General features: G+C 36.5%; 1 pseudogene; it reads right to left on the bottom strand.

Moving 5' to 3' along the window:
• Positions 1-26,213: 26,213 nt before the first annotated feature.
• LOC141579690 (THO complex subunit 6 pseudogene) lies at positions 26,214-46,323 on the bottom strand (annotated as a pseudogene).
• Positions 46,324-72,089: the final 25,766 nt, after the last annotated feature.

Genomic DNA, 72,089 nt, shown 5'->3' with positions numbered 1-72,089 from the left:
AGGCTTCAAAAAAATAGGAGATAAAGTTCTTCAACAATAAAACAATGTGAACCATGGAGATGCTTAATCTCTTGGGTTCACTTTATTTAATATGTGGTCATCTTTGTGTCCTTAAATGCTTTAGAAATTAAATATATAACACTTTAAAGTCACTAAAGTCATTGTTTTCTAATCCTAGAACTAAATAACTCTCCAGAAATGTTTTTAGGCATAGCCAAGTAAGTTTACTCTTTCTTTGTACAGAACCAATCCAGCTCTTTTCACAACCTTCCTTCCTGGTTAGCTGTTTCAATTTTAAGCCATTGCTTTCCCAACCATGAAGCATGTTAGAACCACCTAGTACGTTTCCTAAAATACCTTTGTCTATGCTGCCACCCGGATCAACTGAATCAGAATCTTTAGGAACAAGCCCAAGCATCTTATTTAAGTAAAATTCTCAAGTGGTCCTAAGATGCTACCAGGGTGAGGGAGTAATGATTCAAGCCAGTGGTTCTCAAACTTGGATGAGCATCAGAGTTCCCTACAAGACTTGTTAAAAAGAAGCTGGGTCCCACACTTTGGATTCTGATTCAGTGGTTCTGGGTGGGACCTGACGTTTTATGAGATGAACAAGATCCCCAATGATGCTGATGCTGCTAGCCCAGGATCCAATTTTGAGGATAATGAATTAATGTCCTTTTCTCTCAGTGACGATGAGTACTGGCCAAAGTCCTCCATATAAATACCTTGAAAATTATTTTTTACCTATTTTGAAGAATTTCCTTTAGCATGTTAATTAAGATGATGGGCCTTACAGTCAGAAGTCCTGATTAAAAATGCCTCTTCTTCTATGTAACTTTGGTCAAATTTCTTATTTTTTTTTCTTTTTTCTTTTTGTTAATGGAGGTACTGGGGATTGAACCCAGTGCCTTACAGTTCCTTATTTTTTAAAGCTCTGCTTTCTTCATCTGTGAAATGGGTATGATATGCTTGTTTTAAGTGTTAAATTTGATAATCTATGTAAAGTGATTGACATACAGTAAATAGAATCTTTAACTTTTCTTGATAGCTTTCATTTCCAACTATCACAACTTTCCTTTATTCTAATTGGCTGTCAAGTTCTGTTCTTCTTATTGGTTAACAAATAAGGAATTGTATGTTAAAAATCAAGAAGATAATTAATTTGGGAGTTCAGCTGAGGCTCTCAAAGAACTGACTGAGGGTATTTACGGGTTGTATGTAGTGGGTAAAGGCTTCATCTCTGGAGTCAGAAAACCCAGGGTTTGAGTTCTGTCTGAAACTTCTCTAAGTTTGTTTTCCTCTGTAAAGTGATGGTAATAAGATTTCCTACACATTGAGTTATTGTGATTGTAACAGAACAGATAATGCAATGCAGTGATTAGATAGTCCTGGGCATGTCTTAGGTACTCAATAAATGTTAACTATTATTAATCTGAGGGGTAATTGATTCCTAACTGCTACTTTAAATATTAACTCTTGTTTTCCTCTTTGAGCTGATGTGTTTTTATAGTTCTTTGAGGTATGTCAGGAAGGAATGTAAATTCCCCACGGGGAATGCAACTCTGGAGAAGAAATTTGTTTACTGTTTCTGCAACACTCTCCTAAATGCAAGACTGAGAAGGAGTGAAGAGTTACTCTTCAGACACTAAATAACTTCACTATTATTTCCATTGCGAGAATCAAGAGAAGAGATGTTGAAACTCTTGGTCAATCATTAGTTTCCATTTCAGACCCTCACTTGGGCACTTCTGTCAGTGGACAGCATTACAAACAGGGCTGCCAGTCCCCCTCTGTGGCTTCCTGGCTGGGATGTAGGGAAGTCCTTCACATGCTCTCTGGCAGTGTAAGTGCAGATACCTTTATTCAAAAGCTTTTTTGTTTTTTGTAATTTTAATTTGATTACAGAATGGAAACCATCCCCAAATGCTCTGGGTGTGATGCCAACTGATCTTGAGGCACAGCAGCATCTACAATAGTCTTTTCCACAAATATATTAACAAGAGGTGTTTCTTCATTCAGTTTGCAGGAAAGGATGACTCTGCTGCTGATAGCACTCAGTCATGTTTCTTAAAGTTTGGTACACATCCCACAGGGGATATGAAATATTTGATGGGTGGTGAATGGACAGGCACTTATTTTAATATTCAGTGTTTAATATACATTAGGAAAAAGCACACATGCTTGTTTTCCCAGATACTCTTGTTTAAAATAAATCTAAGATATGTAGAAAGCTTAAAATTTGATGTAAGGAAATAATAGGTGAACAATAGTATAAGGGGCATGTATGCAGTTTTGATAAATAAGTGAAGTGAAGGTGAATGTGATACAAATTCAGGAAATGTGTTGTAAAATATGCAGGCTGGTGCCTCAGGAGCTAAAAATGATCCATCTTTATATATCACAAGTAGGGGGACATTTAGCTGTAGAGAATGAAATGGCTATGACAGTCTTTTCTAATTTTTCATTCATGTATGGTTATCTTCTATACCAGCTTTCCTTTACTTGTCACAATTCTCACCTTTAAAGATTTTACTAATTATAAAAGAAAGATAAAGAGGAAAGAACCAACACACATATTCAGTGAAAAAGAAAGTGTAAATTTTTGGATTAATGGTTACTTCATTTAAGATGGCCATTAATATGACCAGCCTTTCTTGTCAATTTATGAAGTAAGTGCCTGGCTCAAGCCATTATATTTTCACATGTTTTATGTAGCACTGGAATTTATTTTGTAATTTAATGGCCAGATTCTTAATCTTATTGGATCCTGAAGGGAAGCAAAATTAGTACTGGAAAAATAAAATAAAATGTTTTCTTTGCTTATGTGCAAGTCATGCCAAGCCGTATGTTTCATGTAAGATTAATAGTAGAGTGTTTCAGTTCTTTTTTATCAGAAGCAAAAAAGCTGACTACTTTATCTCCCTAATCCAGGAAACAGAATGGAGTGATATATGCCACAAGTCCAGGCATAAAAGAAGCTCTTGAAAATAAGGCCTTCTAAGTTGAATCGGCCAGAAATGAGTCAGAGAACAAGTCATGGTGACAAAGCCATAAATGGCATCCACATTGCTACCATGGTTTCCAAGAAATAATATTCTCATTGTACTACCAAATGTGACTGGTTTATATGTCTGCCCTAATATTGTCTCTGTGAAGTAGTATATATATTTTTTTCACTAAATTGTTTTCAACTTGTTTCATTTGTTCAACAAATATTTATTGAGCATCTTTGATGTGTCAGGCACTCACTGTTTCAGGTGCTGGTGATGTAGCAGTGAGGAAAACCACTGAAGTCCCTGCCCTCAAGGAAATCAGAGCTGTTTATGCGAACTATCATTGTGAACATGATTACCTTCCTACATTAAAATGTACTTCTTAAATATTCTTATTTTCAAGAGTTTCAGAAGTGATTTTAAACAATTAAGAAATGATCGGGAATAGAGTTAGGTCATAAAATTCAGTTAGACAAGTTTAGAGGTAGCGCACAAGAAAGAGAACTCACATTTAAAGACAACAAGAATGAACATTTAGAGCATTTGATATGCTCTGGACACTTTGCTCAGCACTCTGTATTTATTATCTCATTTAATCTTCACATCTCCCTTATATAAGTGGTACTATATTATCATCCTCATTTTATGGATGAGGACACTGAACTTAGAACAATTGAATGTCTTGTCCAATGTAATCCAAGCTTGTTTAATGGCATAAATAAGAAATAAGAACAAAAAGAAAGCAATCTGCCCCACACCTTAACCACCATAGAACAGCTCATCCATCCTGGCAGGGGGAAAGAGAAAAAATTAGATTAACACAGAGTATGAATACAAGAGTAAAAATCAAAAAATGATAGATTTTAGAAAAATTCAGGGATCCTATTTCCATCTTTTTATCTGAGTTTGCAATATTTGTGATTGATCCGCCCCTGCCTCCCCATCTCTGACAACAGGTTGTCACATATTTCTAATCACAAATGCAAAATCACAGAAAGTCCTGTATTTTCAAGCCACTGCTCAATGGAGGGCACTTATCAGCTTTGGCTACAAGGATTAGCCACCACTCGAGTGCTACTGTATACAACAGTCTTCAAATGGGGATTCCAGCCATTCCTTTCAAATACATACTAGTTCTGAGTTTTGGAGAACATGTAAAATACGTATTTTTTCTTGAATTTGGAAAAGTTAGGGCAGAGAAGCTGTTGTGTTTTTCTCTCCTCTAGGGATTAAGACTTAATGTAGGGAAAAAAGCAAAGGGGACAGTAGATGCAAAGTGGTCTATATGTGTTTTCCTGTAATAAAATCTCATTGCACTGGGTCTCCAGTGGATATCTTCCTCCATCCTGGTGGGAAGGGAGTACTGGCATCTGCACGTGTGCTGGGTACATTCTCCAGCTGCTTGTTTACTTTTCTAACTTGGGTTCTTGTAGAAGTTACCTCCACTGTGGAATTAATAAGTAACCTCACCCTGAAAAGTTTCTGCAGTGTTTCTTGAATGGTTCTTCAACCACAACAATGCTCGTGAGTGACTGGGAGTGTTAGGTTCTGTTCTGCTACCACTTCTGAGATTTGCTTTGAAATCTGTGGACTCTGAGTCTCTTTCGTGTCTCTCCAGAAAGTGAGGTTTTGGGACCTAGGCAAGATCAGCACATGAAAACCTCCAAGAGAGAATAATACTCTCCTGTCTTTAGATCTCTTCATCAAGGATAAAGGTGAGTGAGTCAGCCAGACAGCTGAATCACAAATACTTGTCAGTTGCCTCCTATGTGCCAGGAAGAGGGGACAGAGTGACCAATGGCCGGCACAGCCCCAGCCCAAGGGAGGCTCTCACCTAGTGTGGAAGACCAACATGGAATAAGTGACTTTGTGTTCACATTAACAGTCTAAGGAGCCCAGAAGGTAGTTATTCCCACACATGGAGTAGGGGCCAGTGATTTTTCTCATTCACTCTAAAGAAGCCACTTGCCCCTAAGCGTATATTTTACTGAAAACAATAAGAGGGAATTTTATCTCACAGGACAGGAAACACCATTTCTCACCAAACCTGCGGACTTGATCTATCTTCCCAAGTTCCTCACAGCCACAGAGCCACACGTTTTCTGTCTCTTTTGACTCTTCTTTAAACCTCTCTAGTTCCAGTCCTCCATTTCCAGATCTTTCCTTGAGTCCTTTCTCTCCTTTCTTAAATAGAACAAATTAATGCTGTTTCAGCTCTTTCTAACTTTCATAGCTGCCTCTAAAAACTGACTTAGCAAGCAGCATACCTGCCAATTATCAGGAATTTCTCTCATTAAAAGGCAAGGGAATATTATGTAATACTTTTGATTTCCTCACCTATGTCTCCACCCACTGCAGTGTTTCCACCTCTTTGCAAAGCCTTCCCAATTGGTTTGAGAGTTCCCAGCTGATATTTCACATGTACTTACAAAGTGCTGTCAGTCACCAGATGACATTCTCCATCTGTTTGCTTTTCTGTTTTAGCCCCCTGTGGTTTTCCCATCTGTGGCGGATACCTTTGATGCCTACATAGTCACATAGTCCAGTGAAGGGGTCTTGGCTCTGCCTCCAGGATTTTCAGCCAAGCTCCCTCCTTTTAGACAGAGCTGCCAGTACACAGCCTGCTGATATTTGAGTGCCAGAGCAGACCCATAGAATCTGATGCCCCTAGGATATAGAATAAATTCTAAGAATATGTGCATAGAATATGTGCTGAGTGACATTGTGTTCATCGTGCAAAGAGGAAGAATGCTTTCCCACTCCTTTTGTCATCAGAGAGGTCATATGAACACTAGAGGGTTTTTCCATTGACAGCATTTTTGGACTAACAGCATCCTCTTGCTGTGTAGTCTCATTATATTCTTTGCTTCAGAGAATTAGGATTTAACATGCCATTACCTGAAATATGTTACTGATGGTGATAGTCTTTTTAAAGATTATATTTGTATTACACATATTTTACTCATATTACTATCCACTAGAATGTGGCTTCCATTCTAGGCTGTCATTTTCCCAGGGCCTAGAATAGTATATGATCCATAGCAGATAGATAATAATTATTTGTTGATTGAATAAATGGATGCATTGTCTCTGTGTTGCAATCTACACTTTACTATATGTCATTAACATTTTGGATTATATACCTTACCTCCCTAAGTAGATTTTAAGTTGTCTTTTGAGCAAGGACTACATGGGGGAGGAAAAATTATTTTCTTTCTACACTTCCAGGTTCATGGCTAAGACCCTTCTGTAATAAAAAACATATTAACAGGAGAAAAACAAATAGAAATTTAATAACTGGTATACCTTCTGTATACATGGGAGATACCCAGGAAAACTGAGTAACTCCCCAGAGTGACCCAACCTGCCACCTTAAATACTGTTTCCAGCTAAAGACAAAAAAAGGCATTTGGTGAGGAGAGCCTGGTTTTCAGGCAAAGCACAGTAAACAAAGGTATGGTTTTTATGAAGATTTAAGTCCATGTCTTTTCATTGATAGAGTTGCTAGAGGTTTAGTCACCCTCCTTTTCATGGTACAGAAAGGTAGACACACTTACAAATGGAAATTTCCCTTATAAGTGTAAATTTCTCTTATGAAAGGGTAATTTCTACTCGGTTTTCAGAGTTTTTTTCTGTGTCTGCTGTTTCTTAAAAATAATCAGCCTGAAATAATCCTTATGTCAAAAAGGCATTTTTTAGGGTGACTTATTCTGCTCCCCTTCAACTACATCCTACAATTATTTTTGTCCTAATGTTAAAGATAAAGGGTCTAGATTAGGTGGTTATTAATTACCCAAATTGTACTTAGTCTAGGATCTTAAAAACTTCTACAGTCACTCCATTTGTCCTCTTAATTATTCATTAAGAGTCAGCTTTGTTGACAGTTTCTCCATGAAATGTCCCCATACTCCCATGCTCCACTTAGCATCCCAGGCTAAGTTCTCCCATCCTATCACATTGCATGCATCATGTTAACACTGCATTTCCATGTTGTATGGCTGTTGTCATTTTCAGTATTTGTGTTGAGGGCTGTTTGCTTACTTAGACTGTGAGTCCTTAGACTGTAACAAATATCTCTTTATCCATCTTTATGTCTCTGATAATGTTTAATAAGTGTCTGAACAGTGTCTCTGTTATGATAATATGAAAACTAAAAAACCTCCAAAAAACATTAAATGCTCAAGTGTGTGGTGCTAAGTATAAAATAATGCAAGTTAAGGGACCTTGTAACAGCTTTCAGATGCTAACGTTTGCTTCTAAGTTACTTGAGGGTGAAATTGATCTTCCTGTGGGATGACAAAGAATTTTATACTTCAGATCAGTAGGCAAACATTTACTGCAGACAACAGTGGCATATATTTACATATAATATTTGCTCATGTGAACCTCAGTAACTAGAAGTAACTTCTTATCTATGCATTGTTTTGGTGGCTGGTGACTATGCAAAACTAAACCAGAGAAAGTGCTCTGTTTTAAATAAATATGTGGAGGGACTTCCAGAATGTGTGAAATAAGCAGACAATTGATAAGTATGTTTCTTTTAATTGCCACTAAATTTGAAGAAATTATTCATATGTGATTTATGCATAGAAATAGCAAAAAAAAAAAAAAAAGGGGCAATTGCTAGGAAATGTTACTAGGAATAATTGTCTTTTAAACTCAGTGGTATTTCCCTGCCAACTCTGAGAATAACACCTGATTTTCAAGTCAAGTAGGAGCCCTTTAGTTAATGCCTCTGTATTAACTTTTCAATAAATAGTTAGGTTTTATTGTTTGCTTGTTATATTTTAGAATCCAAAGATTCAAGAAGTCAGAAAGCCTTTCTGGGCCCCAGAAGCTGGGCATTTGGTGTATAACAACTTTTCAGGTTTCTCTGCGGGAAGGAGCAAGCCTTCCCCGAAACTGTCTCCACTGGGGGATCTCAGGTGTCAGAAGCATGGCAAGTAGGTTCTTATCTTGGCTGATTGTAGACCTTCCTTACTTCTGACTGTGCCATTAGTAGCACTTATGTCATATGTAATTATTGGTTAAATGTAATTTAAAATAAAAAAGAATGTGCCATTCTTTTCCTTAAAGTCCCCCTGCACTTTTCCATTATGTAAGAATAAAATCCAAATTCTTTACCATGAGGTCCTATATAATCTGCCTCCACACTCCCCTCTGGATTTACCATTCACCACCTTTCCCTCATTCCAGACATTCAAAAGACTTTAACCTTCTTGTTATGTCTCCAGCGGAGCAGCTCATCCTGTCTCAGGGACTTCACATGGCTTACTTAGCTAGGAAAATCCTTGCCCCAGGTCTCCGCATGATGGCTTCTTCTCTTCATTCAGGACTTTGCTCAGAAATCTTCGCAGAGTCTTCTCTGGGCACCATTACCTACCACTTTCCCTCACTTTGCTAAGTGACTTTCTAGCATAATATATGTATTATCTCTTCATGACATTTACCACTGTGACCTTTTATTGCTTATTGTTTGTCATATAATTTGTTTTGTCTCCCTCTACTAAGAATGCCAACACCACAAGAGGTTCTTGTCTGTCTTGCTCCCTGAAGCACACATCACTCTTAGAAGAGTGCACAGCACATAGTAAGTCCTCGGTAATATTTGCAGAGTATAGTCCCCAGACCTTATACTCTGTGAGGCAGAGACTGCCTTTCTTGTTCACCAGTCCTTATTTATTATTTTATTTATTATTTTGATAGTAGGTCTACTTTTCTTGTGCAATGCCTGGGATGTAGTTGTACAGAATACTTTAAAAAAAAAGCTAGAGAAATGAATGAATTCCATGGACAGATTTTGACTATAATTAAATATATGTATGAAAATGAGGCTTAATTATGTTCTATACATTACACTACTATGTAACGGAAGAAATTTTAATTAATCCTGAGTTTCTATATGTTATTTCAAGGATCAGAAAATTATGGCTCTTGGGCTAAATTCTGCCCACCACCCATGTTTGTAAATAAAGTTTTATTGGCATTCAACCACGTGCATTCCTTAATATATTGTCTATGCGTTTGTAAATAATGTTTTATTGGAACAGAGCCAAACCATTTGCTTATGTATTACCTATGGCTGTTTTCTTCCTACAAAGGCATAGTTGAGGAGTTACAGTAGAGACCAAGTGGCCTGCAGAGCTTAAAGTTGGATACCCAGCCTTTTACAGAAGAAGTTTGCTGACCCATTTTCTACAACACAAAAGGAATATAGCTTTAACATTGGGGCCATTGCAGGGTAAATTGTGAGGTTTGTTGTGTGGGGAAAAGATGGCCCTCCAGGAAGCCAAGTAATCTCAGGCCCATGCCAGCTGGCAGAGAGCCTGCCTAAGCCATCTCTTGGCTTGGTACTGTGACATGCTGTGAGGTGACATTTTGCAGTACAGGCAGGGAAATTTCATGTCTTTTTTTTTCAATTCCCTGCCCATCTTCATGTGAACAGAAAAATATTCCAAACCAGATATATCTTAAAAAAGAAAAAGGACCTGAATAAGAACACAAGTCGTCAGCCTCTGGATAAGCAAGTCTGGGTGCCGGGCTCATCGGCAGTCCACGCCTGTCTCGCCGTGCTGGTTGTGGCATTAGCAGGAATGCTGGCAAAGCATCGCAGGCATTCTGTTTTCATAGAAATGGAACTTGAGGCTCAGCCTTTTATATGCAGTCTATTTAGAAACCTTTCCTCCTTTTGTAGTTTGTTTTAGATATAAACACTACAAGTGTTCCACTTGTGTAGGTGGTGAGAGGGGAGGAGCTACAAGTGGGAGGCTCCGCTACGAAGCACAGAGGTTTGTCAGCCCTTCTGCTGTGATTTGCTAATTAAGGGGCTTTTGTTTTCTTCTGCGTGGCCTTGTCTCTAAACATGAGCAGACTTCTCCTGGGCCTTATCTTCTTTTCATTTTTTAATACCACAAGCCGTACTGTGTCATTTGCTTACACGCACAACTCTAATTACATTCTGAGTCATCCTTGCATTTGTTCCAATACAAGATTATCATTTGCTGTATAGTTGGGAAGCTCCACCTCCCCTTTGGTTCAAGCCCCTTGGTCTGAGGGAGGGAGGGCCTCTTAGTGTTTAAATCTCTTTACAAAATGTAAAAAGGTGTACCCCCTCCTTTATCAAAGCGGTTTCTAAAGAATGAAGCACTCCATGCATGGGTAGTCTTTTCTTTAAATTTGGAGGCTCTGTACCTGAACATTTTTCTCTAACTCTTACATAGAAACACTAGAAGTAAGAGGTTTTCAGGTTTGTCTGGTATTTATTGCCTATCCAAATGATCTGATTTCTTCCTGCAAACAAAAGAAAAGTTAATATTTAACTGAGAAAGTGATGAAAAACATGTAAAGTCAGATACATCCCAACTGGTAGCTAATCATTTCACCTATAATGTGTTTGGGCATGTGCAGCTGTTTTCTTTTGGCAGTAAGTATTGGAGAGTAAAATGTTTGTAATGAATGTTGCTTTTTTACATATGCTGTGTGACTGTACCGGTCACTTACCGCAGGTTGACATTGGCATGTATTGACGTTCATGAAAATGAGCACAAGCATCAAACTGTCTAAAGTAAATCAGTAGCTGAAATATTAATAAAATGCAAATGAAATGTGATTATCCTGAGTTGTAAGTAATGTTTACATGAATGTCATCAAACTCACTGGCATCAAATAGGTAAATTACTATACATTTCTGTGGAACAGCTGATGATAATTTTGGAAGGTGGTGTATTTTAAAGTTTTGTTTTATGTGTGGTTTAACTCATTAAAAAGGTGTACACTTTATAGTCTCTATTTTATGAAAGCTGAATGAGTTGAATTATAAAACTAGACCCTAAAGATTATTGGAGGGTTACCATTCCCAGAGAACAAATAAATATTTTAAAATCCCAAATTACATTTAATTTCTAAACTTTTAAGAAAGTTCCAAGATTTTAAAAAACATTTCAACACTGTTTTTGTCTTAGGTATTAATATACAGTCAACTTGATTAAAATCCAATGGATATTAATTGCAGCTAAAGATTTGCTGCATGCAGCAGACCTGACATCTATCTTATCTCAATTGACAAACATAAGAGGTAAGGACTGTATCCTTATTACTAATATCACCAGTCTTTTCTTTATTTTCCACTTTTATGCAGTCTTTAAATATCAAGAACAGAGCTGTAATAAACAATAGTTTTAATATTTATAGTAACAAGGAATAATTTATTGAATAAATTGAATATTTAATAACTTTAAAATGTTAATAATAAAGTGAAGACAATATTTTTTAACAAATGAATTGATGAATTTTAAATATTTCTTAGCAGTGGAAACCTATTTCCAAGCATATTAGGTAGAAGCTTAATATGTAATCGAGATGCAAATTGAGGGACTAGAGGAGAACTGGAGTGAGGCCCAGCCATGACCCTCTTCTTCAGCCTTTTCCCCAGAGGCATCCTTCAAGGGGCCCTATGTGTTCAAAGGAACACAATTTCAAGATGGCTGCAGTGAAACCTGAAAATAATCAATTATTAGATAGGTAAAGTTGCCAATACCAATCTACTGGCAGACAGGGAAAATCATAACACTTGATAGTTTTAATGTTTTTTAGCAAGCTGATTGTAAGCATGTCCAAATTGTCATATACAAAACACCTTAAGAATATTAATGTGTAAATTACAGAAAAATAATGCAGGTTGCTCTAGACTCAAAAGTGTTGCGGCCCACTTATATTTAACATGACCCAAATATGTTAAGATAATAGACAATTTATGGATAATTAGTGACAAACTGTGTAACGTACCTATTTTCCAAATTATCCAATTTCATAATAGTGTACACTTTTCTGTTTTAAATTTAGGAACATAAATTACATTGATTTCTTAATATCTCAAGCTACAATACAGTACAATATTCACTTAGAACAGAATTCATTGTTAAGGATAGTGAAAGGAAAAATGAATTTTAAGGAGGCATTTTGATATTTTCAAAAATTTCAAAGACTGTTGTTAGATTGACTCAGTTAATCTTTGTCTTTTATTTCTAGTATATGACACTTACCAGAATTGCCATTTTCTTGTCCATATGTGCTGGTTACTTAGTATTTTTAAAGAGACTATCCTGAATGTGAAGGTTAGTTCAGTGAAGACTAGATACAGTCATCCTTGAATCAATCCACTTTCCCAAACACACCTAAGCTGCAACACAGCACAATGTGCTGATGGAGACTAATCATAAGAAGGCAGTGTCTTCAATTCCATTCATTCTGTGGAGCTTTCTGTCTTTTTTTAGGAGATGAATAATGCACAGCCATTTGATAGACTGATGAGGTGAAGTCTCTAAAGTCAGGACTTTTATGAACTTATTGTTAACTTGTTTATTGTATTAGAAATGCAAGTTCTAATATTTTTTCCTAGCTTGTCAGTGGCCTGCTTTTTTTCAAACCAGTTTGCCCAATTTGCACTTTGGAGACTTCTGAGGCTTGAAAACTAGAAAAGAGAGGTGGTAACACAGTCCTCAGAGCTGGAAAGACAAGGAACTCAGAGGAGCTGGTTCCAGGCCTGGATGTTTTCATTCCTCTCCCTCCTCTGGTCTTGTCTTCAGTAAAGTCCTCTGTGCTCCTCCTTATACTGGCCATGGAGCAGAAGTGTTAGAGACAGGAAGGACAAGAGGGAGGGTGAATGAACAGGAGACCAGTGACTGGCCCTTTATTGGTGGCTGGGGGGCACAGTGAGGGGCCATGATACTATAGCAGTGTCAGAAAGACTGTTTTGTGGGAGATGGCAGTGAGTCCTGTCACAGGATTTCAGGATACAGACACAAGTCATGGAGCTGAGCACCTGCAAATAACAAAGGACAGGAGGTCACTTGGCCAGTTGTCTAATCAGATATGTGTAGTGTACAAGGGGGTCTGCTAGGTACGGTAGCCCATGTTGTTGAGAAGCCTAAACCCACTGAAATAGACATACATGAAAACAGATGCATTGTTTGTGTCTACTCATTTCTGTACTGAATATGAACACAGTACCACACAGTGATGAAGCGTGTTGTACCTAGAGCCAGACTGCCTGGGTTTGAATCTTGACAGCACCATTTCCTTGCTGTGTGACCTTGGGCAAATTTCATAACTTCTCAATGCTTCATTATCATTACTAGTAAAACTGAGGTAATGATAGTACCTACAAAATGGGAAGATTGTTAGGAGTAAGCATAAGTCACATAAATTACTTTGCATAAGTCCTATTACATAGTAAATGCTAAGTAAATATTAATTATTCCTTGCAGGCAGTTCTGGGTTATAGTAATGGTTAAATGTTGAGCACTTTTACCAACTGTCAGGCCCTTTGGAAGAACCCTATATGCATTAATTCATAGAATATTTTCCAGAGACAATGATAGTTTTCCAACATGGCAGGTGGGGAAGCTGAGGCACAGAGAGGGGAAGGAAGTTGCCCAGCATTACCCAGTGACTAAGTGGCAGGACCTGTATGCAACCCCAAGCACTCTGACTCTCTGACTTGTGCTTTTAACCAACTATGAACTTCTCTACAGCAACTTTTATGATGGCTTCTCTTGTCAGTCTTCAAACCTTGTCTACTTAATTTTTTTTTCCTGTGGTAGTCTTTGTGTCTCAACCCTTAATTCTTTCACACAAAATGAGTTACCCCTTTCTGAAGTTCTGTTTCAGACCACCATTTGTCCCCATCCTAGCTCTAAAGCTTCATGGTTAAGTTGACTGTGACATGTAGGCTGTGCTGCTGATCAAAGCACAATAGCCCAATTCTCTCCACCCTCCCACAGGCCTGGTAACAGACCAAGGAATCCCACGTCTGCAGTCCTTCCTGCCTGCCTTCCCTCAGGGGTTACTGCCTGAGAAAACAAGGCCTGTCTCCTTAGAAGCACCATCTCTTGAAGTTACAGAGCTTAATTGAACCTATTTATTTTAAAACTTTTACAACACAAAGAAAGGGTAACTTTACACTGGGTGAGGTTGCCTATTCTAAATAACTTCCATTCAATTTAACGACCTCCCTCTTTGATTTATCTGTGGGCAATCCTTCTTGGAAAAGCAAAAGGACATCTGGAACTTAAAATAATATGATGCACTTTCTTTTTTGGGTCATTCAGAGAGGTGTAAAAATGAGACAAGCCTTGTTTTCTCAGGCAGTAACCCCTTATCCCACTTCCTATTTTATCTACCATTGTCCCTATTAATTAAAATATTTCTGGTATTTTGGTTCAAGGCCAAAACACTGATACCTGTAAGCAGTTGTGATGGCTCTTCCTCTCTTTTCCCTGATCTCAGAGGCCTGACCACTCAGATGCCTGGGCTTTGAAGCCATGGCTGATAAACATCAATTGCATGAGGTGGGAAGGCTCCAGCTTACCCTGACTTCCCTCTGTCCATTCTTCTGCATGGAGTCCAAAAGAGGAGTGATGAAAGAATGGGGAGGGGAGAAAACAGAATTCGGGCATGCCTTTTCATCATCCACCTTCGCATAGTAGGACAGATTAAAACACGTTAAGAAACAAAAGAAAACAAATTTGGCTTGCTTGACCCGAGTTCCCAAGGAGCACTAAGGATCAGCAGTGGGGGGCATGTCGACATAGGTTCCCCAAAGATACTGGTAGGACATGTGCATGAGAAAATGCACGCTGTGATATGTACATAAATAAATGCATGCTCTGGAGCTCCAACTATACGGAGGCAACTTTTTGGTCAGTGAAGTGGTCTGAAGCATCCTAGTGCCAATGATGAATAATAACAAGGGGAACTCTTCCCAATCTGCAGGAGAGTTTTAAGGATTAAAACTTTTAATTTTAAGATTTTCTTTCTTCATCCTCTCTGTGTTTTTCATCTTTCATCTATTGTGTCCGATACTTTTATCTCCTCTCAGGAGTTAGCTGACAGAACAGCAAGTACATATTAATATAAGTTGGGGAGTGACCTCCCATATTTAGTTGTACAGTTTGTACTTTATCTGGACAGATGACTATGGTGCGATTTATCTCATCCATATAATGTAACTACACTTCTTGCCAGGGAAATTGCTATTGCTTTGTGTATGGAATAAATCAGTTTGTCTGCAAAGAGGGCAGATGTTCTGTCCCAAAAGCAAGTATGAAAATGACATTCCACTAAGAAATGTATTTAGTAACAAAAGGGTATTAATAAGTCTACCTTGATTAAGCAGTATCAACACCCAAAAAAATAAGCAAATATATTTTTATATATAGTAGGTCTTATTATATCTATTTTATAGAGAAGCAAACTGAGGACCAGTGAAATAAAATAATTTTTAAAATGTTAAATATTTACTTTGAGACAGATACAGAATTTGAGCCCAAGCATTCTGAGTGATTAACTCTAAAGCTTTTCATTACTTATACCCCTTCCACTTTTCCTTCACAAATTAAAATAAATTTTGATTAATGTAGGGTGGGGAAGAGGTTTAAATGAATGATACTTTCCTCTAAGTTTTTGTAGAAAATATCCAGAATAAATAACCTTCTTTGGAGATCAGAATAACTTGCCATGCATGTATAAAAATTGCTGTAAGAAAGCTATGTTCTTAGGAAACCTAGTCCGTGGAATCATTCCTGATTGGATTAAAAAATTTATTTCAATTAAAAAATATGTCAGAGGCAAACAGTTAATTGCTGTTTTTGCATGTTTCCAAATAAGTGAGTTGCTTACACAAACTGCCTCAGATGAAGCTACTCTGATATAATAAAGATAATATTTTAAGTAGTTTATCTGCATTTTTTGCTTATAAACAGAACCTTGTAGTGCTAGTTTGTATTTCTTTCAGTTAAAGACCAAATATAGTCAAAAGAGGAGATGGTTTAATATTTAAAACTAATGAATTAGGGTCCTGTTTATGGTATTTCTAGAAAAATGATCATATGTCATATGCATTTTTAATCCTACTTTATTTTAGTTCTTAAGTATATAAATATAATAATTGATTCCAGGTTTATGCTTTAAAAAAAAGAACAGAAAATTAATAAACACTTGTGAAGGTGAAACTGTCACTGTTTCTTACTGACAGTCAAGATAAACTAATCAACTAAAGAGACTGGTTCAAATAAATGATTAAAGTTGACAATAGAAGTGGAAATCCCACACTCAGCCCTCAATAAAGCTCTTAACTGAGAATTCAATACATATTGGAGCTAAGAAGTCTCCATGGCAGAGAGAAAGGAAAATTATTTTGTGATCATTATGTTTCATAAGGGACTAAAGCTCATAAGGTTTGAGTTCACAAATTGAACTTGTACGATTTTCAGGGGAAAAGGTCACGATGGAAATCAATTTCCTGACCATAAAATATCCCTATATATTATTTTGTTTTTTAAAATGTCTTCCACTGAATCTAATTCTGAAAATCATGACCAAAAAAGATATCATAGGTAACAAAAAAATTCAAATAAACTCTAAGTACATTTTAAAATTGTTTATGTTTCAAATAACTTACCAAATATTTTGAGGATTTCTCTTCTGTTCAAATACAAAATATCCCCTGTAGAAAATGAGATTAATATATGCTCAGCCTTTCTCTGATTACTGGGCAATAATTGAGAAACCAGTGGCAAGGAGGTGATTTTCTATCAGAAACGTACACAAGTACTACCTGCCCATTCAGTGGACACTCAGAATCTTTGAGGAAGGTGTAGTTTGAAACATTTTATATAGTTTTTAAATTTAGAACCAAAAAACTATGCAAAAAGTGCGATTTTTAATGTAACAGGTGGAAAGAGTGTAAGTTAAATAGTTAGAAAACAGTACTAGAGGGTAATTGTTGGTCGTATTTTCCAAAGATGATTATAATAGTATTGTATGTTTGTATATTTATAGTAGTATGTCATAAGTAGTATTATGTCTTACATGGCATCATCCCATAAAGAATTCCCTTCTCTTTGAAACTGAGTCATAAAAGGCAATTCAGTTCTCATCTTGTTCATTACAGTATTCTTGCTTGGATCTCTTAGCTGCTATGTTAGAGGTCCAACTATCTTAATGCCACCATGTTGTGAGGAGGTCAAGCCACATGGAAAGGCCTTATGTAGGTACTCTGGTTAGCAAGTCCACATTTTTGAGTCATTCCAGCCCAAGCTGTAGCCACATGTGTGAATGAGCATTCAGATGATTCCAGCCCTGGCTTAGTAGGTTACCTCCAGATGTGGAGTTAAAGTCCCAGACATCATGGAGTAGGAATAACTCATCCCTACTGGACCTTGTCTGAAATCCTTAGGTCTGTGAGCCTAATGAGCATAGCTGAATGCCAAGCCACTAAATTTGTGGGTCATACATTAGAGAAATTTAAACATTTGTGCAGGGCTTACTATGGAACAGACCACTATGGTAATCACTGGAGAGTTTGCATTAGACATGTGCTCTGCCTTCCAGAAGCTGTCCTTCCAGTAAGGATCATGATATGGATAGAACTTATGAAGATCATACATGTTGGTATTTAAGCTTTTTTCTGTTCTTATTAGATAAATATTTCACTTTAACATAAATTAAGATTCAATAAATGTAACTTGAAGATTGCATAGACCTTAGTACTCCTTTGAGTAAAATATTTATTAATAAGGATTTTTCTACCTGCAAAATAACGTATGTAAAAATTCTCTGAGCCTTCCTAAATTCCAAGTCAGCCACAAGTCCAAAATACCAAAATAATACATCATACGTTTTATGTGATTCTAAATGTTTGAAATTTTTTCTGATCATTTAAAAATTGTAAAAATCTCAGTGAATTCATATTTTTGGGAATTAAGGCATGAAGCTATTTTGTAACTCTATACTACTTGACCTGTCATGTTTAGGCTGTAAGTTTAAATCCAGATGTTTCTGAAAGCTGTCTTTAGCTCAGCTGACTGGTGGTCTTCCAAATGTAAAATGAGTCAGCAGCAGCTGTTCAATTCGCAGCAGTTTGGAATTTCTGCAATAAAATCCATCCCAGAGTCTTCCTTTCTTAACTGATGAGCAGAGGATCTGGACTTGAATGAAACAGGTACAGGATCATTCTTAAATATATGAGGGGTTTTGCTTGTTACATTATATATTGGTTCAAACCTAATGGAAAACAGAATAACAGTAAACACAGAGAACATAACTATTTTTTATATTCTTTGAAGTAATCCTACTTCTGGGAGTCATTCTGAGGGAAATAACTGAAAAGAAGGAAAAAGTAATATACATGAACTTGTTCACTGCAGGTATCATAACAGGAACATTGGAAACAATAGATAGAATTATTTATTTGGTATTTACTATGAGACCTTGCATACATGATCTCTAATGTTAAAAAAAAATCTGAAAGGTGAACAGTGCTATCCATAGCTTTGAATGAGGAAACCACATGCAAGCTCCCACAAGCAGTAACTGGCAGAACCAGCAGACACACCAATGCAGGATTGTATGATGAAAGGCCATGTCTTCAGTGACACCACAACCGTAGCTGGTAAAAATCATATTTTGACGAGAAAATCCCTGTGAAATGTTGAACGAACAAGCTTATATACCTGAATAATTATAGCAATAGAAAATAATAGCTAATATTTTGAGCATTTAATATGTACCAAGCCTAGAACAGACAATGTAAAGGTGTTATTTTATTGTATCCTCTCAATTCTGTACATAGATGCTGTCCTCATTTTAGAAAAGTTGTACATATTACAGCTCTGACTTTGTGTGCGGTGAGTACTGGAGGCTGGTTGTGTATTTGTAAGTATACGTGTAAAACTACTGACAGGAGCACATCGAAAACATTCACAATGCTAAGGGTTCGTTTTAATGCTGGAATTGAATATTTTTTACATTTTCTCTTTTATGCCTATTGTTTTTATTGTACAATACAAGTGTGTGACATTTTTATAATCAAAATAATATCAGCTTTATTTTTTAAAGAAAAATAAGTATATCTAGACTGAGGCCAAACACCAATAAGCAGGAATGAAATGGCCATGATGGGGACTTGACTATGTTAAAATTTCCATTACTTTTCAAAATAAGTGTTCTCAGGGCAAGATAAATGTGAACAGGTCTTTAGAAATAGTAATGGAATCAGTAGATAAAGGAAACGTTGGAGAAATATTTTGGACCAGAGTTTTTTTTCCTTTGGTAACCACATTTTACCACTTTAACAGTTGTGAACTCATTTTTATCGTGTGGTGGTCATTTACTTCACACTGATTTTTATTTCTTATTTCCTTTCATTCTACCTTTGTGGATAAGTGATGTTGAAAGCCCTGATTGGTGAATTACAGACAGAAATTAGGCTGCAGTAGTCCACAATCCTCAGATGATTTTATTCTTTTTATTCAAAACAAGAAATACATTTAAAGAGTTTTATTTAAGAATTACAGGAAGGATGTGCCCATGTTGGTTCATCAATTGTACCAAAAATGCCACATTGATGAGGCATGTTGAAGGTAGGGGAGTATATATGTGTGGGTGGGGAGGGCTACGTGTGAACTCTGTATTTTCTGTTCAGTTCTGTTGTGAATCTGAAACTGCTGTAAAAGGATAAAATCTACTTAAAAAATTACAGAAAAGTAAATTATAAAACAGAAGGTGAATGGGTGACCTAGGTTTGCAGAGTATAAAACCAGGATTAAATGCTTTTGGATCTGATGTAGCAAAGAGAGCAGGAAGGCATGTGAGAGAGATATTAGGGAAGTTATGACCATATACCATAATATATATGAAATAACTTTGCAAGATCTTAATATCTATTCCAATGTGTTTACATTGGGCAACCAGAACTTTCCAAAAATCAAAACCTAATCATGTCGTTCTCCTGGTTAAATGCACCAGGGGCTCCTAAGTACCCTCAGAATGAAGATCAAACTCCACAGCTTACCAAGCTGGGCCTTGCTCACCTCTCTAGTTTCATATTTTGCAATTTTCTCCGTGGTTCTCTATGTTCTAGCACTACCTAAACCGTTCTTTTACAATATCATGATTTATTCTTCTTCCTTGACTTTGCACATTCTATTCTGCTCAAATTCCTTGTGTCTCTCCTGAATAAATGGATGGAGAGATGGATGATTCATAAGTAGATGTGATATAGGTCCTGCTACTCAGTAGGCAATGGAATTTGATAGGAAAAGTAACTATCAAAATGATAGAAAGGTACTGTCAAATTTTGAAAAACATCAAAAATAGTAATAATAATAAGAAAACAGTTTTGGACACTGCAGTTGCATTATGGAAGGGTGAATGATCAGAAGCTGGGATGGTAGTGTTGCAGAAAAACATGTGACAGCTCAGTGTTACAGCTCAGTTGTGACAGCAACCTGGATCTGGGCAAGAGACCAAGCAGCACTCAGAAGCTGGAGAACTCAGGTCTATTACGCCAGCAGGCCCAGAGGAGTTAACACTCCAAGCTATGGACCCCATCTGTAGGTTTACACAGGCTTTTATAGGCTGCCAGTTTACACTTTGCAACATCATATGCAAATAAGGTATAATAAAACTTGACTAATTAGGAACAAGCTTTGTAGAAATGGACCAATCAGGAGTGAGAGAAATGGACCAATAAGGAGTGAGGGAAATAGGCCAATCAGGAGTGATAGAAATAACCAATCAGGAGTGATCTCCATTCAAATAAAGCACTACAAATGGACCAATCAGGAATTAGCTCATGGAACCAATAGAATTTTAGGGGTAAGTTCCACTTTCCTAGAAGTAAGCTGTTTCAGAGGCAAAAAGTTAAGTCTGGACCAGGGAACAGGATAGTGCTGGCAGGAGAGTAGTGGCCCTGCTGGTCTTTTTCATGGAGCTTCCCACCTCTGTAGGGAGAGTGGCCCTCACAGCTCTGACACTGACCTAAAGTAATAGGGTAATAAGGTCAACAGATGAAAGGATGGGGAAAGCAGGTGGAGAATCAGGTAAATATACAATTCTGAGGGGGAAAGTCATAATGGCACTTAGGCAAATAAAATAAAACAGGTCTTCATCAAAGATAACACTGGTATTTCAGAACTGAGGACTTTACAAGGGTGCTTTACTCAGATAATAAGTATTATTGAAAAAATATAAACTTATAACTGAAAATGTTTCTGTATTTGTGGTATATAGAGACTCAGTAATTCTCAATATTGCATAAGATTAGATTGACTCCATTTCCATCTTTTCAAATAAGAGGAGGAAAGTACAGTCCTAAAGCACTTCAAAATTTCTTAATTCAGATGGAGGTAAAGAACCCCATTCTATCTTCCATTCATTGGTGTATCCCACACACTTACAGGTTATACAGTACAGAATGTATTAGAGAATTCAGTTTAATTACTTATTAAGTCCAAGATTAGTAAACATCGCAATGAAGATTCCAACCATGTAAAAATATACACTGGTACTTTCAGGCAAGATACATACTGCACAAGACTATTTGTATTACATAAAGGAATGACTTGATTCTTTTAAGTCTGTTTGGTTTTGCAAATTAAGTGACGTGCATTGAAAAACATTAAGCTCCATGTTTCCATTTTGAAAATAACGGCATTAATCATTTCCTTGAGGAATCTGTTAGTTGCCAAGAGCCCTCTCTATTCAGAGAGGTATATTAAATGTTATTTGCTGACCTGTATGTCTCATGTGACATTTTTTTTCTTTTAAACAACCTGAGTCTGACCTTGCATTTTCAATTGAGATATTATACATTTGTAAGCATTGCATTTTGTAATAAGAAATGTGAAACACTCTATAGCATTTATCAAGTAGATCCTGCCTTATGATTTATTTTGTGACTTTGTTCAGCACAGGGAGATTCCTGGTTAGTATTAGGAATATTTGTGCGCTGGTAGTCATGCAAGCTTTAGCAAAATAAGTGGAGATCTGGTTCTGTAAAAACATGGGAAATTTCATGTTCGCTGAGCAAGAATAATGGTCTTGTAAAACAGAACATGTGGATATATAAACAAACACATATTTATACCTAGAAATAAAATATGTTCACTGGGAAATTCACATTCTCTTAAAATACACACTCCTTTTACACTTTCATGACTTTATATTAAGGAGTCTTATGCATGCAAATGAGTACAATGCCTAGAGAACTGGACACCTCAAACCAGGTGGTGACCAGCTCTCATGGTAGTGGTGATAGGGAAGCTATTTAGATTCTTTATGAAGGAAAATGAATGGGGCAAAATTAGAAATCTCCAATTAGCCAAGTCTTCCCTTCTTTAAAAAAGACAAACCAGAATCATTGGCATGCTTTCTGCCTTTGTTATATAAGGAAATGTGTAATTTCATAATATTAATGCCCGTGTGTGTGTGTGTGTGTGTGTGTGTACATGTACATGTATATAATTTAGCTTTCAGCATGTGATGGGCTGTGACTGTGAACTAAGAAGGCTACTTTACCTCTCTGAGCTTCAAATATCTGTATCTATGAAGTGAGGATAATAATGCCTTCCTCATAAGGTTGCTGTGGCGACAATGAGACTAGATTTTATTACTCACCTAATAACAAAGTCTGGCACATAGCATTATGTTTAAAAAACTACAACTATTTAAAAAAAATTTAAACATTTGCTTTCCAAACTGTACCCAGCAAAGCTAAGTGACATTCTTAGCACTACATAGCTTATTAGTAATCAGATGAAGACTTTTAAAATTACTTTTAGATCCCAGTGAGTATATCTCTTGTGTAGAAGAATTTAAATTAATTTTTATAGATGTTTCTCCCTCAAGTAGGTGGAGTGTAACTCTCCAATTCTCAAGTATTGTCTTTCTAAAGAGTACAGTATTGAAAGGGGGAACAGAAGGGGACTTTACAGCGGAGAAACCTGACAAGCACTACCGCAGCCAGGGGATGAAAATCAGCATCAACAGTGGTAAGTCATGTTGACAGTGTGTCTGCTTATCGGTGTTGTGAAAGTAACACAGAATGGCATTGTTTTCTGAGGTCTCCTCCTCAAAGCCTATAACCCCAGTCTAAGCATGATAGGAAGAAACATCAGAATATCTCATTTTTGGCATTGTGTACAAAATATCTGACAAGCACTCTTCAAAAATGTAAAGGTCATCAAAAAAAGCAACAGACGCCTAAGGAGATATGATGAGGAAATGTCATATGACATTCTGGATGGGATCCTGGACCAAAAAAGGAACATTAACTAACATTAAGGAAATCTAAACAAAGTATGGACTTTAGTTTAAAAAAAAATGAATAAACAAACCAAAAAACCCCCACAAATCCTGGTGAAAATGTGTACTGTCTTGGATTTGATAGACACGCTTGATTATGTTATGCAATGGATTTCTCTAGACTTTAAGAAGACATATCAGCTAATTCTGTTGTAATGTGAATAATTCTCTCAATGAGAATCTGAGAGCAGTTCTGCTGGGCAGGGCCTCCACCTTCAGAGAGTTATTTGAAAAAGAAAAGATCTGCAAGAGAATATATCTTAGCATCTCAGATCTGAAGAATTCTTAAAAAGCTTCCTGGAATAAGAGATAAGGCTTTTCCTACCTGACATTAAAACCTGGGACATATCCTAATGTTTATGAGAGAGGTGACAGTTATATGCAGAAGAGATTGTACTTTGGAAAAACAAAGTCCTATATGAACATATAAAAATGAATTTCCCAGGCCACCAAGGATGCATTAAGTGCAATCTGATGTGTTTTATTACCCTTCTACAATATTGCAAGTGAATACAATTAGGAAATTTGCTGATAGCACATACCTACCAAAACATTATAGCCTCTGTGAATGCCATTCTTCCAGGCCCTTGAGGCTACAGGATTACACCTTTAGTAAGAAAATCTAGGATATAATTTTTTCCCAAAATATATTAATTTCTTTTGTCTATCATTACAAGGGCTACAAGTTGTAACAGAACAAGAAATCAGAGCTTAATCATTTTATTGAAATATTTACTATAAAACAAAATATCCTCTAATTTTCATTATATCAAATCAGATCTGTAAACTATTCTAGTTTGTGAATATGGGTATGGCTTTGACTTGTCTATTCCATAACAGTTGTAATGAACATCACATAGATTGCACACAGATCAGTGGTGAAAGATTCCCTGCTCATTTCAGCTTACAGGAAGTGCTTAAAGGCACAACTTAAGTAAGCGAGCAAAATCTGCATCGTGCTATTCTTTTGTATGCCTCATGGAAGGTACACTTAAGATGTGGTACAGTGTTATCTATATTGCCTGATGTCAGATCTCATTGCATGGTGACTCAAGACATACCTGTTGTGTGTTAGAGAGGAACTTGGGAAGTATAATTTGAAAAGCCAGAAATCTGGCTTGGCTTTCCAAAAAAAAAAAAAAAATTGTAGTGATAAAATCACATAAATTAGGAATGAAAAAACATTTAGACTTTGGCCAATTTCAGGCTGGTTTGTGGGCTGTTTATTGTCCTTTTTATTTTTCAGAGATGACACAGTTAATGGTAGTGTTCTCCAACAGTGTAAGAATGGTTTTTCCTTAAACTTTTCTGCAAAGATATTCTTTGGATAAAATAAAGTCTGTCCTGGAGCTTTCCTGTGTAAATGATTTATAAAGCCTGTGGTTAATCAAAATTTGCTCTCCAAGGTTACATTCATTAACTTATTCATTCACTGAGTACTTATTGACTGGCACCATGCATGTCAGCATTGTGCTGAAACTCTAGGTATAAGGGTGAGCAAAAACAGACATTATACCTACCCTCATAGGGCAGACAGTCTAGTGAGGAAACGGATATTAAGCAATGGACACACAAATAATTCTAAGGTAACACAATAAATTAGAGATACAGAAGAGACAAACACAGTGAGAGTACAAAACAAAGGATGGACTTGGTCAGGATTTGAACTGTTCAGCTACTGACATGCTATAGACACACACATTTACAAAAAAAGGAAAAAACAAAGTAAAGAACTAAATAAAAAAAAAGAAAAGAAAAGAACGAAATGAATGAGCCCACCTTGTCTATATTTTATGCCTATCTTTTTGTTTTTATCAGGGAAACCCTAGCGTTTTGTGGTTTTACTTCCCCAAGTAACAAGTATTTGCTCTGGGTTCTTCCAGTTTCTCTATTGTAGCTTCATGAGCACAACCCAAGGTTATTGTTTTTGTTTTTGTTTTTTTTAATCACCTGAATTTGACTGAAAACTGACAAAAATGGGGTGAGGGGAGGGGAAAGAAACTGGTTAGACATACAAAACCCATGTGGGGCCAATTCAGTTGAAAGGTTTCCTTCTACTTAACACGGGCCTCATGTAAGATTTGAGGAATTTGTATTTCAGGGAGGATACAGGTTCCAGAAATGATTTAGAATTCTTATTTTCTATTGCCAAAGTGGCTGAGATTCTCTCTTAGTTATGAATGAGCTTGTCGGAGGCTCGTCCCACTCAGCAGCACCGGCTCCTGTGTGTGTCTAGTGGGGCAGGGAGAGACTGTGAACTAACTATACTCCATAAACCTGTGGGCAAAGTCTTTGCTAATATTCTTGCTACTAATATGATGTATAGATAATATTCATAAAATTGCTTTTACAAATAGAAAACCCAAGTGAAATGTGACATTTACAGAAATAGATTAATGGATACATCTACACAGATTAACTGGAACAGCTGTTTTGATTAAAGAGACCTGTCAGTTCAGCACAACTGCTTGAATGACTTTTTCAATTTGATTTAATTTGATCTGATCTAAGTAGTGTATAATACCAAGGTAAAAAATGTACCCCATTTCTCAAAATTAGAAGCATGGACTTTAACGTTGGAGGGAAACCTGAAGGTTACCTAACCCCACCTCCCAATCAGCACAGGAACATTTTTTTCTGTAAATTCTATTCCTTTCAGTTCGCCTCAGCATGATTACATGCAGCAAAGGAGAACCTGCTGGTAGGCTGGCAGACAGTTTCATCCTAATGCAGTTATGAATACCAGGACTTTTTCTTTTGCATCCAGTTGTAGCTTCTATTCCTTTCCCTTTGGAAAGGATGTCTTTCTCTCTTCTACACAAATGCCTTAAATTACTTAGTATGGAAGTAATCCTAGACAACTTACTTTCCTGAGCACCAGAGTCCTCATCTGAAAAAAGGAACCAGTAGTATTATTTCCTAGGGTTTTTGCAGGAGTTAGAGCAGACAACTTACTTAAAGTGTCTCCAGCACACAGAAAGCACTGCTTTGTCAGTGGTGCAATCAGAATAGTATCGTTACTGTTGTGCTGTTATTTTACCTCCCTAACATCTCTGTTTGCCCAGCTATGCATTCCTTGCTTCTTTATTTGTTCTTAATAGACTTCGATCTATTTTACCTTAAATTATAGAGCTGAACACAGTACCACCCATGGTCCTAACAATGTAAAACACCATGTGACTGTTTCACTTATTGGTCTGGACATTTTACTTTTCTTTCAACATAAATATTACCCATTCTTAGTGTCCTTATCACACCATTGGATCATACTATCCCAAATAATTCCCTAGGTTCTTTTCTTCCTTTCTTTGAAAAGCCCAAAATTTTATTTGTATAAAAAAAAAGAAGAAAAAATGCTCCAAACCAGAGATGGAGGTGGGGGTGTCGCTGGAGGTCAGAAGGACAGGGAGAAAGCTTGGTAGCCTACGTTGGTGAAGACATCCACCCTGCAGCTGTTGCCTGAGGCTGTCAGGACCTTGCACTCAGGCTGATGCTTGCTGGCTGAGGCTGAGTCTTAGCAGCCTGGGGAGGAGCCAGGCACCTGGGCCTTGAGCTCCTCACTTAGCTGCCACTGGCTGACGTAGTGACCCTGGCCGCTGATAGAATCAGGTCCTGGTAGAAGGTGACGTGCTTCTGTGGTGCCATCATAGGGAAGATGGTGGTGGGTGTGGAGGATCCGAGGTGCCAGAGGGTGAGCGCTGGGCCACCTACACCGACCATCCAGTCTGAGTCAGTTGCCAAACATCCGATCCAGCGCCTACTGTGGGGCCTCGAGAACTCCACGTGCTTGTAGACCTCGGTAGTCTGGACCTCCTTGGCCTGGCGGAGGTCCAAAGCCGCACAAGCCCCATCCTCGTCACCTGACAGCACCTCGGGGCTCCGCTCCCGCAGTGCCAGGCAGTGGATGTAGTCCGTGTGGATGTAGTCGCCTGAAGGTCCCCATCTCAAGGTCCATCAAATGCAGCTGACAGTCTCCCCCAGCCAGGAAGAGGGATTTCTCCTTGGGGAGGAGAAGCAAAGCACTGACCTCAGGTACTTCCAGGCTGGTCCTGTGTGGGCGCTGACATAAGGAGCAACAGCTCCTTACAGCCCTTCTTGAGGATCCCTGCCCAAAGCCAGGCCTTCGCCTCCCTATCCCCAGCACCGAGCAGATGTCGATCAGGGCAGACCATGCTGTAGACAGGCCCAACATGGGCTTGGAAGGTCCCCACAGGCTTCTTTCCTCTCTGGCCTCGGAGCTCAAAGCAGCAGACAAGCTAAAGACGGCTATCTGCCCGTAATTGTTGCCAGCTGCCAGGAACAGGGTGAGACTCTGGGAGAAAATGGTCCTATGCAGCCAGGGCAGAGCCGTAAATGCTTCGGCCTGAGCTGGAGGCCCCGCGTGCGGCACAGCTCGCTCCACCTCCAGAACTAAAAGTCCCAGAGCGCCCGCGCACCAGGCAGCCCCACGGGTCTGCCAGCGCCGAAGGGCGTCTCCCCTTAGCGGCGCCCCGCCTCCCAGCACCGCCGCCGCGCACCCCTCGCCCCAGGAGCGGAGGAGCCCGCCAAGAGGAACCCAACACTAGGCGGCGCCCACCGCGGCCGCGCTGCCCCGGACCCCGACCCCCACCCACACCCCACTGGGCGGAGCCGCCTTCCAGCCGCCTGCCGTCCGTCTTCCGTGCCCGCGCTCCGGGGGGTTCTTCATGTGAACAATTTTACACCTGTCTTTTCTCATATATCCTTTTGGTTTCATTTTAAGCTAAAAGTAAGACTTTTAATTTATCTGCATTAAATTGTATTTTTCTGAGTGGGCTTTTTGTTTTAGCCTGTTTAGAACTTTAAGAATCTTTAACCTGTTATCCAACAAATTATATTTTAATCATAACTTTAGGTCATCTGCACATTTGACAAGTCCCTTTTCTAAATCTTCAGTCACACCATGATTGTTGACTAGGACGTAGATGAGAATTAGCATTTCAACATTGTATTTATAATCCATCAGAGGAAGTGAAGCCCTAACATACGGCGACAATGGTGGGGCTCCAGGGCAAGGGATTGTATTCGGGTATGATTCCTCCATTATAACCTTTAACAACCAGTATTCAGGTAAATTCCTAAATCCTTTGATTTGCCTTGATTTTAGAAATTACTCTCAAATGTTTTCTCATTCTTACCTACACAAAATGTATGCAACACATCAGGCCTTGCAGGTTTAGGGTTGTAGCTGAGAGGAGCAATAGAAGACACTAACATTTAGTAACATCAAACCCTATATTTAGAAGGAAAACCAAAGAGATTATTATTTTCAGAATCCAGCCTGTCAGTCTCCATGGAGCTGGTTGACAGACTCCTAGATGCATATCACTTTAAAAAAGGAATTAATAAACTTAAAAAAAGGAATTAACATTCTCTAGTGACAGTGACACTTTTGAGATTCAAAGGGTGGTCTGTTAATAATTTCACCAAGTCATTAGGCATAAACAAGACTGCAAGGGAAATCCTCATTTTCATGACTCATATTTTATGCTCAGTAAAATGGATATTTAAGTAATTGAATTGCACTTTAGAATTGAGTGGAGATTTAGAAGTCACTTTGTTCACCTTTTCTCTGCATACAAAAAACATCTGACTCAGTCCAACCTCTCACAGTCCATGTTACAACACCCCTGAATTGATGATTTTTCAGTCTCCTCGAATGAATGCTTTCAGTGCTAAGCATGGTGGCACTATCTGGAGGGGTAGTGAAAGGGCTTCCAGAGGGTTTAGCAGTTTTACGTATTACAGTTCTCCTAGATAGAAGTCCTTCCTGGAACTTGTTCTTGGTAATTCACCTTCTAGCAATTTGTAAGTTAAATTGGTGTCCACTTGGTAGTGTCCCAGCTATTTGAAGACAGTTATCACATGGGCAGAGTTAAATGAGTGATATGATGGCATGAATACCACAATGTACATTTCCCCTCCTCAGTCAATGTGTATTGAAGTGAAGTGTTTAGTCACTTGCTTATCTTTTGGTGAAATTCTCTTATACTCTTAAAATATTTCATGTTGAAATATTTGACCGTGCCGCACTTCCTTCAACAACTTGTCTTAATTCTTTAATATGAGATCAAATATTAACTTTTCTGGGAAACTTGCTTGAACTCTACACTGTTTTGCGTCCTCTTTTATTTACTGTTCTTGCTCCCCATGCACTGTGTCTTATCCTTCTCCTTCTTCTCCTTATGCACTGTGTCTTCTTCTCCTTCTTCTCTTTCTTCTCCTTCTCCTTCTTCTTTTGTTCTTTTATTGGGGGTAATTAGGTTCATTTATTTACTAATGGATGTACTGAGGATTGAACACAGGACCTTGTGTACACTAAGCAGTCACTCTACCACCGAGCCATACCCTCCCCACTGCGTCTTCTCATCCTCATTATCACACTTATCACACTTTTCACACTGTGTTTGTTTTCTTTTCTGACTCTCCTGATTATACTAGCATTTACTGAGTGCTTACTGTGTTCCAATTTCTGCCCACAAGATTTAACTGATTAACTCAGTTGATCCTCAGAACAAACTTATAAGAGTACAACTATTATCATTCCCGTTTCAAAGGAGAGGAAACTAGAGCACCACTAGTTAAGGAAATTGTCCCAAAATCATAAAGTCCTAAGTCCTAGAGTGTCTGATCTAAGATGTTGGGCTCCTAACCGTTACCCTATGCTGCTTCTCTGAAGCTGCTCTTAGAAGGCAGGAGCAGGCTTTGATCTTTGTGTTATCAATATCTAGTACCCTGCCTAGAACGTGGTAGGGACTTGAAAAATAGTGTTGAATAAATGAGTGGATACATGTTTTCTACTTATTTTAAGTATTTTGAGTGATAGAAAACAAAAATCATCAAGATTTTAAGAGTCTAAAGGACTTTAAAAACTTATTCAAGCTCTTGTTTTGTATCTGGAAAGATTATGATGCATAGAGCTAAGTTCTATGCATAAGATCACTTTCATAGTTTAGCTAACATATTTTTAACTTTCTACCATATGTCAGAAACTGTCTCAAATGCCTTACATTTACTATCCTGTCTGATCTTCATCTGAGTGGATATTCTTATTATCTCCATTTTAGAGATGAGGAAACTGAGGCATAAAGAGATTGTCCAGTGTCTCATAGTTGTTAACTGGCAGAGCAAGGGAAAGAATACAGGCTGGCTGGCTTCAGGATTCAAGCTTTTACCCATCACACTGAATTGGCTCTCACATATCTAATCATTACCAGACCTAGCCCCAAGTGAATGCTAATTCCCAGAGTTTTTCCATGTCTTATCCACATATTTCAAGAAATACACTTACTTTAACTTAATGTCAATATTTACATTGTGTAAATTTTATAATGCACTTAATATGTTTTATTTTATTTGCACTTTTAAGTCTCTTGGTCTTTAGAACATATTTTATAGATCTACAAATATGATTGAGAGAAGTGCTTATGTAGTTTTTAAAGCAATCCTTTAATTTATCCTAGAGAACTTTCAATTTTTTAAAAAGGTCATCTATGAGTACCCAAAAATTGTCAGCAGCTGTACATAGAAGTTGAAATATATGTATGAGTCTATCTGTTTGTGTGCATGCATGTGTGTGTGTGTACACATATAGGTATTTGAATTTTAAAATGCAGGGAAGATTGGGACCCATCTTAGGAGACTTCTAAATATAGCTTAATTTTAATGTTTATTTTTCAGCACTCAGAATATGAAATTCTTCTTCTATATTGGAGTTTTATTTTGGGAGGAGGATTAATTGGTTAGTTGGTTGTGTTATGCTTGCAGTTAGTTTACAGATTATAAAAAATGAAAATTTCTTTAAAAGTTTTTTTTAATTTTACTGGGGTTGTATTAAACGTATAATTGAACTGCAGCAATAAATCATTGTTGTGTGTTCTGGCTTGTGATTCATAAGTCTTGTAACTACTACATGAAACTGCAAACCCAAGAGTCACATTTTATTCCTTTATCTGTGGAACCTCAGGTGTGATAGTCTGATGACATCTGTGAGTTGGGCCATGTGAGTCAGCAGCTTCAGCTAGAAAGATCTTATGCATTTAACCCCTCGATTTCTAAAGTCCCCTTTTCTATCTGCTCTCAAGACTCCATCTGTGAATATATATTTTTATGCTGACACTATGACCCAGTATGTTTTTGTGTGGCTGAACCAAATTATGTGGTAAAAGTGGGCTGTTCCAAAGGAGGCTTAAGTAGTGTTCACATTACATAGAGTTAATCTGTGCTGTTTGAGAGACGGTAATTGAGAAGTTGTAATGGAATCAATTTCAGTTTTGACTTTCAGTTTTTGACCTTTCTTTCTTCACATTGTTATTACCAAGGTCATTGTCATTGTCATTACACTCTAAAAGCATGTACTTATTTTTCAATTAAACAATAAAGTGCTGATAGTTTATTTAACCCCCAAGAAACTGGAATTAAATATAATCTGCACTATGTCCTCGTGAAGGTTTGCAGTTCAAAGCAAATTTCTCATATGGTCATTATACAGTTAATGAATAAAACTTTGACAACATTAGCATTCTTGACAAGCAATTTGTTTATTAAACTGGCAGTTCTTATACTTGTTTGCTATGTTCTTCAATAGAAAAATGAATATTAATACATCTATTGGATTATTTTGAAAATAGGATGGTATCTAGAACATAAAGCACCATATATCACCAATGTACATGTATGTATGTATGCATTCATGTATTTATTTATGAAAATAGAACCATCAACCAGCAAAATATAAGTAGCACCCAGAATTTATTGACTGCTTACAGCATACTTTGGCAACAACATTTATCTCATTTCAATGCGGGTTAAAAGTGATTGAATTTTGAAGAGTAGGCTTGGTAACATTAAACTCATTAACAGTGGGGTTGTTCAAAGATTTTTTTTTAATGTATTATATTGACTCTGAGACACCAGTGATTGTAAGCAGCATCATTATTTTAGGGAAAATAATAGTGAATACTGACAATTCAACTATGGCACTATAATTTCTTATCACTTTGATTGTAAGATGTACCCTGACTGGGAGAAGTTAAAATGTGATAGCACTGTATCTCAGGCTGACCCGCAGCTATAATTCAGAGATGAAGAAATAGTTCCTTTGTGTAAGTATCTACGGTGAATACTGAGAAGCGGCCTGTGGCCTAGGGTTATGATATTATGGTGCCTTCCTCTAAAATTTAATTCAGGTTTGTCCTAGTGTAATTACTCATGAGTTTCTCAGAGTTTCCCACTGAAATGCTCTTGAATAGAGAGAGGGAAAATGAAACCCCAAGAGTTTAGAGGTATAGTCTGAAATGATCTAGCCCTACACAAAATTTATAAATATTAATAAGATAGTAAGAAATGTGCTAAAATATAAATTTTTAATAGATAATAGTGTTTTTATTTAAACATTTAAAAATAAAATTAATTTTCAAATAGATGTTCCGTATTTTTCCTGAGGCTTTGTATGCCCTACGCTTAATTCAGTATGCCTCTGAAATTCAAGTACCCTTGGAGACTCGGGCAGCCAGAGACAAAATATAGACTTAACAACAGACCTCCATGATTTTTGATTACCCCAAAAAACTGACAAAAGGACAAAAATAAATTACTTAGTCTCATTAAAGATAATTAACAAATTTTCAATGCTGGACTCCATCCAGGCAGTGCCTTCCTGTGAAGAGTTAAATCTATTAGGATTTAACTGAAAATTATATCTAAGTGAGAGAAAACTGGAATTGCCTTGCTTGATCATAAAAATCTCCTATAATTGAATTGCACGTTAGTTTTCCTCCCTACTCCTGTGCGCATCAATCAGGAAGCAAGCTGACTAGCACAGAATGCCTTCTACATATCTTTTATGTGTGTGTTGCAGAAATATTTTGTAGAAAGCCTTTCTTCTCTAGCAAGGATTTAAATTAATACTAGGTAAAACCAGTGGCATAGTTACATCAAGATCTACAGTTGTTCATTTCTCCAGCAATGCCCACTCATGCATACACATGTTTATATTATAATTCACTGGTTCAGTCTATTTTATGAGATATTATCCTATTTCATCTTTAGTTTTATTCACAACATCCAAACAGGCAGGGAGTAGCCTTTTATTTTTTAATGCGTCCAGAGACATATCTGTTCTTATATCTCCTGTTTGGACTTTCCCACCCCTGATCCCACCTGCAACGTGATCCCCACTCCTCAACCACCCCCCCAGAAAAGAAAGATTTGGGAACCTCTGCTTGCTGTAGAGTATGCTTCTGAATCACTGTACTGTACACCAGAAACTAATACAACATTGTAAATCAACTACTTCAATTAAAAAAAAATTAAAATAAGCCCTTTAAAAGGCACCACAATTTGGAATTGTTGAACAATTCTACTCAGAGAATCACTGGAGTGTTTCACCAAACTCATACTGTGAGAGGCTCAGATGTGTCCTTGTCCCCTGAATGGATGCATAACACGGAGAAGTGAATGCTCAGAGCAAAGCAGTGAAATTACGGTGATGCTTTCTGCATGTTTCATAGGGCAGGTCAGATCCGCTGAAAGTCACTTGGAGTCCATGAAATTTATGACAGAAGTTTTTAGCTCTTAGTGATCAAACAGTCCTTTGTTCTCGTTTCCTTTATTTCTAAAGCAAAGGGCAGAATACTGAAAATGAATTTTAGAGTAAGTTTGCACTTTCACTTCTCTGTACTGTGTATTTGATGTATCTTTGGGTCTCGCCTTTTTGTTTTTTTTCTACAATGGCATTCTGGAAAGCATGTTTCAGAAGGTGTTAGACAATATACCAGAACTAACTTATCTTATGCAAACTGGGTTGATCGAACAACCAAGTAGCCTAAAGCTTGTGTTGGTTAATGAGAAGTCAAAGTGATCATCTTTGAATTATGAACACTGGAGCTGTTGTAAACATTGGTAGTAGGGCACAGTGGGTCAGTGGGTTTTCTTATTCAGGCCCAGTTCCCACAGACTGTGGGTTGAATTCTAATCAACTTTTCATTTTGTTCTACTGTCTGAAAATGTTTTATGTTAATTAAAATGTTTCATACTGTATTTCCCTGTAGTGCTGGGCACATGGACAGGTTTGTTCTTTGAATGTGAAATGAAGCCAAAAATTACTTCATGGAAACATTTTTAAAAAGAGTTCAAAAAACCAGGATGCAGAAGTGTATATACCTAGAGCTCTTAGAATAAATACTAATAATAAATGTTTAGAATAAATGCTCTGAGCATTCATAAAAATAGAAACTTGTTCAACAGAGGGCAAACTATCTTGGAGGTATGAACACTAGCTTGAAGTTTGACTATCTTGGGTTTGAACTTGCTAACAATGATTTTCTGCTATTTACTTAAACTTTTTGGGCCTTAATGTTATCATATGTCATATGTAAAGGTAGGAAAATATAATTATTTGATAGGGTTATTGGGAGGATTAAATGAGACAAATAAGCAAATAAAATGATATAAAAGTAAATAACATGCAAATAAAAAGCAAATAGCATGATATTTGATCTCCTGGACCCATGTTCAATGTGTTCAATGTTTATTTAATGAGAGGGCAGAGAAACTGAAATTTTATTAAAAAAAATTCACCTTCTTTTTTCATATTTATAACAAGAGATATATTGCTGCACCAAACGTAGTATAACATTTTGATGCATTTGAATTTTTCTTTTAATACTTTCTCACTCCTTAAAGACAGTTAGTGATTTTCCCTCACCAGAATAAATATGACCTAGTAGATAAAGTTGCAAAGTCTTGTTCAAAAGACTTTAAAATTATTTTTGTTTTATTTTAGAATATATTTTATTATTTGTGACACTTTTACTTTTTAATTAGAAGTATTTCCAAGGAACTCAGACTTTCTTTTGACATGGACAATCCTAAGAACTTTTGATGAATGTAAGTGTATTAAAATCACAGAGCAAATTTACAAGTCAGATTTTCCATTAGCAGTTTTTCTGCAATACGCTGAAATAGACAAATGGCAGTTACTGGAATTGCAAAGATAAATAAACTCATTGTTTATTCTTGTATACATCCTCAATGTTAGAATTTCACCATAAAATACTCAAGTCTCAAGGACCTGTTAGCAGACCACTGTAGTTAATGTTGAACATCAGTCGCATCTTGTTTATCAGCACATACTGGAATTTTAGCTATACATGGGAAAGAACTGTTCTAATCCCAACTTGGCCTTCACTTGCAGAAATTTGAAAGTAATTATTAGATGCAACAGAAATCAGACATTCTTCTATTTTATTTCTGGTTTCACATTCAGTGTGAACATAACTTTCTGTAAAAAATAGCTTTTATAGATAAAGAAGGAGCTGAAATAGATTTACTTACTAAGTCACTTCCATCTGTAGTAATTGTCCTAAAAAATTCCCTTAGGAATTTTTTCCTCTCTTTGGGGTGTGTGTGTGTGTGTGTGTGTGTGTGTGTGTGTGTGTGTGTAATTTCCTAAATCATAAACTTCTTGGGAGACTTAGTGGCTTAGTGAATGACTTAAACTTCAGACAATGATGTAGTTTACTTTCTTCTGGTAAAGAGCCTTATCCACATATTAAGACTTTCGGTTGACTAAGACTGTGAGACATAAACAAATCTGCTGGCTGGTCTGAGGTTTATCGGTAGGTATGGCAGTTATACTTTGCAGCTTACCTCTTGGAAGAGAGATTGGGGTTGGTAAGAATCTATTTATTATTTTAAATTTTGTTTACTGTTGCTTACTTGGGGTGATTAGGCTCAAATTTCATCTTAGCAACCAGGAGGCAGTCTCATGTGGAAATCTGCGCTAACTGATAAACATATTACAGTGTATTCCAGTGATGCTTAATTCCCCTTACAAATGGCAGCTTAGTTAGTTGGCTGACTGAGTCCCCCATTAGCATAACTTTGTTGACTTTTACTATTATAGCATAATTGTCATTATGGTCATTATCATTATTTCCAAATAAGGGTAAGACACATAAGGGTGTGACAGTTCTTCTGCCAACTCTATTTTAGATTTTTGAAAGCACCTTACTCAGGGATTTCAGACTTGTGAATAAAACTCTGTGCAATAACACATATGTAATATTGTAAAATAATCTAATAACTGTGTAATCTAATATAGAATATGTGTGATAAATATTGACTAGACTTTTTTATTACCTGTGACACTAGTAAAGTTATGATATCAACCATATAAGTGGATTCATAAAAATAAAATATTATATGGTACAAATCTATTATATTGAGGAACAATTATAATTTGGGGCTTACCTCCCATTGGCTACAAAGTGAAGTCATTTTCATCACAAAAATATTGCTTTATTAAATGCTGTCTTGGTCAAAGTTCTGAGAAATTAAGATGTTCATAATAAGTATAATTCAGAGATTTACTGTTTATTGTTTACATTTGGATCTTTTTAAAAATTAAATGTATGGAATATATACTTTGAGATTTATATTTTGGAAAAATTCCATGAAAATGGTAGGTCACATTTAACATTTTTATTTCCAGGCCTTGAGAAAAATTATATAAGCAAGTTTGTTGTACACTTCAGCTTCTCCTCTGCTCAGTGTTGTGTACAGTGATTTATCTTGTTTGTAGAAAACTCAAACATATGGGAAAGATTTTGGGAAAGATACTGGAACTAGATAGATAAAATTTCAAGTTCAGAGATTTAAGTAAATTAGTACTTTAAATCAATATATGACTTTTAGGCATCCATAAAGGATTTAAAAGAGAAATCAATACACTTATGATCTCCTCTACATCTCAATTTTTAGAACAGGAATTTTTGACTTGAGATACTTTTTATTCAGTCCTTGAAATCAGAATACCATTGAGCATGGAGTTTCTTTTTAAAGAGAAATATGCATGTGGAACGTTGTTGCTACAGAGAAGGTTATGCAAACATCTCAGTTTTTCTCAAGACATCCAAGTTCACAGAAAATTTTTTGTGACTTCAGCTGCTACCGATCTTTCTGTTTTACTGTTGATCAAATAATGTTTGTTTGACTTAATAACAGCACAAAAACATTTTTGAACCTTAATTTTTTTACTTTTGTTCATTTGAAATAAAGACACAGTTAAACCCATTTTTAATGCAATTATGCTGCTCTGTCATCAGCTGATATGCTGTTGCATACACAGGTCTCAGGGTACACTCCACATGGTAGGCGGAAAGCCAGTGAAGAGCAACTTTCTGACTTCTTGTTTTTATAAAAACACGCTCTTTATGGCTTCATTCCAATCCCAAAGTCATGTACTTTGCGTCTTTCTAAGGCTGTTCCTATGCTTGAAAATGTTGACAAAAGAAGCCAATGAGGAAGAGGGTTCTCCAACCAGATTCTTTCCTCAAGAGGAAAGCCTTGATTCTGAGTTTAGTCAGGCTCCACTGCCTCTCTTATTGGAGATATTTTATTGCAGGTTTAGCCACAGGTAAGGAATATTTAACACCAATCACAGCAAAATTGGAAACTTTACCCTCAATAACTCATGAGGACAGGGCAGGATTTACATAAATGTCTATTTTCTTATTAATAAATTCTCCTTTTGAAATGTTGTGTACTATTCAAAAGATAAGTTGGTTCACCAAGGTAAGTGATGCAAAGGTTTTGTTTTGTTTTGTTTTGTTTTGTTTTTTAATTGAAGTACAGTCAATTACAATGTGTCAGTTTCTGGTGCATGGCACAATGTCCCAGTCATGCAGATATATACATACATTCATTTTCATATTTTTTATTAAAGGTTATTACAAGATATTGAACATAGTTCCCTGTCCTATACAGAAGAAACTTATTTGAGATCTATTTTTATATATAGTGGCTAACATTTATAAATATCAAACTCCCAAGTTTATCCCTTCCCACCCCACTTTCCTGGTAACCATAAGATTGTTAGATTGTTTACTATGTCTGTGAATCTGTTTCTGTTTTGTAGATGAGTTCATAGTGGCCTATTTTTTTTTTTTTTAAGATTCCACATATGAGTGATATCATATGGTATCTTTTTTCTCTTTCTGGATTACTTCACTTAGAATGACACTCTCCAGGGCCATCCATGTTACTGCAAATGGTATTATTTTGTTCTTTTTTATGGCTGAGTAGTATTCCATTGTTAAATATATCATATCTTCTTTATCCAGTCATCTGCTGATGGACATTTAGGTTGCTTCCATGTCTTGGCTATTGTATGTAGTGCTGCTGTGAACATTAGGAAGCATGTATCTTTTTGAATTAGAATTCCCTCCAGATATACACCCAGAAGTGGGATTGCTGGATCTTATGGTAAGTCTATTTTTAGTTGTTTGAGGAATCTCCATACTACTTTCCATAACAGCTGCACCAAACTACATTCCCACCAGCAGTGTAGGAGGGTTCCCTTTTCTCCACAAATAAGTGCTTGGTGTGGTCTGATTTGAGGTGGTGATGACTTTGATGCTGAAATTGCTGGTGGTAATTGAATAGCTCCCAGGAGCTGACCAGTTTAATAGTGGAACCTTGCCTCAAGGTTTCCCTTGTCTTTATGTTGATGATCTCTAGACTTTCTGGTGTCTGAAGCTCATTCTCTTTATGTTCTCTGGGAAAAACTCATGGGAACAATACCTCACAAATTCTTGCATTTCACAACAGGTTGTCTGAGGTTATGCTTAAAGATCAGCTTGGCCTGGATATAAAACTTGTGGATTCTATTTTATTTTCCTCAGCATTTAAAATGTGTTACTTTACTGACTTCTAGCAGATTTTCTAACTTATAATATTATTTTATAGTTTCTACATTGCCTTATTTTCTTCAAGCTGATTTTGATATAGTAAATTACAGTTTTTATTTCCTTTGTAAGCATGACTTACTGGCTGGCTTTCATTTTTTGTAGGGGCATTAAAATTATTTTGTGTAATTTACAAATGAATATTTGGAGTCTATACAATGCTTTTATCTTGCTCATTTTTAAAATAAAATGGGTACATGAATGTACTTTCAGAAGAAAGTGTTGGGTCATGATTTCTTTCCTAGCTCATGGCTCTAAAGTTTCCTTTTCACAAAATGGTGAAAACATGTAGCTTTTTATTTCCTGTGAGTTTCTCATTGTTTTATTTTGCTTACAGAGAGGCCAAGTATCTTTTTATAGGCTTTCCTCTTCTGTATTTCCTTAATATACATTGAAATTTATAATATTTATTATTGTCTAGTTATGTTATAAATATGAGTAAAATGTGGATTTATTTGTTCTTTGTATTGATCTTTAAGTGTTTTTTTAACTATGTATAAAATCCACACATTTCTTCATAAATGTGCTTCACCAAAATTTATATTATCACTAGAAAGGATGATCTTAACTTTTAAATTAAATTTATAACAACATTCATAATAATTTTACACATTTAAACTAAAACATAATGAACTTCTAACATCTGTAGTGTTATTTCATGAATTTGTTGAAAAAAATCCAGTGAATTTTGGAAGTAACCTGTATTTTACTTGAAGCATTTAATAACACATATACAACAGGGACATTAAGCTGTGAAGTTATTTTAATATTAGATCCAACCTGTTAACAGCACTTGCTTAACTTTTCAATTAAGCATAAGAAAACTTGAATTTGAAGATGAGCGAACTTAATTTAAAAGAATAGTAATTTGATCTAAATGAAAAGTCATGCTTCCCAGGGAAGGATGAAAATATACTTAGTGTGGCTTCTTTTTAAAATAAACTGTAGTCTTCAACATGGTCTTAAGATAATTTCAATTTGGTTCTTTGGCAAATTTGTGTATTTTAGTTTTCATGTAGTCATGATATTCTTAGACCTCTATAGTGACTAACAAGCCATAAACATTTTGTGGAAATTTTATGTCCATCAACATTTTGGGATCCATAAATTCTATATTTAATATTTTATTAAGTATAAGCATTCATATTTTTAGCTCATTGTCATCAAAAGGGTTTATCTGCAAAAAATAAAAGTTATTACATCTGTCACACAATTATTTAAATAAATGCATTCCAACTAATATCTACAGAGTCCACAATGAAACCTACCTCTGTATCTTACAAACACATCCCATGATTCCCCACAATATCCAAGGACCACATCAACTATCAACTTTGCACATCTTTCAGGCCAAGACATGATCCACCAACTGGTGGTCTGGCAGTCTATGTATCTTGTAAGGCAAAGCCTAAGGCATGGCAAATCTGGCTGGTGTATTAAGTGTCTTGCATCCAGAATCAAATGCTTCTCTTACCATCTCTGGAGGCTGGAAAGAGCCTTTAGTTACTCCTCTCAAAGCACACATATCAGTAAATACCCTGCACATTTTCCTAGAATATTAGTGACATTCTATCTGGGAAGAGTTGGGCAAAGCTACTTTAACTCAGTTCCTTACACATGTGTCTCACACAACATTAGACAGACCATGGGAGACTCTCAAAGTACAAGAGATGTCACAACCCTACTTAATTTAATGCAACTGTTGGAAATTATCAAATAATGAAATAAGCAAGCAAATGATTCTCCTAAACCAAACAAAGCACCAGGACAGCAGGTGTTCACTGGGACATTGATTCCTGAATGAACTGGCACATGTGGTCATCACATCACATACCCAGTTCCTCTATATGCATGTGGCCCTGTTTCTGGGCTTCCCGCTTCCTTTTGGACTATCCCCTGAGCTCATCGCCTGGACAAAACCTGTCACTATGCCTGTTCATCCAGGAGCTCAGCTGTCTTGGGCTTCTGTCCTGATTCCTCTTGGGACTCTGGGTTACAGAAATACATGTCTTAGTTTTGAGGCCTGGTGAATTTTGGGTTTTCCCTTTTTATATTTTATCAATCACTACTATGTTTTGGGGACACAGGACCTATGTCAAAGTACATTTATTTGCCATCTTGAGTAGAACTCTCAAAGATTATTTTTCAGTGAAAATTCTATAATGCCATATACAGAAAACATCTATTTCCTATATTAATATAATTTCATTAAGTAAAACTTCTTACCAAATTCTCATCTTTAATTATCTCTAGAGGTTCTAACATCATTAAAAATGAAAAGTAATTTAAACAAAATTACTGATTTGAAAGAATTATACTAAAATGGAAATAAATTTGAATTTGATATTTTCCATGAGTATATTTATGAAAAAGTTATTTAGAATAGCAATAATTCAGGTTGTAGTAAAGTTAAATTGTGAATTTTCTTACCAGCATATAATTGAAAACTTAATTTCTCCTCTTACTTCATATCAAGCATTTATTTCTTCAATGTTCATATTAAGCATATTAAATATGAAAATACTATGTGAGCTAATGAACCCAGAGTTACATGAACAAGGTAATAATTGGAAATCTAATTGTTAACAAATTGTATTTTACTCTTGGCTATACTTTTTTGAAGAATTTTGTTGTGGAAAATTTCAGAACAGAGTGATTATGAGTTTGAATAATTTATGCTATACAAAGAAGAACATATTAGATAGTTTAAAAGAATAAAATCCACATTCACACTTTTCTCCTATTAATAATAGAAATATCAAACTTGCAAATAATCATTCACTATGTGAATTTTTGAAAATATTATATTTCTGATATATCTTGGAGTTATTAAAGCAAGCTATAGGTTTTGAAGGATTTGAAAGTATATCATTGGGTCACAGGATATCAGTTCAGTCTCTTATTTCATATAGTACAATAAAAAGAGAAATTATTATGATTGAATAATAGAATTTGGATATACTAAGAAGGCATTCTCAGTGAGGAACCTGTGTGAGAAATGTCATGAATTGAAAATGCTCTGGTTAATGGCAGTAATTTTATTTTGAAAATAGTATTCTGGGTATGATTAGCAGTAGGAAGATAGGAAATAGAGATAAGAGATAATTATGAATGACCTTGAATGTCAGACAAAGTGCTTTGACCTTTGTTCTGTGGACCAATGGAAGGAATAGAGATTTTTAGTTAAGGGGCTATAATGATCAGATTTGTGCTTCAAGGAGACAAATATGCTGGAAAAGCAAGTTGAAAGACAATGTAGAAAGCCACTATTCTAAAAGAAGTAAAGAGTGTGGTGTTTGTGGAAATGAAGAAAAGGGAACAGATAGAAAAATATGGTGGAGTTAAAATGATAAAGGGAATGAGAGGCTTCCTAAAGGGAATGTTTGGAAAAAAAATAAAAGATTGATTTTTGAACCTGAGTGATGGAAAAATGATTGTGTTAACCAAAAAAAAAATTCAGCAGCACATACAAATAAGGGTAATTAGAGTATGAAGATGATGTGTTCAGTGTTGAACATGTTTAATTTGTGGTATTGACAGGACATGCAGGTGGTTGTCATTTGGAAATATGGCTGCATATTTGTTTCTTCAAATGAACACTTGCAGAAGCAACCTAAGGCTTCCCTTGAAATGCAGAAGAAAATCACATTAGCATTACTGCTGGGAAACCTAATCAAGATGTAATTTACAAAATATATATTTTGCAAAGTCCTTTGCATTCTTCTCTCAATCCTAATACCAGAGACTCACTATAGATTCAACAAGCATATGGACAAGCTTGGTGGTCTCGTTAGGACTGAGCATATGCACCACCATAGCCTGGTTTCATTGCCAGGCCTGGGGACTGTTTACATCCCGGACTTATCACAATGGGATATGGGAGATCCCCACGGATGAGGATGAAAGGATCAGTGGATCAAGGGATAAGGAAGCACATTTTTGATTGTGTGATGCTTTGGAAGTCATTTGTGCTCCCTCTTTTGGTATAGTGTTGGAAGAGAATCTGATAAGAATAGAAAGTTTGAAAAATGTTACATTGCTTAAATACAGCTAAGGTATACTTGGCTTCGGAGATTGAAGCATGGAAGACGTTTATGATTATCTCCAGACTCATGAAACTATAATTCTAAAAAATTTCCTTATTACATAACTATTTGAAACCTAGAGAAACCAATGGTGCGTGCTATACATTCCTTAGTAAAATATGAAACTGCAATTATCATTATTAGAATTAAGCATTTCCTCAAAATAATTGTCAATGTCATTCATGTCTATTCATATAGGGTAATTGTTTAGTTGCCAATGACAACTGGAAAAAATGCCAATTTATTTTTAAGATTATGTGATTTAGATATATTTCTGTCTGATTGCAGGAGGATGTCAGAAGAGACTGTAGTTAGTCCTTTGAATTCTTTAGGTCTCTGTTCCATCCTGCTTTTTATAGTCATTAGAATTCATTTTTAATGCTTGAGTGTGGCATCAATAAAGCTGATTTTAAGCCTCATGCTCTGAAAAGCAGTTTTAAGTCAAGAGAAGGGAATGGCAGTAATTTATAAGGCCTCATGATTTACCAAGTACTTTCTAGTATTATGAGAGTGTTATGGGTTGAATCGTGTCCCCCTACAAAAGGATCTGTTGAAGTCTGAACCCCCAGGACCTCAGAATGTGACCTTATTTTTAAATAGGTTTCTTGCAGACATAATCAGTTAAAATGAGGATACACTGGAGTAGAAAGGGCTTCTAATCCAATATGACTGGTGTCCTTACAAGGAGAAGGCCATGTGAAGACAGAGACACCCAAGGAGATGCCACGTGATGATGAAGATGGAGATGGAAGGTATGCAGCTGCAAGCAAAGGAATGCCAATGATCACCGGCAAAACACCAGCAGCTAGTACGAGGTGGGGAAAGACTTCTCCACAGGTTTCAGGGAGAGCGTGGCCCTGCTGACACCTTGATCTTGGACTTCTAGCCTCTGGAACTGCGAGATAATACATTCCTGTTGTTTTAAGCAAACTGGTTGGTGGTGCTTTGTTCTGGAAGCCACAGGAAACTAATACAGAGAGTATAATACATTGTAGGGTACACCACACCCTTGTTTTTAGTCCCTTAATTGTCTCTATTTCATCTTCATGGAAGTGACAGCTGCTTATGGGTGGCCACAAACTTGTTTGTTCAGAATTCCCCATATATGAGGAAACTGACTCAAATACCAAGTTAGGATTCTAATAATGCCCCTTGAAATTTATTTCCAGATATTTGTCAGCTCCACCTTCTATTTGTTTTTAAAAGGTGCAACTACCATTAAGAACTATATACCAAGTTATGATTTCTATGAATCATTCAATGCCATTGGAGACTTAGCCCAAGGAGGTGGCACATCAAATTTACTTTTGGTTTAAGCAGCTCATTGATCGTTTTTGAAAGGAATGGCTACATGAAGTTTTCTGGAATAATAAGAATCCATCATATATTATGAAAAATGACATATTTATAACTGCATATTCATTAGTTATTAAGTAAAGTCTTTTGACATGAAAAATCTGATCATTATTCCTTTGCTTGAATTTTGGGATATATTAATTAATTTTTATTTCCTTGAGCTTTGCAAGTTCAAGTAATTCTTTTTTTTTTTTTTTTGAAATTTTTAGGGGGTGAGATATTCTTATTGACCATCACACTATCCATTGAACATTTCCCTTGCATTTAATTTTATAAAAGTATATAAATATAAACCTTAATTTCACATATTTCTTATTGGAGATAGATGTAGTAAAGACTCACCAATAATCAACAACTAGTTAGTAAGCAATAAATATAGTTTATCCTTTTAACAACTTTTAACACCTGTTAGAACTGTTTTATGCAATAGATTTCTATTTCCCTGTAACTGTTTTCCTATTCAGTGGCAGCTTTAGAAGAAAAGTAACTGTCTATTTCAAGATTTTCTGTAAGTAAACTGGAAATTTCTTACATCCTTATTCCACTGAAAATGTGCTCTTGCTTACAATTATTTCAAACAGATATTTAATGCAATTTCAGAGATGATAAAAAGCTAATTCCTTCAATTCCTCTATCTTTTGTGGATGACAGCTTTTAAAGAATTTGGAGACTCCTAAAGTTGTAGAAACTATGACACTGCGTACTGTTAAGACTGGTGACCACTCCTCTGTAAAAGAGAAAATGTTGAATAATGGTTCCTTTATACATTATGTGTGTGTGTGTGTGTGTGTGTGTTATGAATAGCTACACTGGGAGGGAAAAGGACATAGACAGCCAATGAGTCAACGCCCCTATGCCCTCGGAGGCTAAGATGCTATTTCTTTGAAAAAGTCTCCTACCTGATTCTGTCACAGAACACCCAAGACTTATTGTTCCCCTACTGAACTGACCCAAGTAGTGCCCATTTTGCCTAGCCCCAGACCCCCAGGACTCAAGTGTAGAAGATGAATTCCTTCAGAACCAGTCTCACCTGGCCTTGGAGGTCCCTTTTGTAGTCCATTTGTTTTACCATCTGCCATCAGTCCCACGCCCCTGATACGTTAGTTCAGGATATAGAGAGGATTTAATGAAGAAAGCCCCTGGAACTGCTTGAGGCCTTGAGCTCCAGAGACATCAGTTGTGACTGGAACCCAGAGTCCCTGACCAAATTAGCCTTCAAACAACTCATAGACCCAGCAAGAGAGCAGTCTCTCTGGGAATTCTGGTGTTTTGAGGAGTGAAGAAAGAAAAGATATAAAGGCTAACTTCCCTAACATCTAAAAAGAATAAGAGGCTCTAGTTTGAAACCCACCACTCTAGGCTGCATGATTAAGAATTTCAAAAAGGGGTTCTCAGGAGACTATGGAATTCGAATGACCCCTGGCAGGCTCCGCACTTTGTGTGAGCTTGAATGGCCGGCCTTTGGAGTCGGGTGGCCCTCAGGAGGAACTCTGGACCTAGCAACAGTGAAAGCAGTCTATCAAATAATCACTGGAACCCCAGGCCACCTAGATCAATTCCCTTACATTGACTCCTGGCTGAATATCGCCCAGAATCTACCCCCATGGATTCGGTTCTGCTTAAATGGACCTGGACAATGCAAGATATTAGCAGCTCAGCTGGTCCAGGCTAAAAAGGACAGATAGAAAAAAGCCTATTTTCCAGGGAGACGCAGAAGACAGATATGTCTACCCCCTCTGAATGCCCCCGGGGCACCAACACCTCCCCAGCCTGAGGACCCAGAGGCAGAGCCCAGCCCCCAGCCTGAACTGGTAGGAAGGAGACTCCGCTCAGTACAAGCTGGGAAGCCAGCACCACCGGCCCTCCAAATGCCACTGTGGGCCGCAGCAAGTTGGGGAAGACGGGACTGTTCAGCCTGGGCACCCCGTACTCTGCTACCAACTCTTTAGCACCACAGATCTTCTCAATTGGCGCCATCATACTCCTTCCTACTCCTAAAAGCCACAGGCTTTGATTGACCTCGTAGAGTCTATCTTCCATTCTCACTGGCCCACCTGGGAAGATGTCTGCCAGCTGCTTCTGACTCTTTTCAATACAGAGGAGAGGAGACACATTCTCACTGAAGCACGAAAATGGCTGCAGGGCCGAGCCCCTGGGGACACAATGGATGTTGAGGGATGGGCCATGACACATGCCCCTGACACCAGACCAGATTGGGACTTTAACACCCAAGAAGGAAGAGAAGCGCTGCATGAGTACTGGGAGGCCATCCTACAAGGGCTAAGAGCAGGAGCCAAGAAGCCAACTAACATGTCTAAAATGACCACGGTGACCCAGAGGCCAGACAGAACCCCCACTGACTTCTATGAGAGACTATGTGAAGCATTCCGAGTCTACACTCCTTTTGATCCTGAGGCCCAAGAAAACCAGTGGATGGTCAACGCTGCCTTCGTAGTCCAATCATACCCAGATATACGCCAGAAACTCCAAAAACTGGATGGATTCACAGGGATGAACGCTACACAGCTGCTGGAAGTAGCAAAAAAGTTTTTGTAAACCGAGAACGGGAAGCCCAACGAGAAGCAGACTAGCAAATGAAGCAGAAAGCCGCACTCCTTGCAGCAGCCCTGAGGAAAACAAGCTTCAGCCAGAATCCTGCACCACCTTGGAAGAGGGGACCACAACCATGGATGCCCCTGGGCCGAGAGCAGTGCGCGTACTGCCGGGAGACAGGACACTTGAAGAACAAGTGCCCAGAGAGGATGGAAAGAGAGCACCCCAAAAGGCTTACTTATCAGCTGGAGCCACCAGCCAGTAAACACATCGGACTGGCTGGGGTCGACTCAGAACAGGAGAGACCGTGCTCCCTGCCCCTGGGCCCCCAGAAGCCCAAGGTCAAGATGTTTACAGGGAGCCAAGCAATGACTTTTATGGTAGACACAGGAGCAGAGTATTCTGTGGTGACCCAACCTATAGCCCCCTGACCAAGAAAAAGGAGACTATTATAGGGGCTACTGGGAACTCAACTGCCCGTCATTTCTGCCAACCACGATCCTGTCAGGTAGGGGGCCGTGACAAGTGACACATGCCGTTATTCACTGTAAGGGACCATATTTAGTGGTATTAACTACCCCTACAGCTGTTAAAGTTGCAGGAATCATCCCTTGGATTCACCACTCCAGGGTTAAGAGAGCGACTTCACCTCAGACAGAGGTTCCCTGGAAAATTGAGAGTGTCCCGGGAGACCCGCTCAAGATCAAGATCAAGAGGGACCAGAAAAGGATCAACGAGCCCTGCTCTAGCCACACCCAGAAGCTGGCTAGTCAACGCACGGCCTGAAGCTTAAGGAAAGCTCAACGCAGCTATTAAATGTATTTCTTTTGTGCTCCCTTGCCTCTTTCTTTGTTTGCTATACTAGTCTGCGTATTAGCAGTGGGGCTAGCTAGCGCCACCCCACCTGACTGGAACATAGGCCATAGAATCTTGATAGCTATTTTATACCTTGTTATAATTAGTGCCATCACTGCAGCATCATGTCTAAGATAATCATTAGGCTGATGTTACTGACGCTAATGCCCTCACTCTCCTTGGCTGTACAATGCACCTGCACGGAACCAGGTGACAGGTGGTCCATGTACCAGCCTGCATTTTCAGCTTATAGGTGAATTCAGCCATGATCTCCAATGAATAGCAGAAACCCTGGGAACTCTGCAAAATCAGATTGACTCTCTGGCTGAGGTGATCTTACAAAACAGGAGGGGTCTGGACCTACTCACGGCCAAAGAGGGGGGACCATGCCTCTTCCTAAATGAAGAGTGCTGTTTTTATGCCAATCAATCAGGAATTGTCAGAGGGATGATTCAAGAGTTACAAGACCGAGTGGAAAAGAGAAAACATATTTTAGATAAGAGCCCATGGACAGGCCCCTGGGGCTGGACCCCCTGGCTGGCACCCTTCATAGGTCCCTTACTCCTGACTTTTGCAGTTCTGCTGTTTGGGCCCTGTGTCCTAAACTTCCTGACCCGCTTTGTCAGTGAGTGGATAGAGGCTATAAAACTTGAGATGTTAGCCTCCAATTATGAGCCCCTGCAACAGATAAGTGATGATGCTTACTCCAACTAGAGTTGTGAAAGCATCAAGAGGGGGAAATGTGAAGGAAAAACCGGGCTGGTCTAACAAGATAACTCACAAGTCTAGGAATGTGAAGGAGAGGCTGAGCTGGGCTAACAAGATAACTCACAAATCTAAGTATTGGAATACTGATCTGAGTTCTGCTAGACTAACTTGTAATTCTAGGTTAATTAGTGTTGGTTTGCTGTTCATGTTTTTTTGCTAGCCAGCTGGGTTTTCAAAGATACATATCTGGCTTTGGAATGTTGGTTTGCTGCCTCCCCGTCTCCACTTTTGTGATGATAATGCTGCTAAAACTGTTCCATGCCTATTGGCTGAATACCCCAAGCTTGTACTTTACCTTATAAAACCTCATGCGCACGTCTTGGAGGTGCTCAGAGCTTCGGAGCAGAAGCCCCTCTGAGCCCGCCGGCATAATACATCTGAGTACTCCAACCCTCTGAGTGGTGCTTCTTTCTTGACTGGCCTGTCGTTTCTGTAACAAAACCATTTCTAATGAACAACCCCATTAAACAAATCCTTGGCTAAATGGCTTCACCTTTTACCTTCCAAGGAGAATCAGCATTAGGACAGACAATCCCTACAATACAGTGTCTCCAACACCCAAGGGCGTTTGCAGATGGGATGGGCAAGTGGCTGTGCAAATTGAGTCTCCATCTCTTTCTGTCAACTCTCTTTTGTCAGGGCTTCTGTGCTGTTCTGATTTTATTCTCGACCATGTGTATTGGAGTTCTGAATGGTCACCAGAGCCAACACTCTTAGTCCCAAGATAGTTTTGGGGAGAGACTGAAGCAGAACTGCCATAGATCCCTCCCATTGTTGGTTCTCACAGGCTGCCTCTTGCTCAGTCAGAAGCGCCCCTCACACATTACAGTTCCAAATTCTGTCACCACAAGATTTTCTTACATTATATTTCTAGTTTGATTTTTTTTTACTTTTACTATTAAAGTCATATACAATTTGAAATTATGCTTTTTTATTCATAATCCACAAGCTTATAATATGAAACAAGCAAAATAAAGTGAAAAACAGTTCAACTATAAATATTTCATTGTGAAGTTTCTATAAAATAACAGTGCTATTAATGGAAATGTTCCGTATTCTATATGCATTTCTCTGCAGTCTTTTAAATATGTTTTGTGGAGGGAAAAGGAAGCCTAGATATCTTTCAGTCATGATGCTCTTTATAGGGACTATAACTGGATTATCATTTGCAAATGCTCTATTTTGTAAGGCAAAGAAATGTAGCAAGAATCTTTAACATTTATTTAGACCTAGTTAAAAGGTGGCATGAAAATCTAGGCCTTTCATACCTTCTTGAGTGATTTCTTACTCAAACTGAGCTGGAGTTCTGAGAGCAGAGTGTTATGCTTTCTTGGGTCCCCATTCAAGAGAGCCTTTAATTCACTGTGTTTCATAATAAATCTTAGGAGAGCCAGTTATGACAATATATGCAATTATGTGCCCTACTTGGACAGTGCATGGCTTTCAGCTCTGCAGTATTGTGTATTCTCCATCCATTGACTTCAGGCAACAGACATGTAAAACAGTAAGCTGATGGTATGTCCTCTGATTGATTTTTACCTATATTTAAGCTATTTTAAGCAGTTGTAGGTTGAAAATTGTTTCTTTTTGTTTGTGAGGATTATGAACAACTGAGGTACTTGGCTATTGTTACATGGGGCTCAGAGCTCGGGTTTTGTGTATGAATTATTTTGTAAGGGATTATGAGTTTGGCCAAGTTTGCATTTTTTTCTTTTGTGTTTGTTCTAAAATATGCACAGCCTGTGGTTATCTGAAAAGTTGATAAAAGTACTCATGAATTTTCCCTTGTGAAAAATAATGCTTTGAATTTAAACTTTAACTTGGAGAGAAATTCCACATCTTGGAACATGGCAGAAAGAGAAATCAGTAACATGATTCCATGGAAATCAGCTGAGGAATACATTCCATTTGATGATGATTGCTACTAATTGGGAGGAATTGATTCTTGCTATTTGCAGCATCATAGTCACTGTACAGCAGGATGATACACTTCTGAGCTCCGAGTTCATGGGAAATACTGATATGAATCTTTGATCTATTTATAATAGCACTGGATATTTTTCTTATGTCAACTCTGGCAAAGGTAGAAAAGGATAGGAATGAAAATGGTTTACTGCATAGTTGCTTCAACTACCATTGTACTTTCGTGGTTCAGGTTATAACACATGTCCCTAGAACAAATCCTATTTTTCACATAATGTAATAACAACACTGCTGTTATATAGTGGTTGGTACTATAAAATGTGCTGGGAGATGAATGCTGTTATTATGAAAATCCTATTAGCAAGTCTCTACGTACTATACATGCAGGGCAGATTTATTAACATACACTCTGCAGTCACTTTCCTGAAAATAGTTTTATCAGTTATGAAATACTATGCAGTAATGCCATTAATAAATGTATCTGGAAAAAATGTATCTAATTGCAGTATGTAAAAGTTAAAAACTGAATAGCTTGAAATGGCCTCTGTGAATGGTGAGATTATTTCAAGTAGATGCACTGAGCAATGGATACACTTTGTTACCCCTTTTTCATACAGCCACATGCCAAGTAATAGATCATTAAAGTGCACAGTCAGTTAGGCTAATGAGAAAATGCTGGTTCTTTTACAAAAAGTTGTCAGTAGGTGGCAGTGTGACTCTTTTATAAGGCATTTTTGTTCCATATGGAACTAAAAACTTAGATCATTCATATTTGCTACCTAAATTACTGCAATCTTCCCCCCAAAAGGGCTCTGGGAGCCATTTAAAACTGTTCTTTAAATAATTGATAGTTACAAATGAAAAGCCAAGCTGAGAATTTCCGAAATGATCAAAGTAGTTTTAATTTTCCATTGTTCATGGTTGAATAAAAATAATGTTACAAATGATACCATCAATAACCAGGGAATGCAGAGCCTCCATTTCAAAGTAAAGCACATTTAGCAAATCCATATTATGCCCTCACTTAAGCACCATCACCAGCTATGGCCCATTGGTGCACTATTTATTACAAGACTCTGAGGAATAATGTTATATTGAACATTTAAAATTTTTCCTATCTTTTTTATCCTTTCAGCTCTCTTCTTATCCACATAAATCACCACTGTTATTCTGTTATTTCCAGTGATACTTTATATAAATACCCACATGCCTATATATTACATATATGCATATATAATAATATAATTTTAAATATACCTTAAATCAGAGTGCTAGACAGTCTGCATATATATTAAGAGGCCATGGTTTCTGACTTCATTATAAATTATTAAAAAAAACCCCAAAAGAGTAGTATATTCTTGAGGGAAATTCTGGGAATTGAGTTATGGCTACTGTGGAATTCTAAGAAAAGGAAAAATGTTGAAATTGTTAGACAATTCTATCAGAAGATACAAAGACAGTATTCAGCTCTACAAAATCATTTTAATCATATTGAGCCTTAAACTTTTGATTCCATTTTAGGGTATATAAGGGGTAAAGACAAAGATATATTATTAGGAGTGGGATTTTATGAATGTGTCATGCACCATAATAGGGAAACATTGGTCAGCTAAAAAGACAGTTACTTAAAAAAAAAAAAAGTTACTAGTCATGATCTAACCTGTGGGAAAGTCAATTAAATAGCCTGAGTTATCATTTTATCAATAATGTGAATGGAAATAACTTGTCAATATCTAATATTTCTTCAGATCTGATTAGTGATGGTAAGTTTACCTTTTGATCCCACTTTGATCAGCAAGGCATGCTAAAATGGGAAACATCCAATCCTGGGAATCCTATTCAGTCCAGGATCTCTGATACCTAATTGGTGTTGTTGACTGAAATAAATGCACAGCCTAAAAGTTGAGAGTTCTGTTTCATCTGGCAGAAGAACTCGAGCCAGGATGACAGCCCCTCAGATTGTTCTGAGGGGCTGCTCTGAAGAGGTAGGGGAGGAGCTAGGATATACAGGTGCTTTACAACAAAGCCCAGGTAGTGGGAATGATAAAAGATTGCTTGTTATCTAAAGAAAGCCAGGCATCTCAATTTCAAGAATGGAGTGCTTTTCTATGTATGGGAGGAAGCAAACATTTGGGCTCATTGTATTCATTCCTCTGACAAGCCTCTAGCTATCTAGGGTGTTTTATTTTGTCCTTTCTTATTCTGAGTCCACTCAGAGGGCACCATTGTGAGTGGCTGCAGAGGCTGGGCTGCAGGCCAGTCCTCAATGGGGGGTGGCGGCAGCTGCTGATGACCTGGTTTCAGCATTCTTTACTGATGTGGTTGCAGTATTTTCATTCACAGGAAGCTTGTAATTGTAGCAGTTTCTTACCTCCTTCAGATGTATGTAAATCCTTTTGAAGGTTAAATATGCCTTTTGTTGGCCTTTTGTCAGCTTTATGCCCCAGGATAGTTTTTCTCAAGAACCTGCCAGCCATCTCCTGGAAATGCTAGCATCAAGGGAGATAGGACTCCTGATCTCTCAGTTTTTGTGGGAGAGTAGGAGCCTAATTTCTTGGTGGCCACCTTGCTCCAAGATGCAAAACTATCTCTTGTTGTAATAATAAAAAGTTTGTTATTCTTTTAGATAAAACTAATTAGCTAACACAGATGGTTAGTACAGTTACCAGGTAAAACTAGTATGAATAATGTGTGACAAATGGTGTTGCCAACTCCTCTGACTTGAAAACTAGTTATTGTTTACTTTAAATTTTTTGATATAATGGGTTGTATCTGCTTGGCTATATAGAACAGTGACATTTCTTCTTGCCTTTGCAGTCTCTTAGCTGATTGCCTGAGATGCTCACTGCATTCTGGGGTAATGCTTATTCAGTAATAGAAGGGTTTGCTTCCTCTATAAACTTTGTAGAGAGAATTTATAGGTTGTGAGAAGATTTTGTCCCCAAAAATATTTAACCAGAATTCAGATTTTATTTTCTTGCTTTGGATTTTCTTCCCATCAACTCAATTCAACTTTAACTGCTCCTCTGGGCAAGAATCAAATTCGTTTACTAGTTACCAGTTCCTATTGATATAGTTGCAATTTAGCTCCATGATCTTTCATTATTCATTGAAGATAATTGTATACCTTATAGCATGCCACTTGTTTCAGATAAAGCAATCAAGCAAGACATAAAGAGGAAAGCTGTCAGGGGGAATTTTACTACTTTGTAAAGTAAGGAAGCAAATCCTTTAGATGAATTTCCATTTTTAAAAATTCATGAAGTAGTGTTTTAGGCAATAAAAATAGCTTTCTTTGGCAACATTTGTGGCTAAACCAGTGTTAAGAAGAATTGTAAAACTAATAAAATACTAGTCAGAATTCTATCACTCCATTTGTGAAAGAAATTATATTTATCATTAAAAAGGATTTATGCATATATCCTATTAAAATAGCATTTTCTTTTTACAGAAAAAATGAGGAGACAGAGACTTTTGACTTTCCTGGAAATAGTCACATTAAAATAATAATTCATGGTGAGTCGATATATTTTGAAGTATCTTTCCTTGAAATACCCTTGAAGTTGTTCTTTAATCAATAGTTTCATTAGACATTTCTCCATGTGCCATCATCACATACACGTGTGAGTGAGAAAACCTGTTCTGTGAAGTGATACTTTAATAATTATTTTTAAATTGTGTCTGTATAGAAAGTTATATAGTTTCAATTTTGCAAGATTTTCTTAAAGACCAATTAAAATACAAAATTAAATTTGCCTTCTATAAATGGCAATATTTCCAACTTTTAAAAACATGGATGATTTTTCTTACTATACTAAATGTACTTAGAATAACAGCCATAAAACATCCATAGTGCTTTTCTAAGTTTTATTATTCTTGCTATGTTTTTGTTATACAATTGTATATAGAAACATAAATTAAAGCCCATTGACTCACCTTGAGTTCTTTAATAGTTTGGAAATCAATCTTAAAGCATAGATTTGATTTTTTAAGAAGAGGGGGGTTGAAAGAACAGCATATATAAACTGAGTTATTTTAATATATGCACTTTAGGCTTTCTGAGCCTTCTAAATGATCAGGTGCTGAAGGTTAGACCGGATGTCATTCAAAAGACAAGTTTCCTTGGGCTGGCAATAATATCAGAGACTGGCCTCAGACCTCAGAGCCATAAGTTATTATCAATCTGTCTTCAGAAGAGATGTCATTTTATAAAAATCTCTAAGGTTAAAGGAAGACATTCAAGTTGCATTAAGTATCTTTTACCTCCCTTGTTTGAGAAGTATGCAGCAAATTTTCTATTCTTATTTCTTCTGGAAAATTCCACTATGAAATGATTATGAAACTTACTACTTCTAGAAGATTGACACATGAACACTGATTTGACTTATACCAAGTATACTTTTTACATGCAATCAAACTTCATTTATGAAATCTGTGTTCTAAAAATTGAACCAGGTATACTTAGGTGTTAAATTAAGTCTGTGTCAGGTTCTACTATTAAAAATAAGAACTTCTTCATTCATCAATATACTGTGATTATATACTCAGATTTTTGCTTTCATACCATGCTGAGTTATCAGTTTGAAGGCTAACTGGAATTGTAGTCCTATAGAGTTGGAAGGATCCTAAGAAATTTAGCTGGTTTCTTCCTTCAGTTCTTCCTTCAGTCATAACTCCATTATCTCAGGTATATGAGAATAGTTCCAAGACTAATTTCAAGAATAACAATCCATCCTAGTGTGTAGCAACATTGAGTCTAAGGAAATTTTTCATATAGTTGAATTTGTTACACAAAAAACTGTTTTTCACTTATAATCTCTTACATGGAGTAGAATTTTTTGAAAGCTTTTTTGATATAGTCTGAGAGTTATTGGATTATAGCCCTCAACTTGGGACTTTCTTATTTGACTAAGCAAATTCTTTTATTTCCATGATTTTAGTCATTGGAAGATAAATATGCTTAATTTATTTTTCAACACATATCTTAATTTTGAAATAATGTATTGAATTCTAATCACCAGGTAGGTATGTTACACTTCTAGGGAAGTCGTAAAATTTTTTTAAATTCCCTTTTTTTTTTTTTTTGACTTAAAGAGTTCTTTTCTAAAAGGAATAAACTTAGTGCTTGTTAATGTTTGTCTCTGTGTTTAATTTTTTTTTTTAGTAAACTAAGTGTACTCTAGTGCTTAGATGTTTATCTTTAAATTCTGTAAATATATAGATTTTAGGGAGCAAAATATTTGTCACTTAGTAAAGGTTGGATCCACATATTTCACAACTAGTACTTTTAAAATAGTTGTTATGTAAGAGCAGATATTTAATAATTATTCTTATTCTTAAGTGCTCAACTTTTCTGTAACATCTTCAACTAGATTTTATGTTCTGATCTTAGGGAGGCCAACTTGGTTTCACATGTCATCAACATGCTACGTATAGTGAAATAATTATTTACAGCTACCTAACTTTTTCATACCATCCATAACAAAATAGAAAAGAAATTAGATAGATCAAACTAAAAAATTATTAGTATTTTTATGTGCTGTGAACTCCATTGTGGGGATTACTTAGAGCCCATGGTGTTGGCTCCTGAATTTGTTATAATACCCACAGTGCTCTGCTGGGAAGGGCTTTAAGCAGTTTTTTTAAAACTGTTTAATTTCTTTTCTATCTAAAATAACAACTGGAGATTGGTAGGAATCGCTAGATTCCTATTATGTCCAAAGCTTAGGAATAATTAAACACAACTGTATCCTTTGCAAGGTTGAGTGGGAAAGGTCCTCATGTACAGGCGTTTGTCTTGGAGAAACTAACTGATGCCCAGTGCACACGGGGAAGCAGCAGTGGCATGGTCAACAAGGAAGTGCTGGAAAGGAACATTTTAAGCAAGAGAGGAAAACATCATGGTTTTGGAAATTATTTACTGTTTTATGTCTGAAATGGGCATTGATTTTTAAATATATGTATGAGTATAAATACAGTAACTTCATTGATATTCATATCTGATTTATATTTGCATCTCACACCTAATATTTACACTATGATTTCATTATTACTGTTTAGATTTACATTATTCATTTTAAAGGTTATTGTACACAAATTGTTAGATATTTTTATGGCTTTCATTCTACATTTGCTAATGCATATTTTTATAGGCAAAGAGAAAACATTCTATCAACTGTAACAACATGTCACTGTAAAATTTGAAGAAAATTAGCTAAGATTTTGCCCAGAACTAATGTCATTAATGTTTAATTGACTGTGTCATGAATCTACACTACCACAACCCATTATCTACAATGCTGCAATCCAGAAGTATGAAAACTAAGAATATTTTGGAACCAACTTTTAATAGAATGTTTCCCAAATGGATATCACTATTTACAGTGTTTCTCTCTCTTCATACATTTCACTGCATAGACATTAAGTTTTGATTACTGTGCAGAATGCCAACCGCTCTGTGAGAATTACACAATACACAATATTTGCATCAAATTAACCTTACAAAACTTGATAAATTCTAAATTATGAATCACATCTAGCCCCAAGGGTTTTAGATGAATAACTGGAACTTGTGCTATTTAAACCAAGGTGAGACTTTAAATCCCTCTGTCTGAAGTAGCATATCTTAGTGTATTTTTACATCATCAATTTGTTATTGAAGGCATAGAGAAAAACAAAATATTAAAGCTGGAAGGTAGTTAGAAGTTACACATTTCAGTCATGAGCCCTTGTTTTTAGCAAAAGAAACTGCTGGCCAAGAAAGTAAATTATTTTGTTTAAAATCATGCAGCCAGTAAGTGAATGATAAAAGGACTGAATTCAACTCTTCATGCAATTATCACCTCTTGTAAACAACAAAAAATAAAAAAAAAATAGCAAAAGTAAAAAAAAGTAAAGGGGAAAAAGTTGCTATGGCAGTGGCAGAAGAAAAAATGTGGTGAGATACTGCAATTCATTTGGGGAAATGGCCCTGGAACAACTGCATATCCATATGGAAAAATGGACTTTGACCTCTACCTCACATCATACCCAAAAATCAATTCAAGATGAATCATGGTCCTAAGTGAAAAAAGTAAATCAACAAAGCCTTAAGAAGAAAACACAGGGGATTGTCTTTCTTATTTTTCTATAGACACAGACTTCTTAAGTAGCATTAAAAAAGTGCTAACCATTTAAGGAAGACAAAGGATAACTTGGACTTAAAAAAAACTAAGTTTCTTTCTATAAAATGACACAATAGAGGTAATTGTAAAATACAGAATAGAAAAAAGTCTACAAATGTTTGACAAATATATCTAGAATATATAAGGAACTACCAGAAATCAATAAGAAAGATAAATCATCATATTAAACACACACACATACACAGAATTCATTTCACAAGAAAGGGTAGCTGAAATAAACAAAAAAAGCAAATGAAAAAGGGCCTCAAAATATTAATCATCAAGGTCATGCAAATTAAGCCACAATGAGATAGCACTACACTCACCCAAATTCTGGAAACTAAAAAGAGGTAATACCAAGTTTTGCCAAGCTGGTGGAGAAACTGGAACATTGCCATATTCTGGACAGAATGTACAAGTACAATCACTTTGGAACACTGGCAATATCTGCTAACCCTAGATATACATGGATAAACCTCACAGATGTTATAGTGACTGAAAAAGGAAAAAAACCAAAACAAAAGGGAATCTACTATATGATTTCAGTTATATAAAGTTCAAGACTGGGCAAAAGTTATCAATTGTGATAAAATTTAGAATAGTGATTGCCCTGGGAGATACATGGACTGGGAAGGGACCCAAGAGAAATTTATGGGGTAATGGAAATATTCTATATCTTGGTCTGGGCGATTAAGTGGGGATGTATATGGTCAAACTTCTACTTGAGCTGCAACTTAAAATTAGTCACTTAAAACACTATGTTTATAATGTACCTAAATAAAATTTGGGGGAAAAAGATGCAGTGGAAACTAATTGAGGTCATTTCAATTTGAAGTTCTAGAACACAATTCACAAATGCAATGGTACTTGATCTAAGCATTCATTCAATAAATGAGCACTATGTTTCTTCTATTTGCCAGCCACTTATTAGGTATTGTGAATACCTGGAAGGTAACACAGTTGTCACCCTCAAGGAGCTTAGACTGGTGGTCATGAATGGTGAAGAGGACCCCGTATGAGGGGAAGTGATTCCATGCTGGACAAATGGGTTGTAGTAATAAAGTGTGGAAGTGTGTGAATTATTTAAGAAATGAAATATAGTTCAGTTTGATGGAGTATAGGTTTCACTGAATAATATGACAATGCCTAATCCAAGTTTCTCTACCTTGTATAGAAAAACATTCAAAGTCTTTCTATCTTTGTCTGTCTTTTTCTTCCTTCCTTCCTTCCTTCTGTTCTTTTTTCAATAAACCTGCATTGATTCCCAACTCAAAGAATTTATATACTCTAACCAGCTCATTATATTAGTGTTATAATCATTATGATATATGATATATATATATTTATGTGTGTGTGTGTGTGTGTGTCTGTGTGTCTGTGTGTCTGTGTGTATTGTATTACCAGAAAGAGGAGATTTAACAGGATTCTAAATTTTAAGTAACCAACTAACCACAAACTGCCACGCTGGGTTTCAAAGAGTGACATGCAGAAGGGTATTTGGAGCTGCTATCTCAAATTACATAATTGTTTTCACCCTGAGCTCCACTGTAAATCTCTCACCCCTATTGAACCAGTCTGGGATGGACAGTATGTGGGCTACAGTGATTCTTTCTAACACTCTATCTTGAGTCTTTGTTCTCTTTCCCCCAAACCCATACCCTAATTCTGAACTCATGGAAAAAGAAGCATTTTTCCCTGAGATCAGAACAAAGTTGGTACATTCATTCAACCCCAGGCCTTCCCAGAGCAAGAAAAGCCTTAGAGCCACAACATAGCACAGCTTAGTGGTTGCCATTATCACTTTGAAGATGGAGAGATCTGAATTCTAAGGCCAATTCTGCATGTTTGACCTTGAAAAAGTTATTTATTCTCCTGCCCTTTAGTTTCTTCATTTATAGCTAATAAATAATACTTATTAAGCACTTACTGTGTGGCAGTCATTGTTTAGAACATTCTAGAGATATTCATTTATTTCAGGCATAACTCAATGGAATAAAAACGACATTATTTGTGTCCTCATTTTACAGATGAAAAAAACAAAAGAAAAGGCAGCTTAAGTAACCTCCTAGGTCACATGACTTGTAAGTGACTTAAAGCCTGTTTTGAAACCTGGTCTGGGTCCAGAGTCCACATTTTTCATGACCACTATGAAACACTGCTTTATGATAACTAGTATTGAGAATAACAATTGTGCTCACTCCTAGAATTATTTCAAAGATACTTTCAGTTAACACATGTAAAGATCATAGAACTGCCTAGCCTATAGTAAATATTCAGTATAGATTAGTAGTCATTATTTAAAATGCAAAAATAATAATACTATCATTTTCTAATAAGGATTAAATAAAATGATACATATAAATAACTTAGAAATTTAAAATGCTCACCTTATTATTATTTTACTACCTATAAAGGGCAGAGTGTTCAAAAACAGTTTATAAGGGGGAGTCAGTGTCACTTCCACTTCCTGGGCAATACGGGAGTCAGGCTCGCTTCTCTTGCTTCAGGGGTGGCAGTCAAAAGAAAACAATGGGAGAATCCAAAATGAGCCCATTGTGTGAATTCAGAGGGAATTAATCTTTCACTTGCACCTGAAGTATCTACCCCACAGTACTGTGGCCTCATAGTGCCCTTGATCCATATCATTATCATTATTCTTGGAGAGATGGGAGGTTCACGGGCATTCAGTACCTGCTAGTGTTGAAATGTATCACCAACTGGGAGAGAGAAATTATTTTTGTAGTTTTACATGCAGAAGACACTGTGGGAAAGCATCTGATGCTACTGTCAAATCCAGATATTCCAGCCTCAAGTATGTCTTTTACTTACATTTCCAGTGTTAAAATAACTTTCTAGGCACAACAAGGTACTGCTTCTGCTGGGGATCCACATCAGCAAACCGGAACTTAAATAAGTTTATGTCTGTGCAAAATGTTCCTCATGATCAGAGTGAAAGGATTTCAATCTAAAATGGAACCAGAGGGTTTGACATGGAGAATCTCAGGCACGTACCTCAGAAAAATAGGCTTTAAGAATTGAGAGACTGATTTCACATAAATTCCTAATTTACAGAAGACTAAGAGTTATCTCCTGACCAATGAACATGTAACATGAATCCCTCCCCATCCTCAAGCCAAGGAACTTAAAGCTTGGACTCTGGCTGGACCCTCCCTTGTTTGCACTCCTTGCCCACCCGAGATGACAAGTCAAATTTTGTCTTCGCACCCAAAACTGGGTTGACTATGTGGCCTCAGTCAATCAGATGTTTTATTTTTTCTCTTTCTTGTTCTTTATTCTATAAAAGTTTCTTGCCTTCTGCCCCATTCTGAAGTTCTCCAAAAGAAGATTCACTTCATGAAGTTTTATATAAAGTTTGTTTGTATCACTTATGTTGCTTTTTCATCCTTTTAAAACAGTTTTTAGTGACCAGGAGTGAGACCCAAAGCTGAATGCTAATGGCCGATGGGATCAGGGGTTGCACAGGCATGGTGCCTGCTGATCCCCTTGAGTTCACTGTTTCTCTCATTGTTACTAAGGAAGGGCCGGGGTAAGTCAGTCTTGGACTTTAGCTCTGTTCTTTAGCATGCTGCTCTTTGATCAAAACAAACTCCCCAGAAAGTTTCTGGAGCCCCAGAAGGATTCCAGGATAGTTATATTGGGAGTCTGCAGTGTGCAGCAGCCACCAAGGGACTCACAAAGCCTTGATGTAAGTCCACAGCATAAACTACTGGGGGGCTTGGGGAAATAAATGAAGACAAGGAATTTGGTCAGTTTGAACTACTACAGTCAAAATCTAAGTAAGTACAAGTTATACTACTAAATGCCATTAGGGTGTCCAACACTATAAAGAAATATTCTCATGAAAGGAATAATAGGTCTGTTGCTAATGGGAATCTTGAAAGCCAAAGATAAAAAATTGGTGGTCCTGGGTCAAGCACTTAATAGCTGTTAGAACACTCACCACCTGACTTTCAAACCCCTAACCTATGATAAATTCGTCACAGAATGAGTTAGATTGACACTGATCATTCACCAACCTCAAGAGAATTCCCATGCAATGAGGTACACTATAAAACACCACAAAATCCCCATCCCAGGGGCACCTCCCTCTGAGGTAACAATTTGGCTCTAACAGACCCAAGGCTTAGCTAAAGAAATGGGATCCACAGCCTTCAAAGCATTGAGGGTGTTAACCTCTGGCACAGCTACCTATTTCATGTCTAAGAACTATGGGCCCAGAAGTTGTAGATATCTGCAAAAATTGTAAAATCTTTAATAAGACACCCAGAATTACAATGAACATCACGGAAAATGTTCCAAGTAGGCAAGACGGTTCACTTAAGAAGTGCACTTTACTGCAGGGGCTCCTAAATCAAATAAACAGAATAGGATAGCTATTTTAATCAGAATGCAGAAGCATCCAAAAGGCCTCAAAATTTAAAACAAACAAACAAACACACTTCACTGAATGATTCACTGCAAAAGGCTAATGAAAAATCAAAGACACAAGACTAAACCAGGACTATGAGACTGATAATGACTTCCTTCTATCCTCCTTTACTTGAGTACTCAGTCTACTAATCCTTTATCTGAATTGCCTTTCTTCCCTGAAGAGACTACCAGACTGTAAACAAAAGTCGGCCAAGTTAGTGGCTTTACCCTTTCACCTCAAAGGAGGGTCCCCATAGAGGCCCCTCCCAGGGCTGACAGGACCCTGAGGGATTCTCCAGTAACCTGCTATCCATTATTCCCTTAAACAGCCAAGGGAAACTAAAATTGAAATAAAAATTAATAGAAAGCCTTGCCAAGTTCTGGTATATACCAGGACTGTGCTCCATGCTCTGAACCCCTTTCTCCTGGGATCCTAAAGATGAGATCCTGGGATAACTGGCAAAAAGGTGACATTTCTCACCAGAGTCAGTTCTCTCAGATCTCTGTGACTACCACACTGAGACCTGAAGAGACATCGGTAACCAAGAATCATGCTAAGACCAATATTTGCTATCACACCTCTTGAATGGTCTGATCAAAAGAGGGCGCTATTGAAATAACTTTCTAGGTCTCAGACAGAGCCACACCTGCCTCGAGTACCAAGTCAGAAAACTGAAACTTAGGTAGCTTTTGTGTTCCTGTAAATGCTTATTTTAACCAGAAGCACAGACTATCCTGTCTGCCGGTCCCCACAATCCAAGTCTCCTCTGGATCTTCTCACCCTAAAAGTTGACCATGTAGCCTCAGCCCATCAGAAATTTTTATTTTCCTCTTCCTTGCTCTTTATTCTTTTTCCTATAAAAATTTCTTGTCTTCTGCCCATTTTGCTGTTCTCTGAAATAAGACAGTCCACTTCATGAAGTGTTAAATAAAATTTGTTTATATCATCAAATTGTCTTCTTTAATGATTTTAACAGCTGAATGAAGGAAAAAATAAATTTAGTTTAATGTGAATCTACTGTATATTATAGATATTACCTAGAACATTTAAATGATTTCACCAAGTATTATCTTGTTAAATTTGAAAGAACTTCCAAGACTGAATAGAATAAATAAAACTTTCTGTGAGGTCTAGAATCTGATAATGCCAATTGAAATAAATTAAGATGAGAGAGCAAATCAAAAGTATCTGTGGGGAAAAGTATCTTTATTGGTAGATTCTTCAATTTATTTGGAATAGGGTCAGGAAAATATTAACCTGTAATATGTGGGTTTTAATTTTGAGGTTTCAGATTCATTCAAAACCACAGGAATTTACAAGTAACAGAAGGAGAAAAATATATAATTCTTTTGATAATTAAAAATTTATGAAACAGTCAAGAAAAATACATAATAGGTTTTCTAAATCAACTGAAGAAGTTTAATTCATTATACTTCCTCAGATATCGAGCAACTTGTTATAAATCCGATATGAAATCAAAGAAAAATAATAATATATTACTTTATAATCTTAATCTCCTTCTCATATTCCCTTTTTTGGTTTATGTTGCCACATCTGTTTAGGGAACCAGACCAGAAATACAGAAGCACTGCCATTTCCCAAATCATAAGTATCTTGTAAAATGCCTACTTTGAAATAGGTCCTCACTAAATTAAACTTGTTAAATGAATGAATTAAATAAGTAGAAGGCCATCTACATCTTCTATTGGAACTAGATAAAGACTAGAGAAGTAGACGATCATTTTTTCTAAATTGCCCTAAGAATTTGAGAATAATTGGGCCCACAAGAAAATACTTTATTCCTTGTCTATGCTACATTCGAGCTCCCTTTTCCCGGTGAATTTGGCCCCGCAAGCTGGGGGGTGGGAGGGCGGCTTCCGAGGCGGGTAGGCGGCGGCGGCCTGAGCGCATGCGCGTGGACTCCCTCCCCCGCCGTCCCGCCTGCGCAGGCGCGCCGCCACAGCTTCTGGAAACTTTCCTCTCACCTGTCCAGCGAGGACTGCGGGCGGAATTGAGGAGAATCTGCTCCGACGGTGTGGAGGGCCAGAGCGGACAGGGACTTCTTCCCTTTTAAAAATGTCTCCGCAGAGTACTGTGATTTCAATATGACTTTAATGAAATGTTATGAAGGACTGGGGGAAAAAATGTACTTTATTTCCATGAAGAAACACCAGGCAGGAGGAGCAAGGAGGAGAAGGCGCCGACATTTCAAAGGAGCCGAAACTCAGATGGCCTGTGTGGGAGGATGCCCTGAGCCTGCGAAGGTGAGAAGGTGCATTTCTGTTCTGGGTTCCTTTCTACTTTGTACTAGAACTACCCTTAATAAATTATATACGTTTTCAGATAACTCTTTGGAAAGCAAAATCTTAAGTCTTAACAAAGTTCATTCTGCTACAAACTCTTGTCTTTTGTTGTTTAATTAGAAGGTACTTCTGACACATTTGATCCAAAGCTCTCATTAAATACCAGCAGGAAAAGCTTTAATGCCAATCATGCAGAAACTACATGGTTTTGACAAATTCTTTTTAATAATCTTGTAAACATATTAAAAGCACAGTTTCATGGCCAAGAAATGTAAATAAGATGAACCAATTTATTCTTATATAAACACATGTCATAACAATTACATTAAAAATTAAACACCATTAAAATCATTTTTGTTAGTAATGTCCCTTGCACATTGAACTAAAAGAATTATATGTATTTTTCTTTCTACCAAATGTTTATCACTGTTCATAGATACAAAGTAGTAAGTCCCTGTGATTTAAAACTCTTAATTAAACTTTAGGATATTTTCTTCTTTTAAAGTTTAATATAAGGTGATAAAAATGTACATATATACAAAGAAAAAGGTAATTAGCTGTAATATTGAAAATATAATGCATTTTATTGGCTCTTGCCTAAAAAATATCATGGAATGAAATATTTATATCAAAACAGCAACACTTTCCTCCATAATTTATTTCATCAGTTATATTTGTGGCTCAGTAATCCAATCTTGAGACATTTTTCTAATTTACATATGTAATTTAAGGAGTTTAAAATTTGCCTAGTGCCTATGTCAATACTTGTCACTTTATGAATTGTGAGGTGATATATTTACATGGAAAGAAAGATGATGAGTCATTATATTAAAGCCATAATTATAAACCATTAACTTAAAAGTAATAAATATAACTTACTCCTTTGAAAGACTTTAAGAATCCCTAATGTATTTCAGATGGAAAGATTTTGTATAGATGGAACTCCTCTGTTCCCAGAGGTTCCTTCTATATGTGATGATTTTAAGTTTCTACTCTGTATAACACCATACTATCTTTTTAATAGCACAGCAGATGAAATCTATTATTTTTAATGATTTAGATTGGCTTAGTTTAGTAGCTATTCCTTACAATTCAGATATATGCTTTGAGAATTTATTTTAACTCTTTGTTTTAGAGCCATATTAAAATGCAAGATTACTTCCCACCAGCAGTGGAGTAAATTTTTGGTAAATAGATATCAGGACTCAATTCTGGTTCCTTTCCTAAGAAAGGCATTTGTTGGATTTTCATTTGAGATTTAGGATAATTTTAAGTAGAGAATAACATCAAATACTGACCTATGACATGGAACTATCCACACGAATGCCAACTTGTATATACAAACACTCCAAAACCTATATTCTGTTTCTAAGTAATTTGACTCACTGTATTCTAGCAGTATGGAAATGCCACACAATTTTCTAAGATGGGGGAGTAGTTTAGGTGCTGATAATGTTACTTTCTCAGAGTCATTGCTTGATATGATCATGTATTTTCTATATCAAATGAATAAAAAAATATAAAATAAAAAATCAAGCTTAACCAAAAAAAGTATTACAGTATTTTTCACAGAAGTACAGGTAGCCATAGAGTCAACACTAGAATTCATGTTGCTATTTATTTTCTCAAAATAGTGGCCTCTGCAGTCAAACTCCTAATTCACTGGAGAAACAGAACTTTTGGGCAGCTTAGTTTCCCCAGGATATCGCTCCTAGCTGCCATTTGGCTTCACTGTGTTCTACATGCTAGAAGGAAGGCTTTCATGACAATTGTCCCATTATCCTATATATTGGTTTCTTGATCACTTACAAAATCTGCACCAAAGACTGGTGAAAAAATTGGTGGTGACAGCTTGTCAAGAGGTCTTGTGGATTGCTTTACTGAACACTATCATTCATCTTCTTAACATTTGTAAGTCATGGGGATTGATTTTAAGGTATATGGCATTTAGCTTTATTTGGTTCATAGTATATAGCCCAAGAGAGAGTCCTTACTTGAAAACATGAATTTTTAATTTTAAAGTGTATTGTGTAAGAAAGTGGAGATACAATTAAGCAAATCAGTAGATATTACTAAGGGGGAAAAAAGCAAACAAACACCACGACCAGGATGTCATACTCTGCGGTTCTGGATATGATCAAATGCTAAAGTTTGGTATCAGTCACAACCCCAGTAGGGAATAGATTGCATTGACAAGTTGGGAATTTGAAGAGAGTTTAGTAAAAGTAATTGCAAAGGGGTAGCAAGTTATAGCAAAATTTAAGGGGATGATGTAGTAATATGGGACACTGTTACTGCTCAAACTAGAAAAGTAAGGAAAAAATGAGGTTACAGAAATGAGGAGAGAGAGCACCTTGACAAGCTCTGTGATCATCTTCAATTGAAGCACATAGTTGTTTGGTGAAAGAGCTGTGGGGATGGGTTCCACAATTTCCTTCCTCTCTCTAAGCTTCTGCTGGCGTTCTTGGCTGGGTCCAACTAGTAGCCAGACAACAAGGAAGTTTGTTAAGCAAGTAGGGTTTGGAAGGTTAGGAAAGCAGAGAGGCATGGGAAAACATTGAACAAAGTCTATACACAGTAATTTTTGATGGACTTGTTAAAATTATTTCTATATTTTTAAAGCAACTCTCATAGTCTCCAATGCAAATATAACGTGTCTTGATTTACAAGACAACTTAGAATATATTATTGTATTAATACCTTAAACTTCCTGTGGAATAGAAAGAAGGAAATACTGATCTCATATTACAAATGATTAAATGGACTAGCAAAAAACATATAGGTAGGAAGTGTTAGACTTGGATTAAAAGTGACCTTCTACTTTTAAGCCTACTGTATTATTTTTATTAGGTTCCAATTATTCAAAGTATTTCAGAGTATTTATTTTCTTCCCATAAACAGTAAATGATTTTTTTTGACAACCTTAAGCATCTGCCCTCAGTTAGTCAACTGAGTGGTACATGAAGTCAAGTAACCATTTTGGTTAAACTATTTGAACATAATTGACTACTAATCAATTAAGCTTATGGCTTATAGACTCAGATTTAATAGTGTTAAACTAAAGACAAAAGCAGTCTGGAATCCAAAAGAATCTCCTTCATCTTCTTGTATAATTCTAGAGAATTTATTTCCGAACTATGGCCTAACTTAGTCATTATAGTTATGGTTACATTTTGAGGGAATTATTTGACTTATATTTATTTATTTGTTCAGTTCTTCATAATACCTAAGGGGTCTGTGTGAAGTAATGCAGAATCCTTTACTGGGCTGCATTAAAAGTTTGATGGCAGAGAGATGGTGTACCATTTTGGGCTGTCCTTGGTTAAGGCTACAATTTATAGTCATCATCACAAGTGTTCTGCAGTCCCACAGTGTAATGACTCAATGTGACCTGGTGGACAGATTCTTTGGTTACAAGTAAGAGATGGATCCAGTCTGAACTTTGATACTGTCAAGTTGTGAGAGAGTGTTAGCTTCTCAATCTATATAACACAATTTTTGAAAAATATAGACTGAAGTTTTGTGGTCTAAAGATCATTTTCCACCTCAACTGTTCTTTCATTTTAGAATTGTTTATTTAAGTAAAAAATATTGAATTAGTGTAAACATGGCAATTGCTTCCTGTATGTTGTTTAAAAGCAAGTAAAACAAACGTTAGTTCCAATCCCCGCAATGTGAATTTGGGTCCGATAGTAATTAGTTCCTTTGTTTTGTGTTAATTAAAATGTATACTTTCATTGGTAGCAGTAATATAGAGGACTGCTAATCTGATTTCTTTTCATTTTTTTTCACAAACTTTAACGTATTTCCTTGCAAGAGTAACTATACAGTGGCAAATAAAGGCCTAATATTTCAACTTGGGTGTATGTGTGAGTAATTATATGCAACTTTTGATATATTTTGGTAATTTAGAATAAATATATTATATTAGATTTCAATTAATCAAAAAGCAAGTAATGTTGAAAGGTTATTTCAAGTACTAACTTATACTGTGTTAGTTTTAGAAAGGCATAGAAACAGCATTAATAATTTAAAACGTATATTGCTTATGAAACTAAGCACTTTGAAATTGAACTGGATTTCTGGTAGAGCGCCGACCAAGAAGTCATCCTCTTAACACTTCTTCTTAGTGTCTAATACGTCTTAATGTTAAAACATTTTCCAAAAATATTTACTGATTTTATTAATAGGTAAAATTTAGTTGCATGTAAATATCAGAAGTGTTTAATTTAGTTTGCAGGATTATTTGTAATTATTTCTAAATGGGTCACTCTTTAGAGAGTTATTATCCATGTAGTTATGATAGAGATTGGGAAGAATTTCAAATCAAAAAGGAAAGTGAATGGAGTTTTATTTTTCCTTTAGCCTGTAGAACATCCTCTCTGAAGAGAAATGGATCTGTCCTAGCTGTCTGTGCTCAGCATTTCTCATTTGGTTGGTTTTCTTTATGGAGAAATCTCATCCTAAATCTCAAATTATGATTTCAAAGCCATGTGTGAGAGACTCTTACCCCAGATATCCCAAATACATGACTTAAGACTCTGCCTCTTCTTCATCTCCCTTCAGCTGCTCTTTTCAGGATCCCTCAAGTAGACGCTTCTTCAAGCGCATGCTTTCTTTCATGGTATGCCTTCTGCTCAGAGCATATGCCTCCTCTCTAGTCACATGTAAAACAATTTAATGTTACTTTCTTTTGAAAGTTTTCCTGCAATATCTTGACCCCACCTGTCCCTTCCATTTTCTAGCCTACCCTCCATCCCAGGAGATAACTATTAGATATTTGTTATCTTTGTGTTGGAGTCATCCTTAAACTTAAGCTCCATGAGGTTATGGATTTTGTTAAATTTGCCATCATTCAGAATAGTGCTTGATACTGATTGGATTTTTTTAAATGAGTGTTTGTCTCTTTTCCTCGAGGTTGTGCTCTGTTTTCTGTGGAGATATTTTCTTTTATATACTATAAGGTTGTTAGGCTTGGAGACTTTAGGCAAGTACTAGGTAGTTTAACTTTCTGAGCTTACCAGAAGTAAATTTTCCTGGGGGTGTTTAAGATTTTGAAATATGTGAACAATTTGTAAACCTGTATCATGCTCCTATTAAAAAAAGAGAGAGAAAAGAAAGAAAAAACCTCACAATTATTGTGAGTCCAGAAACACCACAAATTGCATAGCAGTTCTGAGGAGACAGTTGCCTTATTTCTAATTATCTTTTTGAAACTCACCAAAGTGAAAGTATACACCCATATACTACTTTGAGTTTACAGATGACATACTTGTGACAGCATTTATTCTTTTTTCCTCATAGATTTCACACCCTTGCAAAAAATCTAAGGACAAGTGCTAAGTCATTTGATTTATTTAACTCTGAATTTTGCTCTAGGATTATAAATCACTCTTATTGTCACTTTAATGCAGAAAGAGGTCTTTTGTGTCCATAATATAGATCAAGATGTCATTTAAGTTGAATGTTGTCAAGGTAACTCCTTTTTAAACTGTAAGAAGAGACTTGGCTGTAGCCCAAAACTAATGGGAGTCATATTTTATAATAAAAAGCAATATGTTAGTAAGAGACTTTGCTCCTCCTTGCAGTCTCCACAAGCACAAATTCTCATCAGTGTTCACAGCTAATGCATTTTTTGTCAAGTCATAAACTCTTTTAAAAAGCCTCTACTTAATATTTTGGAAGAAAGAAATTCTGATTTTCCAAGGAAGCAGCAAAAATAGAGATCTTAGCCTGGAGGAATAAGATATAAGATACCCGACTATCAAAGGAATCCCATTTTGAAAAGAGACCATCAGAGAGTAGAGTAGTGTGAATATAAAATTGAACAAACTTTCAAACTGAACATAAAGGGTGTCACGTTGCCAGTACTTTTCCTCTTCCTCACATTTTACAAAGGGATTCTTCAACTGATCAAATGGAAAAATATGACAAGTAATTTACATTGTTCACATCTACTGTTTAATGACTCTTGGGAGAAATGAAAGCTAATGTCACTTGTGTTTGCATGTACTGCAGACACTTCTCACACATTGCTTATAGCACTTGTAAGGATGCTTGTCTGTAACATAGAATAGATATTGATGTGAAACTGTAGCAAAAGTTTCAGGAAAGCTAGTTACTTAAACTTTCAACTTCTGTGACTGCCAATGTGAGAAAGCCTAAGATATAAATGTAAAATAAAGACCAGTGTGAGCAAATAAGTCAAATGGGGGGAAACATACTTTAAAAGTACTGATTATGTTAAGTCATCTTCCTAGGAATGCAAGTCAGTTTTATTTACTACATTTATAAATTTAATGAAAAGAAAAGGCTAATTCAATTTATAACTTTTACTTAAGGAAACTCACTTTGTTTTTCCATTTTTATATAGTATGTGAGATTTCCAAAGCTCTTATTTGCCTATGAACTTCCCAGGTTTTCAAAGAATTTCAGCATTTCAAGGACATTCATGTTGCTTTTTAATCTTTAGTTTTGGATTATGCAGTTCCATTATGTTCACATTGTTATTCCTGTCTTCATGTGTTCCTCCTTCATGGAGGTGTCATAGATGGAAGTGAATAGCATTCTTTGATGTCATTGTGGCTTTCTTCAAGAAGTATCATCAGTGGACTCATAGATGTGATCTTTTTCCTTTGCTCTTATGTGCTCTGGGAAATATGTTATGACACAGCAGTCTTTCTTTTTATTTTCTTCTTGATTTGTGTGATAGTAATGTTCTTTATTTACATGACCAAATTCCAAATGGCACTTAAGCTGCTTTAGACATTGTAATAAAATCTATCAATTACCTTGTCTCATTTTGTTCCTCACAAATTGGTTTTTAAGGTGATCAAAGTGTTTTTAATCTGTTTTCCAGGTGAAAATCCTGGGGTTCAGAAAATTTAAGTAAATGTCAAAATCAGGATGTTAATATAGGTCTTGTAACTAGTGGGCTTTTCTGCCACACAAGGTTAGCTCAAATTACTTTAAAGACATAGCCACCAACTTTTCTTAGGATTATGAACTTAATAACTAAAGTATCTCTAAGTATTAATAAGAATAATAAGGATGAGTCCTCAGGAGAGAAAGTTAATTCCTACAAAAATGTGCACATATGCATTGTTATTTTTTCTTGTTATAAGAGCCATTGTTCCCAATAAAACATTATGGTAGAAATGAAACTTTAACTTTTCACCTTACCTTTTCTTGAGCACAACTAGAGATTATATTGAAGAAAACACTGTTTTAGACAAAGAATCTTTTATTTGTAATCTGATAAGAGACACAGTTTCATTCACTGACAGTCTGTTACTGGGACACATACATCACTGTCCTAGTCCTAGGCTGCTGTTAAAGTCAGTGTCTTACTTAGGTCATTTCTACTGGAGTTAGTTGCTTATATTACTTAGTAATTTAAGATTATTTAAATTTTATATTCTATAATTCTTTAAACTGTTTTAAATTGACCATTTCTCTTCTTGAAATCAGCACCTATTATTAAAAATTAGCTTTTTTTTTTTTTTTTTTTTTTTTTTTTTTAGAAAAGAAGGTTGCTCTTTTTGTTCCTGGGTATTTGATAATTTTGTGAATCACTCCATTTAGATCATTTAGTAAAGTGAAAGAATATCATTCATTTCAATTCTGTGTCTTGATTTAACCTGTCTTAACATGTATTTGTTGTCTTTTAATATCCTTTCTAATAATCTCATCCACTCCCAAGGATTTCTCTACCAGAAATAAGCTGAGAACTGTTGAATTTCCATC

This window comes from Camelus bactrianus, chromosome 13 (assembly GCF_048773025.1).
Source record: "Camelus bactrianus isolate YW-2024 breed Bactrian camel chromosome 13, ASM4877302v1, whole genome shotgun sequence".
Taxonomy (NCBI): domain Eukaryota; kingdom Metazoa; phylum Chordata; class Mammalia; order Artiodactyla; family Camelidae; genus Camelus; species Camelus bactrianus.
Note: the sequence above shows the minus strand (reverse complement) of the source record. Positions and strands in the feature narration are given on the sequence as shown.